We start from the raw sequence: 66,976 nt of genomic DNA, 5'->3' as shown, positions 1-66,976 counted from the left end.
GTTACAGACTGCCAAAATAAAGCTGCTTCGGGTCTCTTTAGAGGTATGCTATTTAAATGATACATGCATCCTAAGAATCCAAAAGCTGCATCAAAAGCTGCACTCCGGTGCTTAGGAATGGAGTGTGGCTTTGATGCGACCGCCGGACTCTTAGGACCCATGCATCATTTAAATAGCATACCTCCAAAGAGACCCGAAGCAGCTTTATTTTGGCAGTCTGTAACCGGCCTTAGATTGGGAAGAGACTCCAAGGGCCAGGATGCCCAACTTCATTCTGCCATGCAGGAAGACCCAGCCCAAGCACTCCCTGTGGATGATGGCCATCTAGCCTCTGTTTGAAAACCTCCAAAGAAGGAGACTCCATCACACTCCAAGGCAACAGCATATTCCACTGTCAAACAGCTCTTACCCTCAGGAAGTTCTTCCTGTGGTTTAGGTGGAATCTCTTTTCTCATAGTTTGCATCCATTGCTCTGGGTCCTAGTCTCTGAAGCAGCCGAAAACAATTTTGCTCCAGCTTCAATATGACATCCCTTCAAATATTTAAACATGGCTGTCATGTCCCCTCTTAACCTTCTTTTCTCCAAGCTAAACATACTGAGCTCCTTAAGTCACTCCTCATAGGGCTTGTTGCTTTCCAGACCCCTCACCATTTTGGTCACTCTCCTCTGGACACATTCCAGCTTGTCAATATTGCTCTTGAATTGTGGTGCCCAGAACTGGACACATTAGTAACTCCTCTACAGAAGCAGTTGAGAGCCAGCATGGCATATTGGCTTGAGTGTTGAGCTATGACTCTGGTGACCAGGGTTTGATTCCCCGCTGGAGCATAAAACCCCATTGGGTGACCTTGAGCAGGTCTCACTCTCTTAGTCTCAGGGGAACAAACCTGTTAGTGTTATTGCCATAGTTCAGAAACGACTTGAAGGCACAACACACATAACACACAGAGAAACAGTTGGGCATCTCTGTTTGATATGGAACAGATACATTCAGTTCAAGATTGTGGAACTGGAATTGTGTATGTGGCTCCATAAGTATTGCACATAGATTTGAATTATGCATTATGCCTGGTTGTTCACTGCACATAACTGCACATGGATAGACTTTATGCATTTGGTTTCATGTTTGGTTGCTTGGTTGGTGTTTGGGACATTCCTGTTCAACCCATAAGGGCTGCAGTCCAACATTTACTCGGTGTTACATAATCTGCTACATCAGCATGATACAGTCCCCCTGTGCAGAATAGCAACGTGGCACAACACATGTCAGTTACTGGGTTATTGTTGTGTACCTTCAAGTCATTTCCAACTTATGGTGACCCTAAGGCAAACCTATCATGGGGTTTTCTGGGAAAAATTTGTTCAGAGAAGATTTGCCATTGCCTTCCCCTGAGGCTGAGAGCATGTGACTTGTCCAAGGTCACCCAGTGGGTTTCATAGCAGAGCTGGGAATCGAACCCTGGTCTTCAAAGTTGTAGTGCAGCACTCAAACCACTAACATGGATGCACGCAATGCAACATGTGCAGATGGTGGCTTTGACCTAGTAGTCATTACACTGCTATTTTGTCCTTCTAAAGAATTGAGAAGGGAACTGATATATTCCCCCTTACCTCTGTGCCAGGGCATTCATCTGACTTTTATGTATCCTTTCTTTTAGCTGACCAAGATAAAAGGGTGACAACTATGCATAATTCATAGCTGGTGCTATTAAAACAAGACTGAGCATGATTTCTCTGAGTCCTGATTTTATATAGCTTTCAGAATGTTTTGCACTGTACATTACATCGACTTCATTTAACTACAGTATAAAGGTGTATGAACACTGTAAAATTGTAGCTTCTAACTTTACTAGGATAATACATTTCTAGTGCAATGGCTTGTGGCTGATGCAAATAAAAGATTTCTCTCTGTCTCTCTCGCTTCCCATGTGCATTGCACAACAGCAATGTTGCTGTTGTTAGGTGCCTTCAAGTCATTTCTGGCTTATGGCGACCCTAAGGGGAACCTATCATGGTGTTTTCTTGGCACTTTCTTCAGAGGGGTTTGCCATTGCCATCCTTTGAGGCATTGCCCAAGGTCACCCAGTGGGTTTCTATGGTTGAAACGGGATTCAGACTCTGGTCTCCAGAGTCAAAGTCCAATGCTCAATCCTCTACACCATGTTGGCTACCACAACAATGCATAAGGCAAAATGCACAACCGCTATGCAGAACTTTGCTGTACATGCAACTCCACTTTCACCACTGTCAGAAGAATATACCTGTTGTGCTAAGGCAAATAATTCACATATGTTTGTGGTGTGACTTATGCAAGCATATGCCAATACCAGATGGGTTGTCTAGCATAATGAATGTGGAACTCTGCACATGGAGATCTACTCTATGCAACCCCATGTTGCATAAGAAGGCAAGGGGGAAACCCTTTGAATAAAATTTGCCAAGAAAGCCATGTGAAGGGCTCAACTTAGGGCTGCCCTAAGTCAGAAATGACTTGAAGGCACATAACAACAAAAGCTCATGTAGGTTCTTGACCATTATGGCTGCAATTGATTTGGCTAAAGAAATAAAATAGTTAACAGCCAGGACAAAGCATCAGAATGAGTCCAGCTAATCTTGTGCCTGTGTCAGACGGAGCTTGACTTTGATCAGAAATAGCTCGGCATCACAGAAACAAAATAAATCACCCCCATGCTGGTCCTGCAGGACTCTGGTCTATTGTTGGAATCAAACTGATGATCTGCTAGGATTCCTGACCCCTGACTGGTGCTATCAGCTGTTGAAGGGGAACAAGGACTTGGGATGACCTCAAAGGTCAACAGGGGGCACCATCAATCAGCCAGGCCTCTTCTGAAGGCCTCCTTGGATGTCAATATGTGGTGTAATGACTATTTAAGGCCCCCATTTGCCTTTGAAGCCAGGCAAGGTGGCAGGGGGGCAGATCCCAGGAAACAATGCCAGGGGCTTTAGGGAGCGTCTGGTAATCCTGAATGCTTCATTTTCTGAACATTTAGGAAGCTTGGGTTGCCTTCCTTCCATAGCGTGCAAAAGCTGTACGGCAGCCACTGAGGTTGGAGTTGCAATTCAGAGCTTTTGTTTGGAATTTTCTAGCTTGCAATGAATCCCCCCCAAGCTATCTGGCAAACCATATCTCCCAATATAAGCCTGTGAAATTATTGTTATTGCTGCTGCTGCTGCTATTGTTGTTAATGAACAAGTGCCTTACTTCTAATTTGTTACTTCCAAAATCTGCATCTTGCCTATAGCTTGACAGCAGCCACAATGGATTCATCCATGCTTGGTTTATGAAGTTTGTCAAATTATATATAGACACACAGACACACAACACACAAACACACCAAGGGATGGTTGTGAAATTCTTTGCCTGTGCCTGGCCCTCTTGCTCTCACCTCCCGCTGTGAACAATCAGAGTAAAAATTCAGAGAAGACTGACTAGCATGCTATGTAGGGGGAGAAATATCTGACACCCGGAGGTATGTGTGTATGTGAGAACGAGAGACTAAAGGCATATATTTGCAGAATTGGGCTGTTTTTTTGCACACACAGTTGGTGCGCATGGAAAGAAGTGGCAAGGACTTTTTTTTGCAGTCACTATTTTGTGAAAGAACTGTGTTAATATCTACTGTTTGTCGTCCCTCCCATGATACCTAATGGTCTCTTTGACACTGCACAATAGAAACACTTTGGTAGTGCTTTCACTGCCATGGCACCATTCTGTGGCCTGAACTGAAAGAAACTGAAAGAAAGTAGCATGAGCTTTTGCAGACTTTCGTAGGAAGTGGACTGAAATCCATGAAACTTGTGTTACAAGCTTCTTCTTTTCTGTCTGTTAAGAGAGTTTAGGGATCTCTTTAGCCCCATTCCTCCTGACTTTAAACTGTGCATGTACTGTAAAATATCCCCCCCCCCCCATGGGCTGTTTTGGGAATTAAGGGAAAAAATTAATTAAGAAATCAGCCATCTGATCTCACTTCTTGCATGGCTTGGCTGGATCAGTGTGCTAGGGATGGAGTGCTCTCTAGTGGCCTGGACAAGAAACAACCCCTATTTTTGTAGTCGCAAAGGGCAGAGTCCTCAGCTTTACCCATATTGGAGTTTATCACATGTGAGGAATTTCTCTTAATTTCGAATGAAAAGAAAGTGGGGCCAGAACACATTCATGTGAATTTGCTAGTTCAGTGAATTTATGTGAGTGCGAATTGCGTTCGAACTGGCTTCCCAGTGTCCAAAAATAGCATGCCATTGCCAGAATTTGTGTGTGGTGGTCTATCACGCATTAATGTGAAACCCTGTGATTGCACTCGAACTGACTTCTCATTGCCCAAATTTGGGTGTGGTGGGTTATCATGCAATAACATGATTGCGTTCGGATTGCCATTGGATTATACTTCCAATTTCCCTTGTCTGATAAAGTCCCCATTGTGTGGGTCCATTGGCTTGGCTTTTGCCAAGGCTGGTTCTGCCATGAGGAAAGGGTTGCCAAAGATGGCAGATGCTGGGAGGTGGGAGCAATGGTGGTGACAGCAGCAATGTTGCAGGAGAGAAAGAAAGAAAGAAAGAAAGAAAGAAAGAAAGAAAGAAAGAAAGACCCGAACAGGACCCGGAACAATGGATGCAAGCTGCAGGAAAAGAGATTCCACCTCAACATTAGGAAGAACTTCCTGACAGTAAGGGCTGCCCGACAGTGGAACAAACTCCCTTGGAGTGCAGTGGAATCTCCCTCCTTGGAGGTCTTTAAGTAGAGGCTGGATGGCCATCTGTTGGGAATGCTTTGATTTGGATTTCCTGCATGACCCTTGTGGCCCTTTCCAACTCTATGATTCTATGAGAAAGAACAAAAGAAAGAAAGAAAGAAAGAAAGAAAGAAAGAAACCTAACTTGGCAGTTGCCTGCCTGCCTGCCTGCCTGCCTTCCCTAAGTCTGTCTTGGCAGTTGGGTGTGCCTACTTGATTAGGACACCCTTTCTTGCAAGATTGTAACTAATAAATTATATTGCTGCTTCACTTGTTTTGTCCTAAATTGACTAGGTACTTGATACTTGGAAACTATATCTCACAGTCGCCATAAATCGAAAACAACTTGAAGGCACATCAAGGGAAGACCCCTTGATGGCATACAGCCCTAGCGATGGAACAAGGGTGATGTCACAAGAAGCCAACTTTGCTGATGTCAATTAAGGATAACTTAAGAATGAACCCCAGTTGCACAGAGTATGCAAGCCAAATAAGAAACACCAAGGCCAGAATTCTGTTAGGGGCATGTGCATGGGTAAGTCATGTTATACATGGCCAAGATGTTATCACTGCACAACAGGCATGTTCTGCTGACATTGGTGGAAGCAGAGTCATGCAATTGTGATTTCTCTACTTTCCATCGTGATTGTGCATCACTGATGTCCATTCTATCATTTGCATTGTGGTTGTGCATTCTATACATCACATTATGATTACACATCATAGTTGTGCATCCTATACATTGCATTGGGTTTGTGAATCCTGTACTTTGCCTTGTGATTTCTTTATTTTGTATCATAATTGTGCATCACAGGCATGCATTCTGTAGTTTGTATCCTATACTTTGCATTGTGATTGCACATCACAATTGTGCATTCTATGCTTTGTATTGAGGATGTACTTCATGTATTGTACATTGTGCAATGACAACCAGTCATTGAAATGTGTGCACAATGTTGCAATTTTGCATGGGGGTTGTGAACTGCTTTTATAGCATATCTCCACGTACTGATATTTATGCTTTGCTAAAATGATGTTGCCAAGTCTCCTAAAAGAAAATACACACACAGTCATACCTGGCAAGACAGTGCTCTTGCCCTGAGGTTCCTCCTTTATCCCTAAGAACTGTAGAAGAGGGTCCAGGTCCTGAGATCTGTCATCTTTATTTCTGCCTTCCCCATTCAGAGCAGGAACGGACTGTCCACTGATTTCACTGGGTTGCTTTTTCCCTTCCAGGGAACATACAGTATTTCTGCTGGAGGATGAGGAGCTGATGATATTGACTGGACATAACAGATTTACAATTATAGTGAATTACCTGCTTTCCCTTAAATCTGCTGGCCACCTTCATTACATTCAAAGTATCCGATCTTAATAGGTTTGCCTCAGGCCTGGCAATAATTCAAGAAAAGGCATTTCCAATAGCATCTCTCTCTGCAACAGGAGTGAGGTTGGATGAATAGCAGATTGGTCCAGATTAGCAAAAGTAACACAAACAAAGAGGGTTTTTTTTTTAAAAAAAGGTTTACTATTGTCCCTTGATATTTTGCAGATTTGTTTAGTCTCAGTTTTGATTAATATGTTATCTCTAAGAATATCTACTGTAGGTACTCCAGCACAACTCTGCTGAATGTTGACCATAGAGTCACAATGGAGGACCTAGAGATTTCTTGTAAAAACACTTCTCTAGGCATTTGTAGATCTTCCAGAATTATTCATAGAATCATAAAGTTGGAAGAGACCCCCAAGGGCTATCTAGTCCAACCCCTTTCTGCCATGCAAGAACTCTCAATCAAAGCACTCCTGATAGATGGCCATCCAACCTCTGTTTAAAGACCTCCAAAGAAGGAGACTCCACTCCACTCCAAGGAAGGAGTGTGTTCCACTGTCGAACAGCCCTTACTTTCAAGAAGTTCCTCCTAATGTTGAGGTGGAATCTCTGTTCTTGTAGCTTGATTTCTTTGTTCCATGTTCTAGTTTCTGGAGCAACCAGAAACAATCTTGCTCCATCCTCAATGTGACACTCCTTCAAATACTTAAACATGGCTCTCATATTACCTCTTAATCGTCTCTTCTCAGGCTAAACATAACCAGCTCCCTAAGCCTTTCCTCATAAGGCATGACTTCCAGGCCCTTCACTGTTTTGGTGACACTGTTTTGGACACGTTCCAGTTTCTCAACATCCTTTTTGAATTGTGGTGCCCAGAAATGGACACAATATTCCAGGTGGGGCCTGACCAGAGCAGAATACAGTGGCACTATTGCTTCTCTTGATCTAGAGACACTATACTTCTAGTAATGCAGCCTAAAATTGCATTGGCCTTTTTAGCTGCTGCATCACACTGTTGACTCACATTCAACTTGTGGTCTACTTGGACTCCTTGATCCCTTTCACCTGTAGCCAAGTGTCTCCTATCCTATATCTATGCATTTCATTTTTTCTAAGTGCAATATCTTACATTTCTCACTGATGACGTTCATTTTGTTAGTTTTGACCCAGCTTTCTTATCTGTTAATGTCATTTTGAATTTTAAATTCTATGGTCAACTTGCATTTGAAGTTGATAGCAGACTTGCAGTGGATTGCCTAGAGATTATTAGAGAGGTGTTCTCCCTGGTAATATAGGCAGGGTTGGATTTGAAGGCCTTTGAGGGTATCTTCCAACTGGGGAGGGCTATCTATATACAAACCAGATCTGGGATTAAAGATCCTAATTTATTCGGACTATAGTTTTTAAAATTATAGGTCAGCCAATGAGCACGGTAGGTGAGGGGATTCTGGGACCTGCAATCCAAAAGCATTGTTTTTCAAAGTCTGTAACTTAAGAATACCCTAAATTTAGAGGATATTGTTCCCTTTGCCTGGTAAGGCTGATGGGCAATGGCTGTGGTACTCACAGATGATGGCAGTAGTATGTAGTGGTAGCTCCTGTCAAAAATGATTTATGACCATTTGGCCCCACCGCTTGAATGTTTTATGACCCTTTAGCCCAGCCCCTTGCCACACGCTCTAGAACAATTTATGACCTTTTGGCCCCTCCCCCAAGAATGATTGGCATGTCCCTCCCCCAGAAATGCTAAGGCGGGCCATCTGGGCCATATGACCGACCCCGATCCCTAGTGGGGTGTGATTGGACCCCTCCCCCTGACCCAGGGGTTCCCATTCACCCCCCCTCGACGTCATGTGCCCCCTGACCAATGGTTTGATCCCACGAGAACCACATGGTCCGCGCCAGCCAACCAGAAGGCTGGCTGAAGAGAGCTCTAGCCCATATTGAGAAGCTGCCATTTTATGCATGCCCAGACATGTTCTGCGCCAGCAACATGGAGGCACCGAGCACCCCTCTGCGGTTTGCAGCGCCTTCTACAACCAGGAGACTCAAACCCACAAGAATAAGATCCTGGCCAAATTGCCACGGGCCTGTGGCATTCCCAGCACCCATGAGCATGGCTGACAACTCACATTCTGACAATGAGAACTGTGCACCAGAGGAAGATTCCCAAACGTTGCATACTGTTTTGGACTCAGAGAATGCTACCAGGCAGGTAAAAATAAAAACCCAAACCTTTTTTTAAAATGGGGCTTCATGGATGGAGATGAAAATTAATAATGATTGTTTTTAAATTACAGAAGCCTGGAAGAAACAGTTGTCAAGATGCTGCAAAATATGTTGAAGGTCCTTGTAATATAAGTTTGCAGAAGCGCATCTCTACAGGAAATGTACAGCTGTGTGAATCTATCTGAAGAATGGTAGTAAAAGCCTGTTGTAGAGAACAACTAATTAAAAGTGCTTTTTTAATATTTAGGAATCTGTGGAGCAGCCTACTACTGAATCTGCATACGTCAGAATGCAACACATTTTAAGCGTGGAAGCCGCCACAATACTGCCCAGCAAAAGATGGTGGACTATGAAATCTATCTCTAGAAGCGTCATTTTTGTGGTTATAACAAAATTTGTCGATGTACAATTGTGCATCTGCAGCACAACAATTGTTAGAATGCCATTCCTGTATAAAAAGGGATAAAAAATACTATCTAAATATGTGAGAGAGTCATGCAGTAAAATTTGCTTTCAAAACTTAATACACATCCTATAGTTTAAATCATATGATCTTGACAAAAAAATATTGATTCTATATTAAATACTGTTTTGATGTTAAGTAAATCTTAAAATGCTACTGATGTCTTAAAAGCCTTCAGACATCTCTCCATGCTTTGTAAAGAATAAATTCCTATATACTGATTGTCTTGAATTAAAAGTCTATGAAATAAAGTCTTTTTTTTTTAAATCACACTGCAATTTTCTTCATTCTTCAAAGAAGTTTTTGCAATGGGTTGTCAGATCTGTTTTTGGAGATAACTTTTTGAAAACAGGCTGTTTTCCCCAGGAAACACGACAAAATGAAATGGTGCTTGTGAGTTCTGTTGTTGTAAGAAAAATTCGCAATAAAAGATGTGCAAGAATCATAACAATTTGTAACAGGGCCTCTTAAATTTATGGCAGGATCTGGGTTTTAGGACTCCTGTTTTTTTCTGAAGGCGAAGAGAAGTTCAGCAGAAGGTCATCAAAAGCCTTTTAATTAAAAGAATTAAAGCTAGACACTATATTCTATCAAAACTAGCAAACCTGCAAATGAAACCTTTTGCAGGGGGTCAAATGTTAGAGAATTTTGCTCTATGAAGAAGACTGTTATTTGAGTTTGAACCACACCTTGCTTTTTGTCTGTCTGCCGTTAAAATATTCTGTCTCCCTACTCGGTGGGTGTTTGTGATTTAAATGATGAGGACTGTGTCTCTCATAATTTCTAATCACAAATACTGCTTATGAATGCCTGTAATATTAACTTTTTAAAGAAATGTGGTGTTAAAACAGGACATATTTATAGTCCCAAAACCTTGGAACTAATTAAGTGTTTCTCGGTGGCAAGAGTTTGCAATGCCCTCAGATGATCATAATAACAGACATGAATTTAATGAAATGGTGTCTGTTCATCCTGCAACTAAGAATTAAGTCTATGGACTATATTCAACCAAATCTGCAAATAAAGGCTTTTTGCAGCTGGACCCCTGCAAGCACACAGATGAGCTCTAAAGTACTGTGTATAGTAGTATATGAAGACAAGCCACAAATAAAGATCATTTGTCTATATTCTAAGTACTACCTGTGAATTGTACTTTTTTAGAAATGTGGTTGTAAAACAAGACATATTTATAATCCTTCTAAAAACCTTGCAACTAATTAAGTCTTTCTCAGTGGCAAGACCTCCTTGAAGCAGCCTCAGGTTTGTTACCAACATTGGAGCCTTAAAATCCTAAATGTGGATGACTTTTCTTCTGATGACCCGATGCAGAGTGCCTGATGGGATACATGACGCAGAGTTGACAGGTCACGTAGGCTATTGAAGCACAGATCAAAGGCCTCAGATAGGAGTTGCCAACAGAAAAGAGTCATTCTCACCTTTGAGGCAGATTTATGGCCAGGATGCTTTGCCAGACCAGAACCATTCTCACCTTGAAGACTTCTATAGATCAAGCAATCTTTAACATGTAGATTTGGCTTTGCTTTGAAATGTGGCAAGATTTTGCCTATTTAAGGTCCCTCACATCTTTTGTCTATGTTCTGTCTTAGAATCCAGACAGGCTTCATGTCAGTCTGAGTTCTGATATAGTTCCAATCCACTCCCCCTCTTTTCTTCCCCTCCGTGTTGCTGAGTCTTCATCAATCTGGACCTGGAGCACCGCCAATACAGGTGAATATAACCATTAGAAAGCCTCATGTTATCTATCCAGCGCTAACTTACTATATTCCTGAGCTCTTGGATGATTGTGTGAGTGTATGATTGTCTTATGTGTGAATGAATAATAAACAGTATTCAGTTTCCATAAAACTTGTCTCTGTTGACCTATTACCTTGGCTACCTTCGTATACGTAGGACAGAGACCGCTCCTCTATTTCAGCTAATGCTAAATTCCCCAGACCAAGGTCTCTTTATTACAGGTTGCAGGAAAATTATTTTGGAAGTTGGGTTTTTATTGACATCTAGGAACATTTTTGAATGCAGTGTTAGTTCATTATTCCAGACCCCCCCCCCCATGTTTTGCAGGGAAGGGGTCATAGGTTGCAAATGTCATCAGAGTCACAAATAAAGACTATTTCTTTATTTGTCTATATTCTACATACTGGCCAAGAAAACATGAATACTTAAAATAGCTTTAGTTTGCCTGTTTTGCCCCAGGAAATCACAGCAAAATGAAATGGTTAGGGTTAGGTCTGTGTTTGTAAGATAGGTTTGCAATAAAGGATGTGCAAGAATCAGGACAATTTGTAACAGGGTCTCTTAAATTTATGGCAGGATCTTGTTGAATGCCTGTTTCCTACATTGCAAAGAATCATCACAAGGGATGTCTAATTTTGAGTTATACGTATGGTGTGTGAGATAATTTTGAAAAAGTAGTGGTCAAAAACCTATAAAAAGAGAGGCCTTCTCAGGTCTAAGACTCCCAACAAGTTTCTCCACTTGACTGCACTGCAGCAAGGTGCTTCATTTTAAGAGCCCTGAACATTGGGTGAGTATATTTGCCTCTTTCTCTCTGTGTTGCTCTTGTTAAAATTTTTATAAAACGTGTTCATGCAGTAACTCTAAAATATAGACAGGCCCTGTTTGTGTGTGTTAGAGTTAAGAGCTGTTTTCAAAAAGTGCAATGTATTTCATTTAAATTAAGTCTGTTATTTTGTATAAGGAAAGCTTTGCTTTTGTTTCTCTCTGCTTTGCCTGAACTTTTTCTTGTTTCTCTGGTTTTTGCATTCTCTCTCTCTCTGTGTGTTTCATTTCCTTTCTGTTAAGCCTCATTTTGGTCAGCACAGTCTATCTGTCTCTATTAACAGAGGGGTTTGTGGGGGGAAACCCCCTCCTTCCCTCTGCCTAGTTAACATGCTCACGTTTGCATGCTTTAATCCTCAACTAAAATAGATTTCCTCATCTTTGCTAAATTGGTGTCCTACATTCTTTTCTAAAGTCTGCTGTTGTACCTAGAAATTGTTCCCTTGTCTGTCTGTTAGTGTGTTTGGCCTTGTGTTACACCTTTGCAATACACAAGTCTGAATTTCTTATACTCTTCTATGTTTTACAACTCTTTCTGTCTGTTACAAGGTGTTGCTACCTCTGCTTCTGATTTTATACTCTTCACATGCTCAGAAAACTATGCAAGTTCACAATGTCTTTTTCTGAGCTCTCCAGTCCTCAAAATGAAAGGCATGTGCCATTATTATTAAAAGTGCAATGTATTTCATTTCAATAATTTTAAAGTTAAGTCAAGCAAAGGAACAATGGTTTTCTTCTAGTGACACACGCCCCTCTGCTGTTGAAATCATAGAATCAGAGAATCGTAGAGTTGGAAGAGACCACTAGGGCCATCCAATCCAACCCCATTCTGCCATGCAGGAAATCCAAATCAAAGCATCCCTGACAGATGGGGACATCCCTGACAGAAATAACACTGTTACAAGCATTCCTTCTCCCTACATTTATTATGAAACAAAATATGTCTTGCATTATCAATTTAGCCAGATCAATAATAAACCATAGCCAGGTTTTATGTTGTTGTTGTTGTTGTTATTATTATTATTATTATTATTTGCCTAACTGTTTAAAAGTGTAAACTTGGTTTTTAATCTCTCTGTCTTTGCTGCTATGATTTAAAAAAGTATCATTATTATTATTATAATTATTAGTGTGTGTGTGTTCATGCATTAACTCTGTGCATATATATATATATATATATATATATATATATATATATTCATTTATTTTCTGATTTAAGTGGTGCTTTTAAAGTTTAACATATTTCATTTAAATATTTTAAAGTTAAATCAAGCAAATGAACAATGGTTTTATTCTGAGCAATACAGGCCCCTCCCCCCCGCTGTTGAAATAACACTATTACAAGCATTCGTTGTACAAAAGTCACATCAAATACACATTATTTTTTTACAAAATGACACTGCGCATAGGGTTGCCAGCATGATCCTTGGATATGTACTAGCATGTCTCAACATGTTTCCCTGAAGCTAAGAGTGTGCCATTTTCCCGGACACGGCCAGCCTATCCTTGTACACTCAATGCAGCACTTCCCTTTTGCCTTTGCACTGCTGTTGGTAAAAATGGTGTATATGCTTTTCAGATTTATCTCAAGCCTTCTGAGACATCTATTGTGAAACAAATGCCATGGCATCATCTAAACAGACAGGTAAAGAGGTTTTAAAGTTTTCTTTTAGGGTTACCCTGGAAAATCACAGAGGCTCCAAGATTTGTCCGATACTAAACTGAACCCCTCCTTTCCTATTAGGAATGGCTGGTCAATATGTGGACAGTGATGATTCTGATTTTGGTAAGTTGTATTTATATATTTTATTGAAAGAGGGTTTGTAAAGAGGTTATTAATGTTCAGGTGAGTGGGGATTTTGAAGACTATCATATATTGCATTTCAAGGTTTAGTTAACATTATTTATTTATTTATTTGTTTGTTTGTTTATTTTCCTAGCTCTTTCAGAAGTTATGGACACCATGGGGTCAAGTTCTCAGGACAATGTCTTGAAGGCTGGTGATAATATTCAGGAAATATTCAGATGTGTGCATTTAAGAATATAACATGTATAATGTTTGAAATGTCTAGTTAACATGAATATTATTATTTATTTATTTATTTATTTATTTATTTTCCTTGCTCTTTCAGCAGGGCCCTCAAAGATTCTGGACAAGAACTCAATTGAAACTCTGAAACCAACTGAAAACAAAAGGAAATATTCAGGTGTGTGTGCATTTAAGAATATAACATATATAGTGTTTGAAATGTCTAGTTACCATGAACTGCATTATCATTTAACTTAAAAGGCCCAAAATATTCTGCTACAGTAAAAAGATATCTAATGAGGGGAAAACACAATTTAAATGTTTGCTCTTTCAATGTTTGAATACAGTGTGTGATACCTTTCTTCTTCTTCTTTAGACAATAAAGTTCAAAAGGAAGAAGACCCTGAGAGCAGACCTCCCAAGAGCCAAAAACATGATGATGATCTTGTTGAAGAATTGGAGAATTCTGCTTTGAAGTACAAGAGAATATCTCAGTGTTTTATTCATTTGCAAAGAACAGCACAGCAAGTTCGGATACATTGCGAAACGTTGAATAGACTTGCAGCTAGTTCACAATGTACAACAGCAGATCTGGACGCTATTGAGAAGGCTATTAAATATCCCTGTAACTATGTGGTCTGTGGGGACACGCCCTTTGAAAATGTGCAAATAGGAGGGGGAAGTTCTAATTGTCAATCTCAAAAGGTCAGGCAAAGAAAAGGGAATTATTTGAGAAAAAGAGCAATTAAAATATTAAACAGGGCAAGAAAGACGCTTGTTACATCTAGGAATGGGGGTAAGAAAAGAACATAAACATATAGCTTCTCAGGCTGCTGTACAGCGTTCTGAAGGTGTAGGGGCACCTCCACCCCCACACTCACCTTTGCCCCCCCTCCAAATAGCCCCCAAGCCGCACCCTCCGGCTTACTCCCAACCCCTCCCCATCTCCCCCTCCAGTTCATCCTCTGCCACGCCCTCCAGGCCTGCCTCCAAATCATCCCCAAGATGAACACCCACATCTGCTTCCAACCCCTCCTCCATCTCCAGACCCCCTCCCAGACCTGCCCCCACCCCCTCCAGATAATCATGTCTTTGCAGAAAGGGTTCATGGTTGGGAATGATTTAACAGGAGGTATCAGGCTATAAATATTGCAGAGGAATTCTGATTTGTCAATTAAGAACATATTAGGTCATATTCAGAGGCTGTAGCTGCTGTGCATCGGGCGATTCAAGAGGTTCTGGATCATGTGCTTTTGAGAGCTGGTCCTGAGGATTTTATCCAACTAAGATTACAAGATGCTGGTTTAGCAAACCCTCTGTTTTCAGTGGAAAGAGTCAGGGATCTTTTAAATGCTGAGGATTTTTTATCTCACACAAGTAACCTCCTGCAGAGTAATATGGACATCTGTGTACAGGGAACACTCTCATTGGTTATTACTATTGTGCGAACTCCTCAAGGAGGGGGCCATTCCAGAGCTATAGATTCTATACCTTACAGCTCAATTATTGAATGTCACTAATAGTGAAAAAATTAATTTTGACAGTCTGAAGGACCTGGTGTTTGACTACGTCTCAGACAGAGAGGAAGGAGGTGCTCATGAAATAGTGGTGCAGCAACAAGGGATTGTTAGAAATAAATGTCCGTGGTCTATCCACACAAAAGAACTAAAGAAAACTCAAAGAGTGGTTTATGACAAGAGTCATTACTGAAGGGTTTAAAACTCTCCCTTACTGTTATTGACTATGGCCACACAGTGGCAACAGCCCTTCTCAGCTATTCTAGCAGCACCGAGCAACTGTGGAAAAACTGTCTTTGTAAAAAATATGTTGGATAACGCTCACAGTCTGTTTTCAGTGAAACCTGAGAAACCTTTGTGGTGTTATAGCTGCTGGCAAACTTTGTACCAAGAACTGCTATGTAAATATCCTTTTATTCAATTTGTAGAGGGCTTGCCTGATAACTCTGATAATGAAGATTTGTTACCTCTGAAAAAAATTAAGTTCTTAGTGATAGACGACCTTATGCAATCTTGTGATAATTCAGATATTGAAAGACTGTTTACAGTCCACGTTCATCACAGGAATCTGAGTGTTTTTTTCATCACACAAAACATTTTCTGCAAGGGAAAAAGCTTCCTTTCTAGGTCGAATATTCAATGGTATGGGAGGGTCACTAAAGCCTACAGGCCCGTGGCAATTTGGCCAGGATCTTATTCTTGTGGGTTTGATTCTCCTGGTTGTAGAAGGTGCTGCCAACCGCAGAGGGGTGCTCGGTGCCTCCATCTTGCTGGCGCTGAACGTGTCTGGGCATGTATAAAATGGCAGCTTCTTCATATGGGCTAGAGCTCTCTTCAGCCAGCCTTCTGGTTGGCTAGCACAGACCACGTGGTTCTTGTGGGATCAAACCATTGGTCAGGGGGCACATGACGTCGAGGGGGGGGTGAATGGGAACCCTTGGGTCAGGGGGAGGGGTCCAATCACACCCCACTAGGGATCGGGGTCGGTCACATGGCCCACCTTAGCATTTCCGGGGGAGAGACATGCCAATCATTCTTGGAGGAGGGGTAAAAGGCGGGACCAAAGGGTCATAAATAATTCCAGGGCGTGTGGCAAGGGGCGGGACTAAAGGGTCATAAATCATTCCAGGGGCAGGGCCAAAGTGTCATAAATAATTTTTTGACAGGAGCTGTCACTACATACTACTGATGTCCAATGTGGACGTTGGGTCTTGGCATTGGCAGAAGGATAGAGAACAACTGGCTAACCAGAATTTCAATACCATTCATTTAAAAAAAAAGGAAAAGAATAAAATGGGCATAAATCTGGCATGGAGACTGCATTTGCACCGGAGAAATAATCCAGTTCAACACTGCTTTAACTGTCATTACTAAGTGCTATGGAATCTGGACAATGCAGTTTTGTGAGACTTATAGCTTCCCTGTCAGAATGCTCTGGCACTACAACAAACTGCAGTTCCCATGATTCCCATAGCCTTGAGCCATGCATGGCAGTTTAAGTGGTGTCAAACTGTATTATTTCTGCAGTGCAGAGGCAACCCAGGCACTCAAATTCTCTCAAATCTTGCTGCTTACAGACCTCCATCTGGCAATGCAATGCTCATCCGCCAATCCAGGAGAACATTTCAGGCTTTAGCCCAAAAAACTTAATACTTATAAAGTGTCACTAAATTCTTTTCTTTTAAAGCTAACTAGATAAAGGGAGAAAGCAAGTGAGAAAAAGAGAAGAAAGAAAAGAGTAAAAAAGTCAAAGACAAGAAAGAAAAGAGAAAGTAAATAGAAGTGAGGAACCTCGGAGCCAAACAACATGCTCAAAATCATGATAACAAATAGAGACTAATCTAAAATCTACTCTAAAATGAAATTAAATGAAGGCAAGAATTGGTTTAAATCCAGAATTTTTTTACTAGGGTTGTTTATTTTTGAGAGGAACGTGGGTAAAGAAATCAATAGACTTTTCTGGCATATGGTCATGGCTGCCAGAATTGTGCTGGCAAAATATGTAAAAACCCCACAGAGGAAAAATGGGTTTAAATAACAGCAGGAATTGCAGAGATGGATAAATTTACATATATACTTGATGGAAAAACTAATAGTGAATTTAGAAAGGATTGAGGATGAGGATGATTTCAGGATTACCTGCAAGAAAGATTTGGTAAAGTAATAAGTGATGGATTCAACGTTTGATTGAGCATTAAATATCCACAAGTAAATAAGCATACGGTGGAAGAAGTTATCTTTAACAGTGTGGAAAAGCAGGAACATTTAGTATGTGAATGTATATACATATATATTTATATATCAGGTACATATGTGTGTGTATAATCTTTTTATGATTTCTTTTTGAAAGAAAAGCATAAGAATTTAAGCTGATGCCTTGATATATTGGGAAGTAATTCTTTCATTGTTTGTCTTGGCTTATTGGTATTTTATATGTGAATGTATTATAACAGGGTGGATGGAGGAGGGAGGAGAGAATGGGGGGGTTCATTTACAATATAATGTGTTATATACTGTGTAGTTGGTAATGTGTGCTAAAATTATATATATATATATATATATATATATATATATATATGAGGTAGCAGCTGGAAACAGATCCTGACTGGAAATGAAGAAGTTGAACCACATCTGCACAAGCTAGCATACACCTGGAGGAGGAGTAGAGGTAAATCATAAAATCACAGTATTGGAAAAGACCTCAAGGGCCATCAAGATGAACCATTCTGCCATGCAGGAATACACAGTCAAAGCACCCCCCACAGAGGGCTATCCATCCTCTGTTTAAAAACCTCCAAAGAAGGAGACTCTACCACTCCCCCAAGGCAGCATATTCCACTGTCGAACAGTCCTTACTGTCAGGAAATTCCTCCTAATGTTGAGGTGGAATCTCTTTTCCTGCAGCTTCCATCCATTGCTCCGGGTCCTACTCTCTGGAGCAACAGAAAACAAGCTTGCTCTCTCCTCAGTATGACATCCCTTCAAATATTTAAACAGGGCTATCATATCACCTCTTGGTCATTCCTCATAAGACTTGATTGTTTCCAGACCTTTCTGTCTGTCTACTCCAGTCTGTGATTCCAGCAAACCTCTCTGTCCATCCATCCTGGGTTTGTCCTGATGCAGTCACTGTTTTTGTCATCCTAAAGTTAAAGCCATCAACCAGTCTGGAAATGCCATTGTCAATTTCTGGAATGAACATCAAGTTTTTGTTACCTTGCTAGATAAGCATATCCTTGGAGGCTAGTTTTCAAGTATAAATATTGGTCACAAAAACCTAGCTTTTGTGGACCCAGTATGCATACAATTGTCCCAGGCTGCGTTCTATGTATGTTCTGGGTTGCCCTCAGACCTCAGTCTGAGTGACTCCTGCTTTCCATCGTGTACTCTTTGCATAGATTAATACCACCCTTTTAAACCCCTCAAAATCCACTATCCCATTTCCATATTTTCATTTTGGGTAGCTCTGTATGCTGCGTCTGTGTGAATTGTTAGTCTCTGTGTGACTGTACTCTGCATTTTTCTAAATGAAACCCTCTTCATTCACCCAAACCTGGAGTTTTCCCCAGTTATTTCTGGTATATATAGATAGCAACGATTCTAAAGGTTACCCATCTTCTTGTAAAGCTAATTTCCTCACTATTTAAGGTAACCCCCCTCCCGGGTTCCCTCACCTTTCTTGGGCTAACAACTGTCATGGCTCCATCCTATGGAATCCTGGGATTTGTAGTTTGTTGTGGCACCAGAGCTCTCTGACAGAGAAGGCTAAATGTATCATAAAACTACAAACCAAGAATACCATAGCATGCAGCCATGGCAGTCAGAGCAGTGCCAAACTGCATAATTCTGCAGTGCAGATGCAACCAGGGTGAAATTTAGGGGGCTTCTGTGAGCATTTTATTTCCATTTTTAACAGTGATGGGGGCCCTGAATGAGGCTGTCAATTGCATGCCCCACATCCGTGATGTAGATCCATGCATCTTATTTTTCTTGTGGCCATGCTGCACATGATAATGCAATGCAATACAGTATGTGTTTGGTTGTGCACTGCAGAGAAACAGAAGGGGAGGCATGTGAATAAGAAGTGGTCATGCATTTCAAGCAACATCTACACACTCCACTGTATTCCCTCCGCCACAGTCAACACTTTCATAATGAAGGGTGTGTGACTTACCTAGATATTCTGCTTAAAAGATTACAAAATGGAACTTCCAAGAAATACAGGAGTTCACTTTGAGCATTTTGGGGTGAGGGACATTGCATTGTGTGACACATTCTTGGATACATTCTGAGCTTAAACACCCACAAAGCAATGTATTTTAAAAGCATTTGTTGCTTTATTTGCTCTTTAAACCAGAGAAAAAGATGTGTGTGTGTGTATCTCCTATCAGCAACGTGACACTCCTGTCCCTATGTCATTGTTTATGGACAGAGGCGCCCTCACAAACCCTCCTTCTCATTCTAAGAACAATATCTAGTCCTAATCTTCTTTGCCTTGCTCAGCTAGAATCTCATTTCAACATGGCTTATGTGTTTAAGATCCTTTCTCAAAAGGAGTTGGTGTGTGTGTGGGGTGGGATCTACTATATTCTCTGCCCTTCTCTGGGTTTAATCATTCGGTTCCATATTCAGATTTAAATATTCATCCTACCTCTTCCAGCTAGGGATGTGGCTTGTTTAGGGCATGAACCCGATATGCTGATACAGAACATGAGCAACAAGATTTACCCACCACACAATTCTTCCGTGTGAAAGCTCCCAGGAATACCAAAGCATGCTCAGTTCTATGCGACTGCTTCCTAGAATTAAAATTGGCTTTTGTCTCCAATCACTTATCAGAGGTAAGAGGAGAAGAAGCTTTGGGTGGCATGTGAAGGACCCCCATGAGCTGAATGTACTTTTTCCCTCTTACAGGTATTTTACTGTGAAGCAACTGAGATGAAGTTCAATGGGGCTTTCTCCCAGATAAACAGGTGTACTATTGCTGCATTGAGCCATTTCTTTCTCTTTGTGCTTCTCCTACTCCATCCAAAGCTGTTGGGGATGTTTTCACCTTCCAGATGTTCCAGACAAACTCACAGGAGCCACATCTAGAATGGCTTTTGGTAAACAGGTATGTGAGTTATAATCAGAAACATATATGATCCTGTACATGTCTTCAGATCTTCTTCAGAGGCCCTTCTCTCTGTCTCACAAACTGCAGTGGTGGCAAGACATGAGAGGGCCTTCTTGGTGGCTGCTCCAAGGCTTCTGACTTATGGCAGCCCTAAGGCATACCTATCATGGGGTTTTCCTAGCAAGAGGGGGTTAGCCTTTGCCTTCCTCTGAGGCTGAGGGAGTGTGACTTGCCCAGGGTCACCCCATAGGTTTCCATGACAGAGCAGGGATTTCAACCCAGGTCTACAGGATTTCTAGTCAAACACTTAAACCACTACAACATACTGGGTAGTGGTCATTAGAATGGCCATGATCTTTGTGTCTTTCTTGGCACCTTCACAGTACCATGTGCCTGGTCACTGCCAATGGTAGACTGGATGTTTTCCCAGCCTGATCGATCAAGAGTCTTCTTATGTTCTGAATGGAAGTGCTACCCAACTGTAACAAAATAAAATAATAACAAATTAAAATGGTCTACCCAATGTTGCTGATATCTGGGCCTAGACCTTTCCATCACCTCACAGCATCTCAACAAAAGCTGCATTGTACAAATGAAATCCTCTTAATCCAAGCGCAGAGCTTAAACATGAGCTCTCTGCAGTTTCAGTCATGTCAGGCATCTCTGATATTAAACTGAGACATGCCTTTCTATAATAGAGGGAAGAACTACTCCAAAAGTATCGCCGTACCATTGATGAAGGGAGTTTTGAAACTGAAATTGCAGAAGCCATGGGGCTGCATTGTGGCATCCACTTGGGTGAAAGTCCTTTCAAAGAGAAAGATTCGAGATTAGGAGAGAGGAGGAAAAGAATGAGCCCATGACAATTCAATAATAAGCTGCCAAGTGGGTAGCTTTCTGTCAAAGTCTTTTTAATTAGGAGTTATCCCAAGAGGGAATTCTCTCCGGTGCTGAACATACGTGACTGTCATTTCCAACCAAGTTCACGAAAACTGCCAGCACCACATCAGTTTATGAAGAGATGCTTGCGTGCATCATTATTCTGTCCCCAAGTTATTATTTTCGAGGGATAGAAAAAAAGCAGAGGGCACCTGGGAAATGGCTGTTACAAAGTTTTGTCCTGAAACCTTGTGTTGGTTGCGTTGCAGTGATTAGAGTTGCTGGAAGGTGATACTGCTGTCAGATTTTCTATTCAGGACACGGTAAGTGGATTTCACATACTTATATATGTAGAGAAATGAAAGAGAGGTTAAGGAAATGGAACGGCTGGAACTAACCCCATGCAGATTTCATTCTCCATACTTCTGGGCTTCAAAGCTGACTTTGAGAAGACGCAATCAAATATTCCATTAGAGATTTTTTTTTTTATCAGACAGCCAACGTTTCATAATCTAACTGGAAAGAATAGCTCACTTTTATCCTGTCATCCTTGTCTCTTGCTTGAAAAGTGTGCTCATTGTCTTGAGAAATTGCTAGATACGCAGTTGGAAATAATAATGCCATTGAGGTATCTCCCCCTTTCATTTGAGCAATCTTCCCATCCAAATACGGTCAACTAAGGATCATTTGCAAAACAGCGTATTGTCTCTAAAGATGATTTCTCTTCCCTAAGTGGCTCATTTTAACTCTCAATTTCTAGGCCAATTTCATAATTTTTTTATTTTATCCAGCATGCCTATTCACATGGGGCACATTCGCACTCGAGGGACAAAGAATCGAGGGCTTTTTGTTTTTTTTTAAAAAAAATTCAGACTTGTGAATAAATTTACAACACAACATGGAACGAGACATGGTTGTTGTTGTTTTTTAAATGGAAAGCTAACTCCTGAAAATGAAATTATTTCATTTCAATGATCCAGGATGTGGTTTGGGATCCAACATCAAGGAAATGGAACGTAACTTTTACATTTGGGGAGCTTTGTGACAAGTGTGCATTAAAGAATGGCAATGCTGCACGCACAAGTGAATGTGCAAACAAATGTGAAATGCAAGACTGAAATTTATGGGGCCCATATGTAATATTTTCCTACACGTGTATCATTACACCTATTTGTTTCTTCCAGGCCATGCAACCTAGTGGGCCCCACTGCTCTATCCATACTATCTCCAATTTCTTTTCGTTTCCTTTTGACAGATTATGGAGTCTTTCATTGGGACTTTCACATGGAACTAACCAGAGGTAGGATCATGGCTGTTCTAGTATGTTTTAGCAGCTTACCTCTGGATACCTCTCAGTATATGACATTGCGCTGGTTTACGGTTCCCATGCTTTGTAGAGTGTTAACTGGACTATGGTGCATAGCTCTTGGGATGGTCACTCCACCTTTCCCAATATGCTGCATGGTCTTTAACATTGGTCTGGTGGGACCGTGGTCTTGTGACCCTTTCCTTGCCAAGGCCTTCCCCCAAGTGGCAGCTAAATTAGCTATGGAAAGAATAAGGAAGGACCCTTCCATTAACTATGGCCATCAACTGGACTGCACATTATGTGATGAAGACTGCCAAACTAGCAAAGCCCTAGCTGGATTCACCATGTATGACAAGCACATCTCAGCATTTATTGGGCCACTGAACCCTGGCTACTGTGGCACAGCCTCTTTGCTTGGGAGAGGCTGGAATAAAGCTATTTTCTCCTGGGCATGTATAAGCGAAGAACTGGACAACCCAAGTCAGCATCCTACCTTTGTAAGGACATTGCCATCTTCGACTGGCATCCTTCTAGCTGTGTTGAAACATTTCAGATGGGCTCACATTGGCATTGTCTTTTCCAAAGAGGACCTCTGGGTTGACACAGCCAACAAGCTAGCCATTGCTCTGAGAAACTGGGGGCTGCCGGTAAGTGTTGTTACGTCAACAGGGAAAGGTGATGACAGCATCGAAGGAACTTGGGAAAAGATCCAGGCTGCTGGAAACATCAAAGGTGAGAAGCATGGAAAGAGCAAAAGACATAGAGTCTATCTACACTACACAGTTATGCCACTCTGATACAACTTTAACTGTCATGGCTCCACGTACTTGCCAACTGTCCTAATTTGGAAAGGATGCTCCCAATTAATCCTCTGTCCTCTCACTTTTCAGCTGGTTTAAAAATGTCCCATTTTTCCTTCTTCTCCCAATTTCTCCTTTCTTCCTCAACTTACTTCATTTGCTGCAGTCTTAAGGGCTATACAGATGGGCAGCAAGCAGCCACCCCTTTTCGCCCCGGATCAGTGCCATGGCAACTGCACAGAACGGCACCAATCTGGTCCCTGAAGGGAGCAAAAAGAAGCTGTGAAAAGCGGCCGCCATCTAGAAGGGCATGCACCAAAATGGCACCTGGACATTGTTGTTAGGACTTGGAGCGTGCAGATGCTCAGCCCTCACCCAGCCCACAGGACAGCCCAAAGTGCTGGTCTGCATAGTCTCTTACCTCAAAATACAAAAGTAGTTTGTACTCAGTTAATTGATAAGGGGGCAGAAGAGCAGAAGGGGTATAATCTTGTCTTTCCCAGTAGGCTCAGGCCAAAATAAACTGGATTGTTGAAAGAATTTTTTTCATTCTCTTTCCCCCTCCTTAGATAGATAAGGAATTCCTGCACACAAGCTCCTCTCTCTCTTTCTCTCTCCCTCTCTCATATTCAAACTAATCACGTAACCATTTGGGATTACCTAACATTCTCTCAAGATTTGCAACTGAGCTGTTGTGGTTCCATCTTCCTGCTCCCTCAACTTTCTTTGGAAAGATGGTGAAATAAATATTTCTTTTACCACCACATTCACTGGGGTTAGGGGCACAGGACCCCCGTGAATGTGGAAAAAATGCAAATAACAAAAACACTATGTTTTTATCTGAGATAACACCTCTCTATGAATCTCTGTGGTCAACATCTGCCAGACATTGACCATAGAATTGTGCTGAGGAGCTACAGAGGCCTAGTAGAGTGTTCTCTCTAAGAACCTCTAGCTTCTTCAGTGCGACTTTTGGTTAAGTTGAACTGGAAGACCTAGATATTCCTAGAGAAAACATATTAATAGAATCTGTAAATAATCAGTTCCACAAAATTCAAAGTCACAAATATGGAGGGACGAGTCTATTCACTAGTTGGATTAGGATATAGCTTCTATGTAAATATACTGTACATTAAAGCCATTAGTAAACTTTTGTTTTAAACTACAAGCTACGCGTTTGTTGTTTTTGAGTCAGTCTCAGTTTTTAGGGAAGCAGAGTTAGACAAAGAACCATCCTCTGCTACTTTGCTGATTTTAAAGCTAGACCCTAACAGGCTTGGCTTTGGTGTTTTTGACATTTAAATATTTTTATTTTCTTAGCAAAAGTTGAAGCCTTAGGAAACGTAAGTTATCCCACATGGAGCAGTCTTTCTTATGCTGTAGCTCCAGCCTATGGAACCCTGGGATCTGTAGCTTTACAAGGTCTTTAGCCTTCTCTGACAAAGGGTTATGATGCCTCACCAAACTGAAAATCCCAAGGTTCTGGAGGATGGAGCCATGACAGTTAAACTGGTGTCAAACTGCATTATTTATATAGTGTAGATACAGCCTTAGCTTGTGTGTTTTTTCTCCTTTATACCTTTTGCCATCTTGACCACACTATGATTTTGCTTGGCCTTGTGGGTTCTGCTTTTCACCTGTGAAATGCTGGAGGGCATGGTCCCATCCTAAGCAATCCAGGGATTTTCAGTCTGCTAAGGTATACTCTGAATTATAGCAGTAGACCTCTACAAAGGATGCTCAATACCTCTTGAAACTATAAATACCAGGATTCTGCAGGATGGAACCATAGCAGCAAAAGTGATATCATGCTGCTCTAAATGTGTAGGGTAGGGACAAGATTCAAGAAACTGTCTTTTCACGATCCATTCCCATTTACAGCCCTGTTCCCAAGCCTTGGTATCATTTACATGTTCCCAGTTTTATACAGGTTCCTTCTTCCTTCTATATCCTCCACAAATGGTCACAGCATCCCTTGAAAACCTCAGATGTTGGAGGTAATTTTGTTATGTTTTCAGCAGCCCCCCCTCTCCCCAAAAAAGGACTGTTTGGTTATTTGAAGCCTAGTCGACGCATTTTCCAAACTTGCACCCACTTCTTGTTTTGAGAGAAGAAAAGGTCTTTCCTGGACCAAAAACAGCTTGGGGGAGATTACACAGCAAACTCTTCTCCTCCTATGCCATCCCCTAAAAGAGCATGGAGATTATCACATGGGGATGGGGAAAGGATGGTATCGCTCCCCTGTCCTTATCCCATCTTTGACTGTGATCTTGCAAAATGCTTTCAGATCTCAGCACTATTGAAAGACAGGCCCAGTTCCATCAGGTCGAGCTGTAAATTCGGTGACGTACATCACTGTCTTTTATCTTATCTTATTGTATTTTATTTTATTGTATTCCCTGTATTTTTATTGCTGTAACCGGCCCGGATTCCTTGTGACTGGGCGGGCTATAAATAATAATAATAATAATAATAATAATAATAATAATAATAATCATTATAATTATTATTATTGCGCCATCACTGAAGTGGCATCGCATTAATGTGAACTCCCATTAATGCAAAATGCCAGGCAATGCTACTTCAACGACGGGACAATGACAGGATCTGTGCAGTGTCATTTGAAAGTCTTTCACTCAGTAACAGTCAATTTCGTTTTCTGGATGGGATAATGTCTGGATAAGCACAACATCATTTGAAAAACCTTTTGTGATCGTGCTATAAGAATGGGAAAAGGACGGGACAAGGACGCTTCATCCCCTGTCTGATAATCTCCTATATTTTAAAAAAAGATAAGAAAGAAAGAAAGAAAGAAAGAAAGAAAGAAAGGGGGATGTCATGGCAGAATGGGACAACAGTCTCCAACGCCCCTGGGGAGTAAGTGTGCCCTCTGAATCTTGGGACATTACCCATCCCTGATATTGACAGTCGTTGGCAATGTAGACCAGAGGTCTGCATTTGTATTAATCACCTTCCTGTGTTCTTGTGATTTTGCCCAAACCAATCTATATTCAGCTAGTACCCCCATGGGTGACTTTCTTCAAATCTGTTCAGGTGCATGGCTTTTGATTGTTTTAATTATCTTTCAGTGCTCCAAAGATTTAACATGCTCTCCAGCTGTGTAAACTATTCCTTACTGTTTTCCATTTCTACTTTGTTCCAAACTGTTTTTTCTTTAAATTGATTCAACCAAAAAAGCCGTGGGTCCTATGAGTTTGCAACATCTGAGCAGAGCTATTAATAATAGGATCTTTCAGAGATCTTGAATTCAGAGGCCTGCCTTAAGTCAAAGGACTTTATCATACCAGCCTGTCACCACAATCGCGCTTGTTTAAGAATGGAAGTATATCAATTTGGCATGATTTCTTATCGCATTTCCCCCCATGATAACACTATCCGTGTTCACATAATCTGCTTTCCAAACTGTCAAACGCTATCGTCTAGCTTCAGGACAGAGGCATCGCAAGAGTGTGCCGGGTGTGTGTGGATGATAAGGGTGTCACTTGGTGAGTGGTACACCTGGAGGGACTGGCATGACTACTGGGCTACCAAGAAAGAGTATTGTCTCCCTTTCCCATTTGCTCAGCAGCCACACCACACCCTAAACAGGACTCTGGAGGCTGCAGCCAGTAGTGGTGGTACCTTCAGGGTCCGGTGTGAGCAGCCGCACCAGACCCTGAAGACCTTTCTGCTAGGGCTGCCTTCAGGGTCTGCTGCTTAGAGAGCAGCTACACTAGATCCTGAATGAGAGCTCCAGTGTCTGCAGTGCCACCCTGCTCAGCAGTAGTCTGGGTAGCCGGAGGGAAGGGCAAGACAGTTTGCACTCCCCACAGCTGGTGACACCAACCTCAGTGATGCCACTGCTTCAGGAAGGTGTTGGCAGTCATGAGTACTGGTCTTCCCCTTCCTCCCAAAGCATTGGCTGTTTGTGCACATTCACAAAACAACTTTATGCTTGCTGGGGGCAGGTGTGTGTTTCAAATGATAACAGTAGCCAACTCCCTCCTGAAGCCAGTTGTTGTGTGAATGTGTACACAGCAGCCGACTTCAGGAAGTTGTTGGTGGCCACAATTACTGCAAGACACAGAGTGGGATAGGAACAGAATCATGCCCACTCCAACCATGTGACTGGCTGAGAAGTGGAACTGCAATGGGTGAGACCTATCGCACAAAGGCAGTCATGAAACAGCAGCAAGATCGGAAGCTTATTGATGGGTTTTGCCCATCAATGAAAAAGTGCAGTACAGAAATAAATGGAACGCAAAGAAGCAGTAGGGCAGACATCACGTCATGAGATAAATACTAGCCAAAGACAATTTTATCTTGTTAAAATTGCCTTTTTCTAACCTCAGGTGGTAAAGTCCACAGCTGACTTGATAGCATATAACAACATGTATTTTATTTGTATACCATCCTGAAATACTGTGATAAAAGGTGGGAACTTGACTTGTACACTATTTCCATACCCTCCAACTGTCCCTATTTGGCTGGGACAGTTCTGATTAATAATCTGCCATCCCTCTTTTTCAGCTGCTTTTAAAGTGTCCCACTTTCTCTCCTTTCCTCCAACTTTCCTTTGTCCTCATTTTACTTCAATTGCTGCAAACTGAGTGTAAAATGTAAAGTAGTTTGTGCTCAACTCAATAAAGGATGAAGAAGAGAGGGTAGGGTCTTGCCTTTCCTAGAAGGCTCAGGCAAAAGCAAAACACCGCAGCCTCTTCTAGAGTGTTCTTCTTCATTAATCCTTTTGCCATCCTGACCACACACCAATATTACTTAGCCACACGTTTCCTATTTTTGATCTGTGAAATGCTGGCAGTTATGGAAGCAGGTCTCACTGAGTTCAATGAACTCCATTAATTCCATAAATGATGAAGAAGAGAGGGCAGAATCTTGTCCTTCCCAGGAGGCTCAGGCAATAGCAAACAGCAAAGCATCCCCTAGCTTGTGTCTTCTTCCTTATTAACAACTTTTGCCATTTTGACCACAAACTGTTTTTGCTTGGCCACACATATTCTTGTTCTGTCTGTCAAATGTTGGAGAATATGCATTTTTTTCTTGTTCCTCAATTTATCTATCATCAATTTGATGCTGTCATAAAAAAGGTGCATTGTTTTTCAGAAGAAATAGCTTTCTGTCTTCTCTTATTTCAGTTCTCATCCTCTGCATGCATTCTGCCCTTATTGGAGGTGAAGACCAAGCTGCCTTCCTAACCAAAACTCAGGAAATGGGGCTAGCAGATGGGAGATATGTCTTTGTCCCATACGACACTCTCTTCTACAGCCTTCCATACGAAAACCATTCGTACTTTATTCTTGAAAATGACCGCACCTTCCGGGAAGCTTATGATGCTGTGCTGACCATTACTTTACAATCTGGAGACAGAAGCTTTTATGAGGCATTCCAAGCTGCAAAACAACGGGGTGAAATAGCTCTAGATCTAGAACCACAACAGGTGAGCATTACCAACTGTAGAAGTCCTTCACTACGTATTTAGAACTCTTGACATACTGATGATGAGATCGTAATCCATGGCTGAAGATTCAACATGTCTAGAAGTTGTTAGATTGTGACTTTTACTGTACTTCAGTCATTGGTAATGTTGCCTAGGGCTGATGGGTGTTGGAATCCCTGCCCTTACACATGTAGTTGTACTATTTTGGGTCATTGCACAATGGATATAGTCAAACTATACCTGCATACATGGAATTCTCCAAGTGTAACCATTTCACATAAATCCTATTATAAGTACAAGTTGAGTATCCCTAGACTGGAATTCCGAGATCCAGAATATTCCAAAATCCAAAATTGCCCACCTGGGTTGCTGCGATAGTGGCACATTTGCTTTCTGATGTGTTGAGCATATACAAACTTTGTTTCATACACAAATTTATTCAAAATATTATGTGTAAAATTACCTTCTGGCTATGTGTATAAGGTGTATATGAAACTTAAGTGCATTTCAGTGTTTAGACTTGTGTCTCATCTCCAAGATATTTCATTATGTATATGAATTCCATAGTATGGAGCCATGGCAGTTAAAGTGGTGTCAAGCTGCTTTATTTCTGCAGTATGTCAGCAGGCCTAGAATTTCACGTCATGCATCTAAAGAAGGAGACCAAGTAAATGAAAGCTTATGCTACAATTTCTTTTGCACAGTGCTTCTCAAAGGTGCTACAAGATCCCTTTGCATACTGGTATTCCAGCTCAAAACAGCCGCGTCTCTGTGTTCTAGAATTTGTAGTCCCCAAAAAGTAACTCTCCTGCCTCAATTCAAAACCCAATGGTCTTTTTTTCAGGTCTCTCCGCTCTTTGGCACAATCTATGATGCGATTTACCTGGTTGCAAAAGCATTTTCCAAGGCACGACAGTACGAAACCTCTGAATTCGCGGGGACAACATTGAGCCAGCATGTCAAAAACCTTGACTTTGCCAGTTTTAGCCGCAGGGTCCAAATGGACAGCAAAGGAAAGTCGCTGGCCAAATATGTTATCCTGGACACTGATGGCAAAGGGAATCGCCTTCTCCCCACATATTTGCTAGTAACCTCTTCCGGATTGCTCCAGCCCCTGGGAAGAGGAATCCACTTCCCTGGAGGAAACCCCCTCCCAGCGGATTCCAGCTGTTGGTTTGATCCAGATGTTCTCTGTATAAGAGGTAACTTATTGCTAGCACTGTACTTTTCTGTTGTGCTTTTGAGAGTGCATAGCAGTTAAAGCAAGGATGAGCCACTAATATTACATAAGGGCAAGGTCAATCCCCCCCCCCCCCCCCCCCCCCCCACACCCACCCCCCCCCCCAGGCTTTTTGGGGACTACAAATTCTAGAATGCAGAAACATAGCTGTGTTGGACTGGAATACCAGTATGCAAAGGGATCTTGTAGCACCTTTGAGAAGTACTGTGTGAAAGAAGTTGTAACATAAGCTTCGTTGATTTGGACTCCTTCTTTAGATGCATGACATGAACTTGTAGGCCTGCTGCCACACTACAGAATAAAGCAGCTTGACACCACTTTAACTACCATGGCTCCATACTATGGAATTCTAGGATTTGTAGTTTTGTGAGATACTTAACCTTCCCTGTCAGAGCGCTCTGGTGCCAGAACAAATTGCAAATTCCCACTGCTACCTTCCCACCAAAGTGGTACCTATTTATCTACTTGCACTTTTATATGCTTTTGAACTGCTAGGTTGGCAGAAGCTGGGACTAGTGATGGAAGTTCACTCCATCACATGGTGCTCAAACCGCTGACCTGTTTGCGGCTGCAAACCAGTTTATTATGTAGTGGGAATGGATTGGGAGCAAAGTGTTTCAAACCTCTACTGCCTACCTCACAGGGTGGTTGCTGTGAGGATAAAATGTGGAGCAGGAGAGCAACCTGTGCCACCTTGAACCCCTCAAAGGAAACATGGGATTGAAATGTAGCAATCCCACCACCAATAAATAAATAAAAACTTGTACTGGAAACCTGTCGATTAATCTCAGTTAATGCTCAGTTAATGCTGAAACAACACTAACTAACACCTAAGTAACTCCAGTTAGTAACTAACAGCTAAATAAATCCAGTTGGTAATATCCTTTACTAACAACTCATTAAATCCAGTTAGTAACTAATACTTGAGTAAATCTAGTTAGTAAAATCCTTTTCTAACATCTAAGTAAATCTATTTTGTAAAATCTTTTACTAACACCTATGTACATCTAGTTTGTAATCTAGTTAGCAACTAACACTTAAATAATTCTTGTTAGTAAAAGTCTTTAAGTAACTAAGGGGGGAGACAGATGGGCAGCTCCATGGTGCCCATTTTTGCCCCTTGTCGGTGCTGTGTCAACCCCACAATGCGACACCAACATGTGCCCTAAATAGAAGCCACCTAGAGAGGCTTCTTTTTAGGAGAGCCATAATGGCGCCTGTGCACATTGAAGATGATAATAATAATAATATGGTTTATTTATATACCGCTATTCCAAGGATCATAGCGGTGAACAACAATAATACAACAGTTAAAACATCATAGATCACAAATTACAGCAATAATACAACAGTTAAAACATCATAGATCACAATTTACAACCCCCCTGTACAAACATCATATGCTATAAAACAATTAAGAATACATCAAAACACCCCTATACAAATAGCAGGGGAAGAAAAAGAAAAGTTCCACCCGATGGCGTGGGGTGTGTGGCTTCTGGTGAGCGCCGTTTGGGCGTGGGGATGCCTGTGCATCATCATCGCGCCCCCCCATATGGGCGGGGCACCAGCAAGATGGCGCACGGGCTCTGCTAGAAGGGATGGGCATGTATGGACGCCCAGCTCTCCGGAGCCCTAAAATTGGCCCCAGGACAGTGTTTTTGGCTGTCTGTATTGGGCCTAAGTAAATGCAGTTTGTAAAATCCTTTACTAGCACTTAAGTAAATCAAATTAGTAACTAAGACAAATAATTCCAGGTAGTAAAATCCTTTACTACCACCAAAGTAACTGTTGTCGTTGCTGTGTGCCTTCAAGTTGTTTCTGACATAAGGGGTTTTCTTGGCAAGTTTCTTCAGAGGGGGTTTGTCATTGCTACTCTCTGAGGCTGAGAGACTGTGACTTGCTCAAGGTCACCCAGTGGGTTTTCATGGTTGAACCAGGTTTTGAACCCTGGTCTCCCAGTGTCCTAATCTAACACTCAGACCACTACATGATACTGGCCCTTACCACCTAAGTAACTACAGTTAGTAAAATCCTTTACTAGCACCTAAGTAACTCAGGTTACTAACCAACACCTAAGTAAATCTGTATGTAGAGAGATCTTGTAGCACCTTTGAAAAAAAGAAGTTGGCAGCATGAGCTTTCATAGACTTCAGTCTACTTCCTCAGTGCATTGAAATGTATCTGAGGAAGTAGACTGAAGTCTACGAAAGATCATGCTGCCAATTTCTTTCATTTAGTCTCAAAGGTGCTACAAGATCTCTCTACGTACTGATTCTACAGACTAGCACGGCTATATCTTTGAATTCTACCACTAAGTAAATCTGGTTAGTAAAATCCTTTACAAACACCTAAGTAAATCCATTTGATTCACTTGGTCTACTATATTCCAGATGAACAGAATGATTTAGGCCTTCTTGTCTTCCTTGTGACAAGCCAGGGGGGAAAAAAGAAACGAAAAGGTTTTTAAAGTCTCTAAGGTATTTGTTTCTTCATGCTATCCTCCGTTGCAAATTGGTGTATCTCAGCGCCTCTGAAAAGGTTAACTCTGGCGGGCCCTAAGCTTTGTGTAGTGTCGGATTAATGCTGCTCTCTGCCAATTAGAACAACCCCTGAGGAAAACTCTGAGCTTATCTCAGCAAGAAAGAGAAGAACAAAGAATCACTTAATATGATTTGAGTTCCACCAAGCCACAGAGATGGCTGAGCCAAAGCTCCTCCAGCGGGTATTTCACGAACCCTCTGGGAGGAATTAATGACTCTGAGGCATCTTGTTTGGAGTTGACATTGGTGCTTCCATTTCCATCTCATTGGCACACAAGGAGGAAGTGGTGCCTAGCGGTAAGGGCATATGCTTTGCGTGAAGAAGAGCCCAGATTCAGTCAGTAGCATCACTAGGGTTGGCATCATCTGGTGCAGGAACTCATGGTGGTACCCCCCTTCACTGACCCACTACCACACACCATGCCGAATCCTTCGTAATATTTTATTACACTGATGTTATTCATAAATCCTAATTCCCATATGTCACTGAATGTAATGGCAACTGTTGTGACATTTGCAACTAGCAAAATTACAACTAGTTTTAAATTACAATATCAAATGTACAACCTAACTGTATTTATGTGTACATAGTTTCACGTGGTTCAAGTGAAAATTTGTCAAGATGTGATGTTTTAAAAGAAAATTTAAAAGGAATACAGTCACCCCTCCTAACTCACGGATCTGAGATCCATGGCCTTGAATATCTGCAGAGGGGTGACCTCCACTATTTTCAATGGCATGTGTGCATGAATATGCATGAGCCTCCATTTTCACGGGTTTTGGTGGTCTGGAACGGATCCCTCGTGAAAATGGAGGGCCAACTATAATTTTTTAAAAAATTAAAAATTAATTTTAATTTTAATATTTTAATTGTTTTTAAAAAACCGAGGCTTCTCCTATCTCCTTCCACCGAGACTCCTTTCACTCACACCATTCTTTAAAAGGGATGCTGGTGAATGCTGCATCCTATTTCTGGGCAAAGACAGATGTCTGGGAAGTAGTGGTGTCACCCTCCCCTTAGGGTGTCTCTTGGTGCAGTCCATACACCCTGCACCCCTTAGTGATGCCCCTGGATTTAGTCCTTGGCAATGCTAGAATCCCACAATGCAAGTGGGGAGAGGAAAAAAGAGTTCTGTTTAAGACTCAGGAGAGCTGCAGCTAGTCGGAATAGCCAGCCTTGGACTAACTGGGCCAATAGTTTAATTCCCAAAATCAACAATGCAGCAGTAATGGCTGGAAACTCCCATGTTGATGAAATAGTAAATTCATTTAAGTTTTTTGGCAGGCTTTAATGGAGCTCTCCAAGGTGCTGCATCACTATAGGATTAGGGCTCAGCATCTTGGAAAGCTCTGATCAAGTCTGGTTTAAAACATGGAGTGGATTCACTTTCCCACTGACAAGGAAGCCGTTAGCCCGAGTATAGTGCACTGCAGTGCAGTGGTCAATTCTTAAGTTCAGGCATTCATCACAGTGTTTTCCATAACTGCATCTCCAAGGCCAGTCCAGAAATAGAAGGAAATGTAGCAACTCACTTCATCAAACCATCAGGAGCAGGTCTTTTATAAAGTTAATGATTCTTGATTGCTCTTTCAAGACCAAGCCACCTGAAATGCTCTTCATGACAATAGGGACAGTGCCCAACTGGGGAAATCCCTATTCTATCTCTGATAGAATTTACTATCTGTGCAGACTTTCAGCTAAACTCAGAAGGAACAGAGAAATCCAAAATCACCAATATAGGTTGAGATCCTTCCAGACCAATGAGATCCTTCCAAACCAACTGAACTACAGCAGCAGAGCCAACATCCATACAAAATGTAGGCCTGTGACTCCAACACCGTCACATCTTTCTTCCTCTAGTACTGTTTTTTTAAAACATCGTTGGTCTGATGAAGAAGCTAGTGGAGCTTTGAAAGCATGCATGATGTGTTTTGTGTGTTTTAGCTTGCCAATAAAAGTATCACACTTTTGTGGATTTTGGACCTTGTTTTATTTTAACTGATTCCAAGTTCTAGTGATGTTTGTGCTGAGCTTGGCCTCCCTTCATCCTTGTGTCCCTCTTTCTCCCCTAGGTTCGGACCCACCGATGGTGATCTTGGTGTTGCTTCCTCCTCTCTCTCTGCTGCTCTTTGGTGTGTGCCTCGCATACCTCATCAGGTCAGACTATTTGGATTCTCATTCATATATATATATATATATATATATATATATATACACATAAAAGATTATATTAAAAAATCACAATGTACAATTTGCCTCTTTTCTATCAAACACACATATGCAGCATTCCTGTATTTACAAACAACCTAACAATCACACCATACTCATTACTTTCCTAAACTGCCCATTCTAGGGTATTATATCTTGTTTTATTACCAAGTCTATCTCATTTATGCCTTCTATTATGTTCACTCTACAATTCCATGTATAATTTTGACACCTTGTTTTAGTAATGGTTACTCCTCTCTTCTTTCCCAAATAATTTCAAGGAGAGAGAACAGACAGAATAAAAGAAAAAGAAAAAGGAATTGGAAAAGACAAACCAACTTAGGAATGTTAGTCAAAATGTTTTCAAGAAATATTCTTTTCAGTAGGGGACTCTCCTCTTTTGGAAAACCTCCATCTCCTTTTACCAAAATTGAAGGGAACCTCCAGCAAGCTTTGCTCATGAGCTGAGGTCATCCTGCCAATGCTTGCACATAATCAAAATGACCGAATTGTGGTCCAAGGCAGCATTGTCTGGTGGCCTCAATCTGCTCAGATGGCCAACAGATGACCATCCAGTCTCTGTTCAAAGACCTCCAAAGAAGGAAACCCTAACCCTCTCTGAGGGAGTATGTTCCACTATCAAACAGCTCTGCCAGGACATTCTTCCTAATATTGAGCTGGAGTCTCTTCTGGAGCTTGCATCCATTGTTTCATGTTCTAGTCTCTGGAGCAGCAGAAAACAAGCTTGTTGCATCCTCAATATGACATCCCTTCAAATACATATACAGGGCTATCATATCACCTCTTAACAATCTCTTCTCCAGTTGATCCTCCACATTTGTGGCTTTGACTTTTGCTGTTTTGATTATTCACAAATTTGATTAGTATGTTGTCTCTAGGAATCTCTAGGTCCTCCAGTGTGACTCTGCTGAAAGTTGACCATGGAGTCACACTGCAGTACCTAGAGGTCTTCAAATAGAGACCATGGGGTCGTTCCCACTGCAATTTGAAGTGAAATGTGATTTGGGCTATATGACCCTCATTCCCACTTGGAACTACTTCCAATCCTCATTGGATCGATTCCAGTTGGGATGCAACGGGGCAAACACAAAAAACATGGGTTCCTGATAGTACTTGTTTGCGTTTTTTTTCTCAGAAGAATTGATTCTGACACATGTCCAATAAATGAGAACGCCAGATCAGAATCGATTCTTTCTGAGGGAAGGGGCAGAGGGGTGTGTGTTTACCATCCCTCCCCAGATATGTCACACACACCCAGTGCTGCCTTTTTGGGTCTTTAAAAAAAATATTGATAGATTGGTAAAGCAGGCAAGGAGTGCTTTACCGAGCTCTTGATTTTTTGATTAGTTTTTTAAAAAGAAAAAAAAAGACAAGTGCCCCCCTTCTCTTCCTCCTCCTGGGATGAGATGGAGGACATGTCCTGTGAAAGGACACTATTTGATGTTCTTTTGGTGCCTTTTATCGAACCATTTCCTGTATTGCTATGTACCGTATATGTATTATCCTACTTGAGAGTATGTATTTTCCCTGGAAGAAGATTAAAGATCCATTATGAAGCCAAGCCCTCTCTCCAGTCCATCTGCCTTGGTCCAGGCCTTGGAGGTAGAGAGGAACTGCTGGACCTCTTACCCTTTCCCTCCACCACTCCCTTCTCCTTCTGTGTCATATCTTTTTAGATTGTAAGCCTGAGGGCAGGGAACCGTCTAACTAAAAAGATTGTATGTACAGCGCTATGTAAATTTACAGCGCTTCATAAATAAAGGTTAATAATAATAATGTCTGGTCAGCGTGGGAGAAGGTTGCAGGCTCACTCTCCAGGGGTTGCTTGGGCAGTGATTTGTTGGCGGTCTCACATCCAAATACTAATCAGGGTTGACACTGTTTAGTTTCCAAGATCAGATGGAATCTGGTGCCTTTAGGTCTTTTGTGGAGGTGGGAACCTGTTTGATTTCCTCTGTCCAGCCCCTGCCCCAAGAATCCATTGCATGTTTTGTCTTCTGCCTTTCCTGAATGTTATAGGCAGCCTTTTACTAGCAAAGGGAGAGTTACTGGGAGGTCGGATCATTTAATGACTGCTAACCTCAGGAAATAAATTGTGCTTAAGTGCTAGGCTCCAGAGCAATTATTACAAGCCAGGTGTTCAAAATCCTCTGATGATTCAGGCGGTGACAAGAGGATACCAATTTCCTGCTTAACTTGTTTAAATAATCAGAATAATGCAGAATTATTAACACTAATGTGAACAGAGACCCAAAAAGGCTGCGAGCGATTATTGTTGTGTAAATACATTCAAGATGGTCAACTTGTGTGCTGGTCCTGGGTTATAGCTTCCATCATCCCCTAGCTAATAGTGGGGGGTGATGGGAGTTGCAGTCCAACAACTGTCAGGCTTCACACTCTTTGCTGCTCATTTACAGCCCAGCCAATTTTGGCCTAGATTAGACCTTTGCAGAAGCTTTTTGGTTGTTAGGATACAGCTGTCACGTTTGGAGTGTCAAAGGAACCTTCTTCTTCATGCTGAAGATATGGTTTGTTTAATCCAGAAGCTTGCTGTGAATGAGAGTTGCAAGCTCTCCTGTGGATGGGCAGTGAACTTACTTGGCTTTTAATCTGATATTTAAAAGCATTATCCAAGGAGTTGTCCTGAACCTTTTGGGGGAATAGGGCTCAGCTCCTTTAAACTCTACAGCAGCAAATGCACAATCAAAGCACTCACCATCTTACATTTGGAAGAGAGACCCTAAAGGGCCATCCTGCCATACAAGATGACAAATTTCAATCAAAGCACCCCCAACAAATGGCCATCCAGCCTCTGTTTAAAAACCTCCAAAGAAGGGAGCGTATTCCACTCTCAGACAGCTCTTATGGTTAGGAAGTTTTTCCTAATGTTTAGCTGGAATCTCTTTTCCTAGAGCTTGAATCTGCTCGGCCATGAAATGCATTGGGTGACCTTGGCCACGTCACACTCTCTCAGCCTCAGGGGAAGGTAATGGCAAACCTCCTCTGAACAAATCTTGCCCAGAAAAGCCCATAATAGGTTTGCCTCAGGTTCACCATAAGTCAGACGCTATTTGAAGGCACACAACACACCCTAGTCAATATGACATCCCTTCAAATATTTAAACATGTTTATCATGTCACTGCTTAACTTTCTTTTCCTCAGGCTAAATTTGGCTGATAAACATCATGATAGCCACTTCCCAAGTTGTGTGCCAAGGCACAATAACAAATCACCAGAAATGAATTAGTTTGATGTTTAAAAACACTCCCATGATCCCCATTCCAGTGCCGGTGTATTTTTGACTGGAGGTTTGTGGAAAAGATGCTGTTGTTACATCCTCAGGAAAGACTGGGTGAGGCAGGTGACAATGATTTGGGAAAGCTCCCTTTTCTATCACTCATCTTCCAGTGCAAATAGACCCTTCCACAGACCATACAGTTTTGTATTGCATATAGACATGCCTGGATCGGCATTGTCCGTGTATAGGCAGAAGCAACACACATTTGGTTCTGCAGAATGACAGTTCACCAATGAGGTAGTGTTGCAAAACTGCCATATAATTCCACAAGTATAAAGTTACACCATGCCTATTTGTTGTTGTTGTTACTATTATTTCCTGCCTTTCTCCCAGTGTAGGGACGCAAGGTGGCGTCACACTGCAGCATTAATGCATTTTGACATCACTCTATCTGCCACTGCTCAATGCTATGGGATTCTGGAATTTGTAGGTTTTTGAGCTGTTTAGCCTTCTTTGTCAGAGAGCTCTGGTGCCATAACAACTACAATTCCTAGGATTTCGTAGGATGGAACCATGGCAATGAAAGCGGTATCAAACTTGCATTATTTCTGCCTCTGTCTCCTTAATGGAGGATCTGCCTTATTTCTAGGCTCAACACAGTCTGAGAAATGCTGTGCCAACTTTTCTCCTGCCTCATCCTGATATCTAGGGCTAAAGCTTTCAGAAAGATGAGTTTGCAAAAGACAGTGTTGTTGCAGCTGTTCCTGCTTGGGCCAAAAGAGATGAGTCTTCCTCCAAAGCCAGGGTGGTCCAGCCCAGCCGGGAGTAGAAAGCAGCCTGCTTCCAGAATCAATACAGTGCAGATTAGACAAGAATCCCAGAACTTTTGATTAATGAGATGTTAATGTTCCCTCAGGTATCTCTTTCTGGGTTTTATGGGGCTAGTTTTAAATGAGTATTGCAAACAGTGGTTCCAATTCCATATCACTGTCTAGAATCATAGAATCTTAGAGGTGGAAAAGACCTCAAGGGGCCATCCATTCCAACCTCATTCTGCCTTGCAGTAATATACAACCAAAGTACCCCCAACAGATGGCCATTGAACCTCCATTTAAAACCTCCAAAAGAAGGAGACTCCACCACTCTCCGAAGCAGCGTCTTCCACTGTCGAACAGCTCTGCTGCATCACACTTCTGACTCGCGTTCGGCTTGTGCTCCACTAAAACTCCTAGCTCCCTTTTGCATGCATTGCTGTCAAGCCAGGGGCCATCAATTCCTTTCCCCCCAAAATGGAAACTTATTATAACCGATACTGGTCCTTTCATTTTTGTGTGTTCCTTTTCAGGCATGGTGCCCTCTATCACCAAGTGCTCAAAGGCTCTAAGAAGTTATTGCTGACTCTGGAGGACCTCACTTTTGTAAATACCAAATTCAGCAGAATGGTAGGTGATTTGGGTGCATGGGTTATGCGCTGGCAACAGTTTGCACCAGGGGTGACTGTGGCAGCAAATCCACTCCAGCTTTATCTTGAACTTTTTAGAGGAAGAGATTTTGGGATGTATTTTGTCTTTCTGCCACAAAGCTTTAGTGCCTCACCAAACTATTAATCTCAGGATTCCATCAGATTCAGCTGTGGCACAGTATGTGCTAACATGGGAGTTTATCAGACAAGGCGAATTGGAAGTATAATCTGATGGCAATCTGAACACAATCATGGGGTTTAACGTTATTGCACAATAGACTGCCACATGCAAATTCGGGCAATGGCATACTATTTTCAGGCAATGGGGAGCCAGTTCGAATGCAATGTGTATTCACGTAATTGCGTGAAACTAGCGACTTTAAGTGAATGCATTCTGGCCCCACTTTCTTTTCATTCAAATTTAAGAAAATTCTTTCTGTTTGATAAACTCCATGGTGCTATAATTAGACTTTGTGAAAGAGACTAGAGCAAGAAAGGAAAAAAACATGAAGATGAATTGTTTTCAGTGCTACAGCTTTAGATTAAAAAGTGGGTCTCAGCATTCAAAGACTGGTAGCTCCCATGGCATGGAGTAATGAATCCACTCTGGATGATAGCCTGAACTTTAAAAGAGCTACTGTATCCAAAGGTGTAATCCTATTTTGGAGATCAAGTTCAACTCCTGGGTTAGTGTCTTCAATATCTGGACAGACCTCAGGACAGTTTCACCACCCCATTGACCTGGAAGTCATCTATTCTCATTGATTCACACTGAAATTTCACCTAACTTCGGGTCAAAAGCAGAGTTTGGGCCTTTCAGCAAAAATCAGTAAGGCTGCCTAAACTTATCAGGCAGTCAAGATGGACCAGAAGGTCATCTCAAGACCAGTGTTGAAGCAAATACTATCCAGATTTGATTTTTACCTCCAAAAGTATTACTTCTAAGCAACATTCTTCCAAAATCTTCATACATTTTACTCTGGTGCTTGTTTGCTGTCATTCTTTTCACATTATTCTCTCTCTGTTGCTGGTTTGATAGTCATTTCCACTTCTGCTTCATTCCTTCTTATGGGATCCTAGCTAACCATGAACTGGATGTGAGGAATCATGGATTGGATGTGTTGTTTTCACAAGGAAATATAACCGGTCAATGTTAGCTACTGTGTATATCTGTCCGGGATTGCTGCCAGCAATCTCTGACTTATGCTGATAACCAATGCCTGCAACCAACACGTGTAGGCAAAACAAACCTTGTGGAGAAGCAGTCAAAGAGCAAGCCGAGGAAACAAGCCGGTGTCGGGGTTGCAGAAAGTCAAGCGTGCCGAAAGACGAGCCGAAGTCAGGAAGCCAGAAAGCAGCGTGGTCAAAACAGTCCGAGGTCACAATAGCCAAGAGATAACAAAGGTCCGGTCCGAGGTCAAGGTAGCAAGGTAACAAGATGTCTGGAGCTAGAGCAACAGCAATCACACCAAGGGCTCATGCAATAAACTCTAGCAACAAACTCAAGCCTCTCTTCCACTTAAATCAGGGAAGCTCTCCCTCGAGCCACCTGAGGCTGGTTTGCTAACTGTCTTTCTGCAATCCTCCTGGATCTGCGCCTGCAAGCACTCTCGGCCCTTCTCTCTTGATAAGAAGGTACTTGCAGGCATGCCTCATCTCCTGAATCACCACTAGGCTGTGGCACCATAGAAGGCCTTTCCTCAGCACTAGGACCTGGTTGGACCTCCTGCTCTGGGGTTGGGGAAGCACAGCTGGGGCCTGGCAGAGCAGAACTAACACCTGGCGTTGCCTCAATCAGCCCTTGCTCTGGAGGAGGCTCATCCTCCTCCTCATCCTCCGAGAGCTGATCTTGGCTGGCCATGACAATATCCATGTATACGTCTAGAAATTTAGGTCAAAAAAATTTACCCCAAAAAACTGGATCAACTTATCCATGGGTCAATGTATGTATTGTACTTTAAATCCCATTTTTAAAAAAGGGATCCATCCCCTGGCGAAAGGTTAGAATGTAATTTGTCCTGGAAGCACTGACCTCCCTCTATTCTCTCATCCATCCAGCCTTTAAAGTGAGCACAAAGTTATGTCTCCTGGAATTTTGAAAGTTTGTTGGCCTTGTTTTCCTTTGCTTCATCATTTACATCCTTTGTTATATGGCTCTAAGTTTTACCCTCAACTTATGCACAGGCCATATAGAAATCCATAATTTTGGCCCCATAACCTGCTCTTGACTTATACATGGTCGACTTATAGTTAAATATATATGGGTATATACAGTATGACCCCTGTATCTGTTCAGGATGCCAAGATTAGCAAAAATCACAAATAATGGTGAACTCTGTATTTCTGGTGGAACTGACCATAGAGTTGTGCTGGAGGACATCCAGATGCCTAGGCATAGATGTGGGTTGGTGAAACTCCAGTTACTGGACCTGCGGATATGGAGATCATACTGCACAGATGTCATGAACTAAAATAATTTCTTGTATTGATCACATAAGTGTTCCTAGCCAATTAGGGATCATTCTAGCCAATCACAGATCAAAGAAATTCTTAGTTTATTCCCTATTTAAAAAAATATCTGAAAGGTCCTGCTGGAGGCTTTTATAAAGCAGCATCCAAATTCTAGATCCTGCCTCTGCTCAAGGTTCTAGCAATCCTAAGTAGTGGGGTGGGGTGGGGAGATATCATTTTCTTGACACTGTCATAGGGATCTTTCGTCTCTTGCATCAATGGCTTCAACCTGAAATTTCCCCATATGAACCGGCACGAACCCTTAAGATCTTCAGGAGAAGGCTTTCTCTCAGCCCCATCACCATCACAGGCTCACTTGGGGAAGAGGCATGAGAGAGCCTTCTAACTGGCTGCTCCCAACCTCTGGAACTCCCTTCCATGGGGGGCTAGGTTAGCCATCTCCCTGCTCTCCTTTCACCATCAGGCAAATACTTTTTTGTTCAAGCAAGTTTTTAATATGGAGCCATGGTAGTTAAAGTGGTATCAAACTGCGTGCATTCTGTTCGTCCCATTTTCCAGGAGAGGTGATGTGGACATATGAAGGAGTTTCCATGTGATTAAGCTCTGTGTTACATAAAAGTGATGTTGCAACCTCCAACGTCACATGAGAAGAGGCCTGATAAACCTGCCATTCTCAATTGGAATTATAGGCCATACTCAACCTACCATTAAATGAACACAGTTTAGGAATGAGATCTTCAGCCTTGGTGAGCAGGACACTTCATCAGTTAACCTGTGGCTCCATTTGCTTTCACAGAGGCTAACCCTGGACACTCTCAGTGATTCCAAGAGCAACTCGGAAGGCTGGAGTTTGAGATCCGCGACTCATTCCTTGTCGGTGAAAAGCACAGTTGTGACATTCGAAACATCCAATGTGGCTGTGTATGAGGTAGCAGGAACCGGATTAAATGTGACTATGGAATATTCCCCCATGTACTAATGTCAATAAGAAAAAATTAAAGCTTGTTAGACATTGTTGCCTGTATTGATCCTAGGTAATCAGGGATTATAGCCAAATAGGGATCAAACAGGGATGACTAATAATTATCCATCATTAAAAGCAATGAAAGGGATCACCAAATACTTCTTTATTGCCATGAATTTGTCATATTTACATTTCAAGCAATCCAAGCTGAGGAAAAGATGAAGAACATAGGCGAACATATGTTATTTCTATTTCCTGGTGTCATGAAGGGCAAATTAAACACATTCACAATAAAGGCAATGTTGTATATTTGGGTGTTGAATCTAGACAATCTGGAACTTAGTGAATTCTAGTAATTGCTCAATGTTTCCTGAAAATTATTGAAAAGGAGGAACTTTTACAGATTATCACAAAAGTAAAGGCAAACATGCGGCACTGCAAAATTAAAGGTTCAGAGCTTCACTTCTTATGTGTCCCATTGCTTTCCACTTTCTAAATGAATTCTTTAACTGAAGTTTGAAAGCAATGAGACACATAAGAAGTGGAGCTCTGAACCCTTTAATTTTGCAGTGCCACATATTTACCTTTACTTTTGTTTGACTTCTATAACTAGTCCATGTTCTTTCTTACTCAATTGACTATTCCTTTTCTGGACAGGGAGATTGGGTATGGTTGAAGAAACTGGAATCTGGAGTAATCAATGACCTGAGACAGAATACTACCTACTTACTAAGCAAGGTAAGGAATGAGCATCCAAAATGTCATCAACACGTATATTCACAGATAAGTCTTTTTTGGCTCCTGAATTCTAAAAATAAAATCTAGGAAAAATCAGAGAAGAGAAAATTTGTCCTTCAAACCATAAGATCGACTCAGCAAACCATGCCCCAGGTTTAAAAACTTGGGATTTACCCAAGTGCAGATCCAAGAAACTGTTGTGTACATTTGCATAAAAGAGTGGAATGAGTGAACACAGAGATGCCAACAACCAGCAAAACCCACTGAACTAGAGTGTGACAACTCTTGCTAATTTAGACCAGATAGAGGGGGATTACAAAAGACTTTCCCTTCCTTCCTTCCTTCCTTCTTTCCTTCCCTCCATCCCGCCCTCCCTTTCTTTCTTTCTTTCTTTCTTTCTTTCTTTCTTTCTTTCCTGCCCTGTATCACAAATCTCAAAGGCGCAAAAAGGTAAAATCAATTTTAGGGCCTTTTGTAACAATGTATATTTACAACAATGAGGAATTGTTTAAACAGTCTTAACACAAGGGAAAACCATTGGACAGTTAAAACTAATTAAAAACAATGTATCAGTAAAACCAAATTAAGGCAATTTAACCATTAAAACATATTAAAACCATTTAAAACCTAGACGTTTTAAAGCAGTTTAAAACCTTTTCAGCCTGGCCTTTTGCTGTGACGGATCCAGTGATTTTAAAGGTTTTATTTATTGTGATATTGTAAAAGTTTGTGCTTGATTGAATTTCTTTTTAAAAAGAGCATAGAAACAAGTCACAAATAAAGTGTTATCTGACTGTAACTAGTTTCTTTTGGGGGAGTTTTGACACTTTGATACTATTTTCCTATCAATTGTGAGGTATTTTTTTTCCTTTTAAAGGGGTTACAGGGAGTAATGGGAAAGTGCAAAGCAATACAACATGGAACTTAACATGTTATTTTTCCTGTCCCTGGAATGGATGAAGACAATGAGCGATTATTTTAAATAGAGTAAGAAGTGATGGAATACATTAGTTTAGTAACTTCCCCAGCCCCTTTCCCCCCTGATATGGCTGGCCACTTTGATTCCCATTTGTTAATGGAAAGGAAAACTAAAAAGATAATCCAAGAAATACTGCATGATGGCTGTTCCTCATTCTGTTTTGCTTTGTTTCTTCTCTTCCCAGATGAAAGATGTACGCCATGAGAATATAAACCCATTCTTTGGCCTTTTGTCTGATGGGGGCCTCTCTGCTGTCGTGATGGAATACTGCTCCAGAGGGAGCTTGGAGGATTTGCTGCAAAATACAGATTTAAAGCTGGACTGGATGTTTAAATCGTCTCTTCTGACGGACTTGATCAAAGTAAGCTCTCTTCTTACACCAGGGTTGGAATCAGTGGAGGAGGGCTTCCAAGTCAGAAAATCCACTCTAAATCCATTTTAGCCTGAACTTTGGAGGGGGTATCTGCGGTGTTGAACATATTTGGATAGCCCCTTTAAAGTTCAGACTTAAACCCTGAGTGAATTCCCTATTCCTCTGGAAGTTGTAGTCCACTATATCTGGAGTATCACAGGTTGGAGGAGGCTGCTGTTGTTGGACGCAAGGCTGAACACTGATTTGGGGTCTGTTTTGCTAAATTTAAGTCCCTGAACCAATGTAATAAAGGTGTTTGTAAAGCATAGAATATGAAATAATGTATATAACACAGAAATGTATGTGCGGCTGCATCTTCACAATCCAATTTGACACCACTTTAAGTGCTATAGCTCCTATTTGTAGTTTTGTAAGCCATTTAGCCTTCTCTGTCTGAGAGCTCTGGTGCCACATCAAACTGCAAATCCCAGGATTTGATGGAGCTATGTCAGTTAAAGCAGAGTCAAACTGCATTATTTCTGCAGAACCGATGCGACTTGTGTGTAATAGTGAGAGTGTAGGCATTGGCTAGTTCCAGACATGAAGCCAAAGTAACAAAAACAACAAAAAATAGAATCACAGAATCATAGAATGAGTTGGAAGATATCCCAAGAATCATCCAGTTCAACCCCCTGCCAGAAAGGAAATCACAATCAAAGCATCCCCGACAGATAGCCATTCAGCCTCTGTTTAAAAACCTCCAAAGAAGGAGACTCCACTACACTCTGGGGCAGAAATGTATTCCATGTTGAACAGCTCTTACCATCAGGAAGTTCTTACTAATGTTTAGGTGAAAAAATGTAAACAGTACATTGATTTACAGTGGACCTTGTTATCTGCTGGGGTTTGGTTCCAAGATCCCAGTGGATAACAAAATCCGTATATGCTCAAGTCCCATTAAATATAATGATAGAGCAAAATGGTGTCCCTTAAAATAAATGGAAAATCAAGGTTTGACAATATCCTGAGATAGCAAGAATCTCATGCTGACAATATCCTGAAATTGCAAGACAATATCCAAAAGACTGCGCAAAAATCCAAAACAAAACAAAACAAACAAAAAACAACCAGGCAGAGTTAGCATCAACACTGCTAGCTCTGCCTGTTTGGACTTGACCATGGTTCATCAGTTGGAGACCAGAAGATGATAAAAGGGACCTCCAAGCACATGGAGATTCATTGACAAATGGCAAAGAACCCTCAATCCCTCAGTCTAAAGAGATAGAGGACATACCTGCTTCACTTGCCTCTTAAAATTTGCTGCAGAGGATTATGGGAGCTGTAGTGCAACATGTCTGGAGGGGTTGTTGTTGGGCATATTCCATTTGTATACCTCCAGGGAATGGGATCCAATGCTTGTCTTGGCCACTGTTCAGTCTGATTTTATGTTCCTAGGTTCTGAGACTGCCCAAACTACAGCGCTATGTTTCCCTTTCCCTTCTAGGGTATGAAGTATTTGCATCACCAAGACATTTGCCATGGGCGTCTCAAGTCTCGTAACTGTGTGGTGGATGGAAGATTCGTGCTGAAGATCACTGACTATGGTTACACAGGGCTGTTGGTAGCACAAAATGCCCTACTACGCGTTCAGCCCCCTGCAGAGGGTAAGACTCTGATCAACAACAACCCATCTTCCCCTAATTCAGAATCCAAGGCAGCTTCATTTTCCTATGGAAGAAGAGCAGGAAGGGGACAGTCAGACCTCACTAGGGTTGCATCTGCACTGCAAAATTAATGCAGTTTGACACTGCTTTAACTGCCATAGCTCTATGCTATGAAATTTTGGGATTGGTAGTTTTGTGAAATATTTAGGTCCTATACAGACTGGCACTTTGTGCCAGCCTGTGAGCAGAGTTAGGGTGCATCGTTGAAATGTTGGATGCCCTAACCCTGCCCCCAGGACGCCATTTTGGCACGCGGCAGTCCACACAGCATCCCTCCAGTGCTGCATCCACATGTTGTTGTTGTGTGCCTTCAAATAATTTCTGATTTATGCTGATTCTAAGGTGACCCTATAACAAGGGTGCTAAGAGTGTATCATTTCCCAAGGTTCCCCAGTGGGTTTCTGTGACCAATGAGGGAATTGAACCCTGCTCTCCAGAGCTGTAGTCCAATGCCCAACCCAATACACCACACTGGCTCTGAAAAGGGGGTTACCCTTCCAAATATAGATCTGAAGAAAATGCCCTTTCCACTTCTTCTTTCAGAATTGCTCTGGACAGCACCTGAGTTACTGAGAGATCCAGTGCTGTACCCAAAAGGCACCTTCAAAGGAGATGTGTACAGTTTTGCCATTATTCTGCAAGAAGTTCTAATTCGGGGCCCTCCTTACTGCTTGTCCGAGATGCCAGCTCAAGGTGAGCAATCGCACTGTCAACATTGCTGCACTGTTTGCATGCATTTCATGTGACAAAGAGGCCAGGGATGTGGTCATTGCACCGTGCAGCCCTGGTGGTGCAGTGCTTAAATGCCTGTACTGCAGCCACTCACTCACAAACCACAAGGTTGCGAGTTCAATACCAGCGAAAGGGTTCAAGCTCGACTCAGGCTTGCATCCTTCTGAGGTCGCTAAAATGAGTACCCAGATAGTTGGGGGCAATTAGCTTATACTTTGTAAACCACTTAGGGAGTGCTTAAGTGCACTGATAAGCGGTATAGAAATGTATTTGCTATTGCTATTGTTGAAGACAAAGAGTGTGATGAGACTATTTTCAGAACTCTCTTTTATGGAATGCTTGTATCCTGCATCTTAGGGATGTTTCCAGGGTCATAAAAATAATAATAAAAGCTACAGAAGAAACAGGCTTTTTCTGAGCTGAAAGCCCATTCACAGTACACAATTATAGTGCTTTATTCCATTTTAACTGTCATGGCAACATATTACAGAATCCTGGGTTTGCAGCTGGGCACAGAACTACAACTCTCTAGCTGAGAGCCTTAGATACACCTCCCAAAACTGCAGATGCCAGGACTCCGTGGGCTGTCACTAAGCTAGTTAAATTGGAATCACAGTGCTATAACTCTATAGTGTGAATGGGCCCTGAATCTTGGCTGTGGAATGAGATCATGCAAAAATAAATTCTCAGAAGTGCAGCTTGATTCCTTCATTTCTTCTCCTTTCTCCTCATTTTATGCTGAAAAAGACGAATGCAGGTATCATTTTGAAAACATCTCCAGAGGTCTGTTCCTGGAATCTGATACAGGAAGTGAATTTCCTGGGACTTAGTTGTGATAATACCTGGCAGAATAATACTGATTTATGTCCTCTATTTGACCTAGAAATTATATGCAAGCTGAAGAAACCACCCCCCTTGTACCGCCCCAGTGTTCCTCCAGAAGATAACCCCCTGGAGTGCATCCAGCTGATGAAGCAGTGCTGGAGCGAAGGACCTGAACGCAGGCCCACATTTGATGAAATCTTTGAACAGGTCAGGATTTGTTCAGATACAGATTCGTGGTCTCTTTGGGGAGTAGTTGTGGTGGTGCCCTTACTATGTGAAGATGTGCATTCCCTCTGACTGCAAGGTTGAAACCAAGCCTTCAGTTTTCAACCCTTCAGTAGGGTCTGGTTGGGCAAGAAAGACTCAGAGGTGGTTTGCCATTGCCTTCTTATGAAAAATAGCCCTACATCACCTGCTATTCCTTGGTGGTGTGAATAATCTCACTCACACATTCTGGATTTCATGTGACAAAGAAGGCTTTCACTGCCAGCATCCATAGTTTTTTGTGGGGTTTTTGGGCTATGTGGTCATATTCTAGAAGAGTTTGTTCCTGACGTTTCACCAGCATCTGTGGCCAGCATCTTCAGATTTTCATTCTTCTTGTCCCCAGTTCAAAGCCATCAACAAGGGCAAAAGGACCAATATAATTGACTCCATGTTGCGAATGCTGGAACAGTACTCCAGCAACCTGGAAGAATTAATCCGGGACCGGACTGAGGAGCTGGAAATTGAAAAGCAGAAGACGGAAAAACTACTGACCCAGATGCTTCCTGGGTAAGGACTATTGCTGAAAACAGGAATGCTAGTTTATGCATCCTCTGCCCCAAAGCTTCCAAGTGTATAAAATTCTGCCATGGACTGTGATCAGTAGCACCCAGTACTTCCCATGTCAGTGGGATTGTGAATCCATGCCAGAAGGTACTGAAAGGGCCAGTGAGTGTAGTAGTTAATGTTAAGTTAGGATCCTGGTTTAAATCCCTGCTCAGACTTTGAAGCCCAACAGATGACCTTGGGTAAATCGCACTCTCTCAGCCTCAAAAGAAAGCTATCAACAAGCCCCTTCTGAAGAATTCTTGCCCAGAAAACCCATAAAATGGAAGTGACTTGAAGGCACACAGCAACAACAACAAAGTACTGAACCATGTCTCCAAAACAGGTTTAGTACAGCATAGCTCCTGTAATATTCATACTAAAACTCCTGTAATATTCATACTAAAAGTAAGAATTTAATCACCATCCTACTGAAATAGGAATTACCAGCCACCACTGACTGTGAGGTTGAAGTGGGAAATGTTGGTTACAGCTAGGGGTGCATTTGAAAAAACTGAAAAACAGGTTTTTCAAGTATCAAGAAACCTGGAATGATGAGAATCTTTGCAGCTCAGTACTTAATCTGCACAAAATTTTGCATGTGTTTGCCTTGCACAGAAAACATTGTTTTCTTTGCAGGAAAAAAACAACATTATTATTATTTTCTGTGCAGAAAGTGCTGCAATTGGGACATTTGATGCAAAATTGGCACGTGGATGTTTCTGCATAGAAATATTATTTCCCACACGGAAAAAAAAGCTGTTTTCTATGCAAAACAACCACATCTGAATTTTCTGCAGAAATATCCCAAACTGAGTACAGTATAGGTTTCAACAACTCTGGACTCTTGAAATTTTTCTAGCAGCAAGAAGAGAACTGTTGAAATTAATCAGTGCTTCAAGAATTAGAACTGCATCAAGAAGAAAATTAGTGATAAGTTACATTCCTAGTCACCCTCAGTTACATCAAAAATCCACCAAACCATGATACCTTTATTGGACCAACCAAAATGCATACTATAGATGTTGGTTGCAAGCTTTCAAAGCTCCACTGGCTTCTTCATCAGGCAAGGTGTTAAAAAGCTTACAGAAGAAAAAAAATGATGATGTTCCAAAATTGGAAAGAAAAAATAACCCAAACCCAAAACTCTTCTGATCCCAAGCATTTCTGATAAGGGAGACTTGGCTTGTATTCCTTGAGTTTTGTTGTATTTTTTTCCTCCTACTCTCCAGGCATCATCATCATCATCATCATCATTTCTGCAAGGCTTGGGAATTCAAAGGTTGTTGATACTCTGTCTTCTATGCAGATTATTTCATTTTGGTAATATACCAACCTGCCCTCCCCTCCTCTCCGCAGAAAACTATGAAAATAGAAGGGATGGTTTTGCTGCTGCTGAGAACAGAAGAAGTGATAAATAGGAAGGAATGGTTCTATTTATGTATTTCCAAGTTTTATATCCTGCCTTTCTCCCACTTTGGGATTCAAGGCGGTTTACAATATATTAAAAAATGCAAGGTTAAAACATTGAATACAAAAGTTAAAAATAAACACTGCTAACAACTAAAATGTGGATAAAACAGCCTAATTCAAAACAACAAAATGATAAAACATTAAAACATTAAAACAGCACTCAAATAAAATCTAGCCACCAAACACCTGTCTAAATGAAAACGTCTTCAGCTGCAGATTCTACTCCAAGATGCTCAGGATGGTATACATGAATCTGCCCCATCTAGTTTATCCTCACAGCAACCCTGTAGGGTAGATGAGAAATTAACTGGGTTGACCAAGGCTGCATCAGCACTGCAGAACTAGTGCAGTTTGACACCACTTTAACTGCCATGGCTCAAGGCTTTGGAATTCTGGGATTTGTAGGTTCACAAGGTCTTTAGCCTTCTCTGCCACAACAAACTACAAATCCTAGGATTCCATAGCATGCAGCCATGGGAGTTAAAGCAGTGTCAAACCTAGAATTTCTGCAGCTCAGATGCAGCCTGCTGCTCTCTTGGAAAGCTTTTCAGTATTAGGTTGCCTAGACTGAGATTCCTGCATAATTTTATGTTATGTTTTTAACTCTTGTTTTAAGTAACTTTTTTAACTCTTGATTTTTTTTTTGGTATTAATTTAATACTTTTTTTACATGCTTTAGTTGATTTTTAAATTTTATTGTAAAGTTTAAAAAATGTTTTCATCTTGTGGTCCACCTTGATCCCTTCTGGAAAAGGCGGCTAGAAATGAATAAATAAATAACATAATAATAATTTTAGATCTGTGGCGGAAACTCTGAAAACTGGTGGCACCAGTTGACCAGAATATTTTGATGCGGTACAATCTCCTTCAGTGACATCATTGGCTTCACGGCGATCCTCGGCCCTCAGTGAACCCATTCAGATTGTGGACCTTCTGAATGACCTTTACACTCTCTTCGATGCCATCATTGGCCATCATGATGTTTACAAGGTAAGGTTCAGGCAAATGCTTGGGAAAGTTAAAATTGAAGGCTACCACTCCCATGATCCCCCTGCCACCATGGCAACATCTTGAATACTGGTATCTCCGCTTAAAAAGCAGACATTGGGAAAGCCCCTCCTCTGCTTGAAAACAGAGGATGGACCTCATTTGGATGAACTGTCTCACCTGATTTGAGACAACATCCCATGTTCTTGATCTACTACTGTTGTAATGCCAGTGTTGAGTTAGTGCCTTGATCCTTGAGATGGCTATACAAGTTGAGTGCTCCTTATCCAGAATTCCAAAGTACTCCAAAAACCAATTTGCCCCCATTGGATGGATACAACAACAAGCAGATGCAGCCAAAGTCTGTGTACATTGGGCCATCAGCAAAGGACGGTGTCACTATCTCACTCATTATATCCATCCAAAATGAGTGAAATAGTGACACCTTTGCTGATGGTCCAATGTACACAGACCTTGGCTGCATCTGCTTGTTGTTGTATGCCTTCAATTGCTTTCAAAATATGGTGACCCTAAGGCAAACCTATCATAGGGTTTTCTTGGCATGCTTCTTCAGAGAGGGCTGCCATTGCCATCCTCTCTGGCTGAGAGAGTGTGACTTTCCCAAAGTCAAACTCCCTCTGGTAGAGGGAAGGTCTCAGGTGGTTGTATGCCCTTTAACGTTTTTGTATAAATGATTTGTAAAGGGGTTCATTATCAACCTGAAGATGTCACAAAGCTAAGAGGGATAATGAATGCCATGGAGGTCAGGATCGAGATTCAAAAGGATCTGGACAAGCTAGAATTCTGGGCCATATGAACTCTGGGATAGATATATAAAGGTGAGGCGACACCTCATGTATAGGATGCAGGAGACCTGGCTTACAATTAATACATATGGTATAGATAAATTAGTGGATCCCAAGATGAATATGACCCAGCAATGTGACATGACAACTATGGGTTTTCATAACTTATGCTTGATGGTGTTGATGGAAGCAAATGATTTTTTTGTCTATTGCAGAATGATCACATTCATTTCAAAGTTGTAGAAGAAGAGTTGAACATGTGGTGCCATCATGCATGGTTTCACCTTGCACACTATTACACAATGTGCATTTTGTTGTCCATTTTCTTGTGCAATTCATTAATGAAGCAGAACCATAGAACCTCCCTCTCCCCTCCCTTCTATAACTCCATGAGTATAAAGTTTTGCTCCATCCTCCCATGGAAGCAGAAGAAGAAATAAGAAATAAACTCTAACACAGATGAATGGAAGATTTTGGCCTATAATTTTGGGATTCTATGAATTTCAGGTCTTCACACCTGCCATTCTGTTTGCCCTTTATTAAAAACTATACCTTTGATTTACAGGTAGAAACCATTGGAGATGCTTATATGGTTGCTTCAGGACTTCCAAAACGCAACGGCCAAAGACATGCTGCTGAAATTGCCAACATGGCTCTGGATATCCTCAGCTCTGTGGGTTCATTCAAAGTGAAACATCTTCCAGGTGTGCCCATCAGAATTCGGATGGGGCTGCACTCAGGTATCAGTGCTGAATTTCTTCCTGCTTTGTTTTGGTTTGAAATGCAGCGGAATTGTCTGGCTTTAGCAAAAACAAACCTGCCCTAATGAAATAACTCCCTCATTATTGACTGCCTCATTATTGTGTGCATGCAGCACCTCCATCAAATACTGAGGTATTGGAATGAACATTGGTGTGTACATTCAGGATGCAATTCTCTGCTTCAAGTTGAAACACCAATTTCACTCTTTCATTTGCTTTCAAACTTTGGGAGAGAGCTAGTGAAAAATAAATTGGAAAGTGATAGGTCTCTCAGACTGGTAATGGGCTTCCCCAATCTGATACTTCCCAGATGTCACAGACTGCCACTACCAGTGGTTTTTCATGGCTCCCATGTCAGTGGAGCAGTGAGTCTATTCAAGTTACATTCTCTAAGCCTGAGAAGGAGGCAAAGGCAACACTCTCTCTGAACAGATCTTGCTAAGGAAACCCTGTGACTTCAGAAATGACTTAATAGAATCATAGAGTTGGGAGAGATCCTATGGTCATCCAGTTAAACCCCCTCCAATGCAGGAATTCACAGTCGAAACACTTCTGATAGATGGAACACAACAACACTTCCAACACCATCAGTGGAGATTATTGCACTGCCCTTTTCTATCCTTCCATCCCGACCTAGATGAATGCTTTAACCCTTTAAGCACAGATTTTATCACACACCTCCATGCCCAGGTTGGAGGCATCCCCTTTCTGATCATGGCATCCCATAACTGATCCAGACTTCTCTGGCACTTTTTGAAAGAAGGAGATTTTCTCATTCTTTGCAAAATATGGAAAAAGTCCAGATCGGGTATAGGATGCCATGATCGGGTACAGGATGCCTCTGACCTAGGCATGGAGGCATGTGATAAAATCCATGCTTAAAAGGTTTCAGCCCGCACCTAGGTCAGGACAGAAGGATGAAAAAGCGCAGTGCAGTAATCTCCAATACATTTGAAGAAAACTGAAACCAATAAAGCTCATGCCCTCTGAAGAAACTTGCCAAGAAAACCTTGTGATAAGTTTGCCATAGGTGGGAAACGACTTAAAGGCACACAACAATAACAAGCCAGCAAGCAACTGGCAGAAGGAGTGGGAGTAGGGACACAACATGAGCTTAGGGTTTCTTGACTATTTCTGAAAGAGCCAGAAGGATGAGATAACAATCCTATAAACACAATTTGTATGCCAGATCAGCTCATCAGATTTCAGGTCCCTTAAGAATGGGAGTGGGTGGTCCAGGGTTTTGCCAAGAATTGTAAAGCATGTTTAATTAGATTTTCAGTGCTTAGTTGGGATTGTGTGTCTTGGTTTCAATATCAGTCACATATTTTGGGAGTTGCTGATTTCTGTGTCTGACATCCTATGAAATCTGTATTCATATTCTGAGTTTTGGATATAGAGTGGCATTATTTACTAAGTGGAATCTACTACAGTGGGCTCTTGGTATCCACTGGGGTTTGGTTGCAGGACCTTCCGTGGATACAAAAATCCATGGAAGTCCAAGTCCCATTAAATACAATGTCATAGTAAAAATGGTGTCCCTTATTTAAAAGGGGATCTGGTGCTGTTAGGGTATTTAGGCCTTTCCCTTTGTATGTCAGGTATGCTTTGATTGAGAGTTCCTGCATGGGAGGGGGTTGGACTGGATGGCCCTTGTGGTCTCTTCCAACTCTATGATTTTACACAGCACTTGAAAGCTAACAGAAGAACTATGGTGTATGGCAGCTAAGGGCACTTAATAGTGATATTTGGCAGTATTTAGTAGCTGACATTCAGAGGTAATTAGCAGCTTCTGACAGTAATATTTGAAATGATTTAACAGTTGAAATGCAGTGGTCATTTGTACTGAACAGTGCTGAGTGGCTGATGTACTTTCATATAGTACTGCATTTAATAGCTGGCATGTAGTGGTAGTTACTATTTGACAGTACTGAGTGGCTGGTTTGCAACAGTATTTAACAGTATTTCATAGCTGACATCATCATCATCATCATCATCATCATCATCATCATCATCACCACTATTATTTGTTACATGCCTCTTCCCATGGATCAAGGTGAGGATCAACAACAGATTAATATACAACAGATAACATCAGTTAAAAATGCATACAATGGTCATTAGTGGCTGAGTGTCTGGTTTGCTATTTAAAAGCATTTCGGAGCTGTCATGCTATAGTAGTTAGTATCTGACAGCATGGAGTGGCTGGTTTGTAATAGCTTGTTGTTGTGTGCCTTTCCGACTTATGGCAACCCTAAGGAGAACTTATCCTCTGGTTTTCTTGAAACGATTTGTTTAGAGGAGGCTTGCCATTGCCTTCCCTGAGTCTGAGATATTTGATAGCATTTCACAACTGTTAGCATTTGACAGTACTGTACTGATGTCTGCATGCAATAGTATTTCATAGAATTTAGTGGCTGCAATGTGACAGTTTTTACTATTGGTGAAACTCTGTTTCAGATGGAGGAAGACTATCTTACAAAAATGTTTTTGCCTTTTCTTTCCTTGTCTTTCTTTTAAAATTCCCTAGGTCCTTGTGCTGCAGGCGTGGTGGGTCTCACCATGCCTCGATATTGTCTATTTGGGGATACGGTGAATACGGCTTCCCGGATCGAATCCACTGGGCTCCGTAAGTGTTCTATCAGTTTTGTGCGGACGACAGCTCAGCCATGAATACTGAGCAGAGTTTGGGAAAATTGTGGTTTTGGACTATAATTCCCAGAATCCCCCAGCCAGCCTGGGACAGGAGTCTGGGAACTATAGTCCAAAACTTACATTTTCTAAGTTCTGCCTCTGACCATCTATCTTTCTGTGCACAGGAAAATGAGCTGTATGGAGGAATATTACATCTTTTGAGCAATCACTAGCCCAGATGTTAATTTAAGACTAGCAATGGTATAGTCCAGACAGTACTAGTTGTGGTATAGCCTTGACTACAGCTCTTAAAATCACCCAGCCAACATGGCCAGTAGACATGCTGGTTGGGAGAGTCTTTGTGTTTAGTCCAAACAATTATGGTTGGCCCTTCACATTTGCGGCATTGACTTTTGCGGATTTGACTATTTGCGTTTCTGATTAATATGTTCTCTCTAGGAATCTCTAGGTCCTCCAGCGCAATACTGCTGGAAGTTGACCAGAGAGTTGTGCTGGAGAACCTACAAGTTCCTAGAGAAAGCACTTCTCTAGGCATTTGTAGGTCCTCTAGCATGATTCTGTGATCAACATCTGGCAAATGTTGACCATAGAGTTGCACTGGAGGAACTGGAGATTCCTAGAGAGGTGTTCTCTTAGGTCATTTTTTTTTATTTGTGGTTTTTCCACATTTGCGGGTGCCCTTCACCCCTAAATCCAATGAACGGGGAGGGACCACTGTACTTTTTTTTTAATGAAAAAGAAACACTATATACATAAAACAAAACACATTATATAGGCAAACATACATATCTGTTCTAAACACTATTCTTTACAAATCAAAAATCTAATAAATAATAATGATAAAACAGACATAAAAAGACTTTCTTCCCTTTGCTGTGAATATATAAATATTTGGAAAGTATTTTTCAAGAAAAATATCAAGAATATCTTGGGGGGTGGGGAGTTGTTCAAAGTTAAGTGACTTTCTGATATTTGTATTAGCCTTATTATTATTATTATTATTATTATTATTTATATAGCGCTGTAGATTTCGTTTTCACCCTGTATTTTTCTGAACTCTAGACTTTGCAAGTGTTTGGTGGTTGTTGTTTTTTTTACAAAGGCTTTTTGTTTTTTGCACAAATGTTGAACAAGTGTTCAATGGGGGAAGATCTAGGCTGATATAGAAATTTGATCACTGTCCTATTTTTATGACTGACTGACTGATTGATTGATTGCTACCTGACCTGGGAAGGACAGTTAATTATTGTGGAAACTGGTGCTTGGAACCACCATTTATTGATGTCTTTATAGAAGGGAAAGATTTATCAGAGTCAAATACGTACTTGATGAAATGATTAGTTGAACTACTTTTCGCAAAATGACCAAGAAGGGGTGAAAGTGAATTGAAGGAGGAGAAAACTAGTTGCAAGGAAGCACAGAAAGAAAGGAGTTTCATTCTCCCTTTATTGCCCCCTAGTGGTAAAGTAAAAACAATAAAGTAATAAAAAGTACTAATAATAACGATAATAATTGTAAGCCGCTCTGAGAGCCTTTAGGACTGAAGGGCAGGGTATAAACACCGTAAATAAAAAATAAAATAGAGTCACCTGTGCAAGTGTGATGCCATGTCACTTCCACAAAGGGGAGCAGCAATCCATTCTATTTGTCCTACACATCTTCTTGCTCTTAGTTATGCAGCCAGAGAAAGCAAAACCCACATACAGTGGGTCTTCCCCATTTGCTGGCATTAGAGGTGCAGGACCCCTGTGAAAGTGGAAAAACAGCAAATAAAATGACCACCATCTTTTTTACCTGAGAGAATGCCTCTCTACGAATTTCAAAGTCCTCTGGGGCAGCTTTATGGTCAACGTCGACTGGAAGTTGACCATAGAATTGTGCTGGAGGACCTACAGATACATAAAGTGTTCTCTCTAGGAATCTGTAGGTAACTCCAGCTCCTGGACCGTGGAGTCACATTGGAGGACCTAGAAATTACAAGAGAGAACATATTTTTTTAAAAAAGATCCATGAATAATCAAATCTGCAAAAGTTAAAGCTGCAAATGTAGAGGGCTGGCAGTATTTCCTCTCCCAGTTGCCCCTGATAACTTTCTCTTTATTACAGACCACTGTTAGTTCAATGGTTCTTAAACATAATTGGTCACAGATCCCCTTAAGAGTTTAATGAAAACTATGGACCTTCTACCCGTATTCAACATGATCGTAATGGTGGAGATTATCACACTAAGGCCAATTCCCCAACAATCGCGCTATGGGGAGATAACGGAAGCACAGCACTTTTTAGATCGTAAGCCTGAGGGCAGGGAACCGTCCAATTAAAAAGATTGTATGTACAGCGCTGTGTAAATTTACAGCGCTTTATAAATAAAGGTTAATAATAATAATAATAATAACAACAACAACAACAACAACAACAACAACACTATAGCAATCTATAGTTCCTCATAGTTGTGCAATTGTGCTATAACAATGAAATAAAAGTGAAAAAAGCGCAGTCCCGTTTTGCATACAAAAGCCGATCATGTTGCTGCATCGTTAGCATATCATGATTGGATGTTTCAAGCGTGCACCATTATCATGCTGCTGCGCATGTCCCAAAAATATGGGTCCGTCTCAAACACAACAAAATAAAATATCTATATTCAAGAATGTATATTCTATATTTAAAACTGATTTCTTTTTTTAACTTTTGTATCGCCTTGAGGTCTGTTGACTGTAATAAAGGCAATGTACAGTATTGTATTGTACTGTCTATACATCCAGTTCAAATAAAATAGTGCCCTATACCTGAAAATAAGACAGAAATCTACTCCCAAAATGATCCGAGCAATGAGAGCAAACTGTCTATGCCAAAGCGCAGTCTGGGAAAAGCTCTCTGACAGCCCGAATGCATCCTTATTAGCTTCCACACATGCGCAATAGCGCAAATGAAGCACTATTGGCAAACCATTCATGGGGTTTCCTAGTTGATAAGTAGTTATGGAACAATTTCAGGTTAATCACAGGAGAAGTAATGAATAAGTGAGACATCATGTGAAAATCTTTGTGTGATCATGCTATAATGACCAGAGCATTCCCTTTTTGTCCCGTTTTATAACCCCGTGTGATAATCTCCGATGACCATATGCTACCTGGTTATGTATATATAGCAGGTACGAGCATCTATGTGGGGTCCAAAGGTCATTCCCCCCCCCCCCAACAAATAACTCCAGCAAGCCCAATTATCTGTTTTCATCTGTAAGTGAACTACTGCATCACTTTCTCTTGCCATTTTGAGAGGGCCTGCTGGGGAACATGGAGGTTTGGGATGTAGTACAGGGTTCTGAGAGGTGAACTGGAGAATTTAAGTTTGTTTTCACATGCTTGGAGGCTTTCTATATGGTTTGGGGACACAAATTGCCTGAAAATTGTACCAATTTTTAAAATAATATGGGGAATTCAGGGACTGGTGTTTATGGGCCCACCGGAGTGGATGTCTGAATGGATGGCCCTTGCTTCCAGCAAAACAATGTGAATGGAGATTATCACACACAGCCAGGACAGGGATGGTATCACTCCCCTGCCCTTATCACAATCGTGCAAAAGCCTTTCATAATGTAATAATAATAAGAAGAATGTAAGAATTATTGTCTTGTTTAGGAAGGAGGGGATAATAAGATCTATTTTATAAGGTATGATGTGTTTCTACATTGCATTTTATGACTGTTGTAAGCCACCTTGATCCTGTGGGAGAGGCAGGGTAAAAATAAATAAATAAAGTAGCGCTGATCCTGTCATTATCCCATCATTGAAACAGCATTGTGTTAACATGAACTCCTGTTAATACAAAAGACAGGCAATGCCACTTCAATGATGGGACAATGACAGGATCAGTACGATGTCATATGAAAGTCTTTCAGGTGATTGCTGTCACCTGAGCTTTCTGGATGTATAGATAAGTGCAACATCATCTGAAAGTCCTTCTGGCGATTGCAGAGAAGGACAAGACAGGGGCGTGACAATAATGTTGTGTCCCCCTTGTGATAATCTCCAAGAACTCAGTTTTATAATTTGAAAATCCATTTCTCCACAACATCAGCTTTTTAAGCCACAGGAAATAAATTGAAGGGGGGAAAAGTTTTTCTTCTTTGCAATAAGTTCATGGATTCCCCTGAAAGCCCATCGTAAAGAAGTTGGGGGAAATGCAGCCCTCCGAGGACGGCTCTTGGCTCCTACATTATAACTCCCTGAAGTGCCTTTTCTTTAGTCAAAAATAATAGAGAGCTGAGCTGTCGTTCCTGGAATTTTAACATCCAAATTGTAAAGTGTGCTAAACCCAACTTCCCATGCTTGGCTGTGTTTGTGTGCCTTGGTTTGCATATTGCCAATTGTTCAGAATCAGAAGAGGGACTGGCTACCTCTCTGGGTGACCAGGCGTCCTCCTTTTCCCCGTCATGTCCTACATTTCAACCTTCTGACCAGGAGGAATTCCAAAATTTCTTCCATTTTGAGCAATTTCAGGTTAATCACAGGAGAAGTAATGAATAAGTGTGACATCATGTGAAAATCTTTGTGTGATCATGCTATACTAGGAAGCATGAATTTATATTTACTGGGGTGTTTTCAGCTTTTATTTTGCAGTGTTCTCCTCACATAAATGCAATTTGTTCCATAAAGATCAAGTAGACAGAGCATATTGTAAAAACAGAAATCACTTTCTGGCCTTGCGTCGCACATTTTACTGCAAATATTAAGACACAGTGATCAGTTCAGCAAGTATTGCAGAATGTTGTGCCACAACTCCACTTCAAAGAGGGTCATGGCATGCATTAATAAAATACTGTAGTATGCATTTTAAACAGCCACATGTTAAATTTATAAAATATATAGTGGTTTATTTGGAAGATTTTAAAGTGATTTCACTGTGGAATTTATCTCAACTGAGACAAACATCCAGAGAGTCTTCATATTTGAAAGTCTTCCTCCTAGGCAATGTGGTTAGGACATCTGGTCACCCTGAGAATGACATCTGGACATCTGCTACCTCTGGGTCCCATTCTGTTGGCATTTTTTAAACCTGGGGCAGAAAATTGCCCCCCACCTACCATACTTGCTAAGCTTTGCTTTTATAGGGGATCCATGGACCGCAGATGAAAAGCCCTTGGTTTAGTTGATGGCTCCAAGCTCTGTCTTCCAGATTTGCTAACAAGCTTGCTCTCACTAGGATCATAGGGCTCTGAACTGAAGCTTGAAGGCATAATAAGATATAGATATATATATAATATCCTCCCTCTTTCTTTCTTTCTTTCTTTCTTTCTTTCTTTCTTTCTTTCCAATCTCAGCCTTTAGAATTCACATCAGCCAAAGCACAATGAAAACACTCCGGAGCCTAAATGAAGGATATAAAATAGACTTCAGAGGGAAGACCGAACTGAAGGTAAGAAACATGAGCCAACAAGAAGTTAATTGCTGGGAACATTTCTGTATCCTACCTGACCCATGCTAATGTAGTCAAAGGCTGCATCTGCACTGCAGAAATAATGCAGTTTGATACTGCTTTAACTACCATGGCTCAATGCTAGGAATTCTGAGTTGTTGTTTTTGGGAGATATTTCACCTTTTCTATCAGAGTGTTCTGGTGCCACAACAAATTATAAATCTCAGGATTCAATAGCATTGAGTCGTGGCAGTTACAGTATTGCCAAACGGCACTAATCCTGCAGTGCAGATGCAGCCCAAGGCAACATTTTTTTTAATGTCAGAGGAGTGGGTACATTAAAGATATGCCATGGTTATCCATGTTAAGTTTGCCTTAGGGTTGCTATAAATTGGAAACAACACAACACAGCAACAATAACAATAAATGATTATCTGATAAACCATATATCCACCTATGAGCGTGTGCTCTGGTGCCATAACAAACTACAATTTCCAGAATTCCATAGCATTGAGCTGTGGAAATTAAAGTGGTGTCAAACCAGATTATTTCTACAGTGCAGATGAACCCTAACTTCTCTTGGCCTGACCCAAACCTGATAGAACTATTCCCCACACAGAAACGTAGGTTTGAGGTCGGGGAAGTTGTGATCATGGCAATATTGTCACAACTGTGACTATGTGACAATTGTGAATATGAAACAATTACGGATGAGTCACGGGTTTGTTGTTGGTGTGTGCCTTCAGGAATTTTCCGATCTATGGTGACTCCCTACAGCAAACCTATCATGGGGTTTTCTAGGGGTGAGTGTATGTGGCTCATCCAAGGTCATCCAGTGGGTTTCCATGGCCAAATGAGGAATTGAACCCTGGTCCCCAAAGTCATAGTCAAACCACTACACAACCACTACACAATGCTAGCTCCCATCATAGGGGTGTACCCTGGTAATGTCATTAATGGTGAGACATTAAGTATCATCCCCAGTTGCTCAGAGAGACCTAGCATGGCATAGTGGTTTGAGTGTTGGACTACAACTCTGGAGACCAGGGTTCAATTCCTAGCTTGGCCATGAAACCCACTGATTGGCCTTGGGCAAGTCACACACTCTCAGCCTCAGGCGAAGGCAATGGCAAGCCTCCTCTGAATAAATCATGCCTAGAAAACCCTCTGATATGATTGCCTTGGAGTTGCCATAAGTCAGAAGTGACTTAAAGCAGGCACACAAGAACAGTTATCAGAACCCTTTGCAAGCTCATCTTTAAAACAAAAAGTAGTCTATAATATGAGGCCTATGAATTTTCTTTTTTTCTTTTAATCTTTAATAGTAATTAAAATGTTTTCTACGTATATTTAACCATCATGTATACACATACATCACTTTACTCATAAATACATCCTCTATGCACATATATTTACACATATATTAGCACAACCTATAAATGTATATACAATAACAACCTACACATGATACATACATTAACCTAAAGTTACCCTAATGTACTTATAACAAATAACATTGAGTCCCTAATAACACAAAACTTCCTAGTATCTGCAGTCTGAATCAAGCCTCCGTTATTATTGACTTTTACTTCTATTCCCTTTCTAATGTGCTCTTCTTATCTACTTTAAATTAATATTTCTTATTTCTTATTTCGGGCCTCTTTGTTGGGGCCTAAGAATTTTCAAGACAATGCTCTTTCCATGAGATTTCTCCCTCTTGCCCAGAGGAATGGGAAAAGAAGGTCCAGATTTTGAGACTCGGGATCAGGACTGGAGGTCTGGGAACCCTACTGAACAGGGATCTTTTATATGAACCAGACCTGGAGGGGTTACAGGATGGGCTGGATATCATCTGCAGAATTGCACAGGTTGTTCAAATGACTCATCTATTTCTGTCCCTTTATTGACAGGGGAAAGGCTTAGAAGATACATATTGGCTGGTAGGGAAAAAAGGATTCATGAAGCCATTGCCACGCCCTCCTGAAATGAAGCCAGGGTGAGTATGACTGCAAACCGCAATGAGCAAGATCATTTTCCTTCTGTTAAACAAGAACGAATGACTAGACTATTAAGGGCAAACATATCTGCAGATTCAGAATATGTTAACAATCTGAGTATTTTTGTGAGTTTTTTGGGCTATGTGGCCAGGTTCTAGAAGAGTTTCTCTCCGATGTTTTGCCAGCATCTAGCTGGCATCTTCTGATGCCAGCCACAGATGCTGATGAAACGTCAGGAATAAACTCTTCTAGAACATGGCCACATAGCCCAAAAAACCCACAAAAAACTATAGATGCCGGCCATGAAAGCCTTCGACTTCACATTGGAAATCTGAGTATCATTTCCCCCCCTGCCTTTCCGATGAGGTCATTTGGGTGTGCAAAGGTCTCCTCTCCCAGCTTGAGTTGGGATTAAACCTAAAAGAGAAGCAGACATCCTCTTTTTTTTAAAAAAAAAAATGTGGTATTAATGCTAGCAAAGTGCAGTGGATTCATGCTGTGAGCTTATAAAACAGGCTATAAAACAGAAGGAAGGACTCAGGATGGTCATAGGAAGGTAAGAAGAAAAACATGTGGTCTCCCATCCTGCTCGGTAGTTATGGGGTTGTAAAATGGATTTAGGAATGAGAGGATCATGGAGTTGGAAGAATAAGCCAGCTATTTCAATCTCTTGCTCACTACAGGATCTCCAGCTAAAATATCTCCAGTAGGAACTGCCCAGCCTCTTTTTAAAAGATATCTAGAGAAGGAGACCCCACCATCTCTGTAGGCAATGATTCCCTTGCTGAACTGCTCTTACTGTCAAGAGGTTCTTCTAATGTTCATTCAAAATCTACTCTCCTATAACTTAATACCATCATACCTGGTAATAGCCCTAGGGCAGCAGAGAACATGCTTGCTCACTCTTTTCCAAGTAGACCACAAATTGAACATGAGTCAACAGTGCAATGCGGCAGCTAAAAAAGCCAATGCGATTTTAGGCTACATCAATAGAAGTATAGTGTCTAGATCAAGGGAAGTAATAGTGCCACTATATTCTGCTCTGGTCAGGCCCCACCTAGAATATTGTGTCCAGTTCTGGGCGCCAGAATTCAAAAAGGACATTGAGAAACTGGAGCATGTCCAAAGGAGGGCAACTAAAATGGTGGAGGTCTTTAAACAGGGGCTGGATGACCACCTATCAGAAGTGCTTTAATTGAGAGTTCCTTCATGGTAGGGGTTGGACTGGATGGCCCTTAAGCTCTCTTTCAACTCTATGATTCTCAGAGGGTGGACACTTGGCTAGCCAACAGTACAAGTGAAAGGGATCTAGGAGTCTTAGTGGGCCACAGGCTGAACATGAGTCAACAGTGTCATGCAGAAGGTGAAAACCCTAATATGTTCCTTGTTTTTGTTAACTGTTATTAATATGGATCTAGGCTGCATCAATAAGAGTGTAGTGTCTAGACTGAGGGAAGTAATAGTGCCACTGTATTCAGCTTTGGTCAGGCCTCACCTGGACTACTGCGTCCAATTCTGGGCACCACAATTCAAGAAGGATGTTGACAAACTGGAGTGTGTCCAGAGGAGGGTGACCAAAATGGTAAAAGTCCTGGAAACCATGCCCTATGAAAGAGTTTGGTATGCTTAGGGAGCTGGGTATATTGAGCCTGAAGAAGAGAAGGTTAAGAGGTGACATGATAGCCTTGTTTAAATATTTGAAAGGATGTCATATTGAGGAGGGAGCAAGCTTGTTTTCTGATGCTCCAGAGTCTAGAGCAATTGATGCAAATTACAAGAAAAGAGGTTCCAGCTCAACATTAGGAAAAACTTCCAGATGATAAGAGCTGTTTGACAGTGGAATATTCTGCCTTGGAGTGTGGTGATGTCTTCTTCTTTGGTGGCTTTTAAACAAGATGTTGGATGGCCATCTCTCAGGAGTGCTTTGAAGGGCAGGAGTTGGACTGGTTGGCCCTTGGGGTCTCTTCCAACGCTATGATTCTATGAATCCAGTCATTTTAATTGACAAGAGGACAGATTTCAATTGAAAGTTAGAAGGAACGTCTTGATAGTAAGGGCAGTCCAGCAATGGAACCAGTTTGCTAGGGAGGTGGTGCGGTCTCTTTCTCTGGGTACCTTTTTTTTTTAAAGGCTAGATAGCTACCTGCTTGGGATGTTCAAAATATATTTTTTGGCACTGAGTTGTACTCAATAGCCTGTGCATCCCCTTCCAACTCTGTGTTCCTCTCTGGAAAAGCCCTCAGAAACACTGTCACTGTTTGACCTTCAGTGTCTGCAGGGAGATGAATTCTAGAAAAATCCCATGGACCTCCAAGGGTTTATTTCCGTCCTTCACGTTGAGCCTGACGACTGATGCAGTCCAGGTCTCTCTGTGTGAGTCACATTCCACAAGAAAGATGGAGAGAGAAAAATATTTGAGAAGGACACATTTTGACAGGCTGTTCCTTTGGGGACTTTTCCATGTGAACAATGAGATCCCGCCTTGGGAAAGTGAAAAGAAAAATGTTTTAGACTGCTGAAATAGATAATCATGATGGGAATATATGCATTGCCCCAAAGTTAACCCATTTCCAATCTGATCTTCCAACAGTCTATTCACCAACAAGGGTGGGAATAGAATATGGTAATACTATTTTTAAGGAATAAGGCATCATCTGCACTGTAGAATGAATACGGTTTGATACGGCTTTAATTGTCACAGCTCCATGCTATGCAATTCTGAGATTTGTCATTTTGTGAGATATTTAGCCTTAGTTCTGGTGCCACAACATACTACAAATCCCTGGATTCCATTGGATGGAGCCATGACAGTTAAAGCAGTGTCAACTCCTGTTTAATCCTCTGTTGTCCCATTTTTGTTGCTGCTTTTCAAATGTCCCAATTTCTCTCTCCCCCTCGTCCTACTTTTCCCCTTTCTCCTCAGCTTACTTCAGTTGCTGCAAGCTGAGTTCAAAGTGCAAAACTACTTTGCATTCAGTTAACTCAGGGGAGTCGGGGGAGAGAAGGGAAGTAAAGGCTTGCCCTTCCCAGTAGGGTCCGGCAAAATCTTGTGTCTTTCCCCCCATTAATACCTTTGGCTATTTTCAGCACACTCTGAAAGGTATATAGTTACAGTGGGTCAATATGATCTAAATCTGTGATCTCTTTTGGAGTAGGAAGGGTGATTCAATTACTTTTTTTACTGACAATGGGCAGATGTTACAGTCAGGAGAATGCCAGGCCTCCTATGCCTTCTATGGAAAGTAGCATAAACCCATGTGGTTCATTCAAAGCTCTCAGTGATCTTCTGATGGCTCTTCATTTGCAGACAGCCATGGCAAGACACAATAACCCAGGAAATCAAGTCTGCTTTGAAAGACTCAAAAAGAAAGTTCATCAGCAAGAACAAGCAGCAGCACTAACCATACTGAAGACAAATGAATGAAGGATGTTTCAAGATAACCTTACAATAAACTGTTTGTAGTGTTTGTGTGTGTATTAAAGTCATATCTGATTGTCGCATTATAAAGATTTATGGTTTAGTTTTAAATTAATGACCATCACATAGGAAGTGTAAGGATCATTTTTATGAAATCAGGTTTGCCACTGAGAAAACAATTGATTTAACTAGAATTGAAATACAGGTGAGGGATTCTTTTTGTGGCACTTAGCAGCTGCGAATCCTGGAAAGTTACCCCAGTGTAACTCACAGTTGTATTTTTACACGCTTGTGTACACAAGTATCCAATACCCACTTAGCCAAATAGTTGCCTTTCCCTTCACAGCACAATGAGACAGCTTACCTTCCCTTAGCTTCCATGACAATATTCAAGTTTCTAGGTCCTATGGTCTTGAAGCTGTTCTCGACTTATACACCTGCACACACAAACAGACATTGGCTGCTATTATATATCATGGTCTATGCTGCATATTTTTTTGCATACATATCTAAGTAGCAGAGGTACTACAGAACCCTCCCAGTGAATTGCAAAGATTGGTATCAGGGCACTGGGAAGAGTGTGCTGATGCACATCGGCCTCCACCAATGTGCACTATCTGTTGTCCCACTGCACATCATGAGTGCCTAGTGTGCACCAGCAGTCCCTTGCCATTGTCCTGATGTGCATATTG

At 41.4% G+C, this 66,976-nt stretch overlaps 2 protein-coding genes across 5 annotated transcripts; both read left to right on the top strand.

The window, feature by feature from the left end:
* The first annotated feature begins 10,351 nt into the window (after positions 1 to 10,351).
* LOC121926187 lies at positions 10,352 to 15,396 on the top strand. 4 transcript variants are annotated; one of them, XM_042458952.1, is made up of 6 exons: positions 10,352 to 10,502; positions 12,934 to 12,999; positions 13,099 to 13,140; positions 13,295 to 13,381; positions 13,487 to 13,561; positions 13,760 to 15,396. In XM_042458952.1, the coding sequence occupies exons 2-6, from the start codon at positions 12,978 to 12,980 to the stop codon at positions 14,194 to 14,196; spliced, it is 663 nt and encodes a 220-aa protein (XP_042314886.1). In that variant the 5' UTR covers positions 10,352 to 10,502; positions 12,934 to 12,977; the 3' UTR covers positions 14,197 to 15,396. The 4 variants fall into 4 exon arrangements, 3 of the variants coding, with proteins under 3 accessions (XP_042314886.1, XP_042314885.1, XP_042314887.1); XM_042458951.1 differs by lacking the exon at positions 10,352 to 10,502 and adding an exon at positions 11,146 to 11,319; XM_042458953.1 differs by lacking the exon at positions 10,352 to 10,502 and having other exon boundaries at positions 12,589 to 12,999; positions 13,490 to 13,561.
* Positions 15,397 to 19,823: 4,427 nt separating this feature from the next.
* Positions 19,824 to 66,360, top strand: LOC121926282 (retinal guanylyl cyclase 2-like). Its single transcript, XM_042459127.1, is given in 22 exon segments — positions 19,824 to 20,013; positions 21,165 to 21,218; positions 22,151 to 22,936; positions 28,158 to 28,459; positions 29,304 to 29,661; positions 34,316 to 34,400; positions 39,057 to 39,153; positions 42,442 to 42,573; positions 43,267 to 43,347; positions 44,511 to 44,687; positions 46,183 to 46,342; positions 46,946 to 47,095; positions 48,018 to 48,166; positions 48,570 to 48,733; positions 51,040 to 51,095; positions 51,098 to 51,138; positions 51,140 to 51,232; positions 52,601 to 52,775; positions 55,327 to 55,425; positions 60,775 to 60,869; positions 62,780 to 62,865; positions 66,174 to 66,360. Coding segments are annotated over 20 exon segments (3,351 nt in total). The 5' UTR covers positions 19,824 to 20,013; positions 21,165 to 21,218; positions 22,151 to 22,179; the 3' UTR covers positions 66,268 to 66,360.
* The last annotated feature ends 616 nt before the right edge of the window (positions 66,361 to 66,976 follow it).

The sequence above is a fragment of the Sceloporus undulatus genome, chromosome 3 (genome assembly GCF_019175285.1).
Source record: "Sceloporus undulatus isolate JIND9_A2432 ecotype Alabama chromosome 3, SceUnd_v1.1, whole genome shotgun sequence".
Taxonomy (NCBI): Eukaryota; Metazoa; Chordata; class Lepidosauria; order Squamata; family Phrynosomatidae; genus Sceloporus; species Sceloporus undulatus.
This window is presented reverse-complemented; position numbering and strand designations above follow the sequence as displayed.

What these genes read in the sequence shown, in the direction of transcription:
- LOC121926187 (XM_042458952.1), top strand. Translation starts at nt 12,978, where the DNA reads ATGGCATCATCTAAACAGACAG. An exon ending in GGCATCATCTAAACAGACAG is followed by an intron (nt 13,000 to 13,098) that starts GTAAAGAGGTTT and finishes CTTTCCTATTAG; the next exon opens with GAATGGCTGGTCAATATGTG. An exon ending in AAACAAAAGGAAATATTCAG is followed by an intron (nt 13,562 to 13,759) that starts GTGTGTGTGCAT and finishes CTTCTTCTTTAG; the next exon opens with ACAATAAAGTTCAAAAGGAA.